The sequence below is a fragment of the Neovison vison genome, chromosome 4 (assembly GCF_020171115.1).
Source record: "Neovison vison isolate M4711 chromosome 4, ASM_NN_V1, whole genome shotgun sequence".
Taxonomy (NCBI): Eukaryota; Metazoa; Chordata; class Mammalia; order Carnivora; family Mustelidae; genus Neogale; species Neogale vison.
In genome coordinates, this window is record NC_058094.1 from 195,752,785 (window position 1) to 195,824,873 (window position 72,089).

At 36.2% G+C, this 72,089-nt stretch overlaps 1 long non-coding RNA gene across 2 annotated transcripts; it reads left to right on the forward strand.

Annotated features, from left to right (window-relative positions):
- Positions 1–32,219: 32,219 nt before the first annotated feature.
- LOC122904098 lies at positions 32,220–59,012 on the forward strand. 2 transcript variants are annotated; one of them, XR_006384151.1, is made up of 3 exons: positions 32,220–32,426; positions 56,436–56,595; positions 58,985–59,012. It is a non-coding gene; the product is annotated as an uncharacterized LOC122904098 (long non-coding RNA). The 2 variants fall into 2 exon arrangements; XR_006384152.1 differs by lacking the exon at positions 32,220–32,426 and adding an exon at positions 37,747–37,952.
- Positions 59,013–72,089: the final 13,077 nt, after the last annotated feature.

Here is a 72,089-nt window from a genome sequence, read left to right on the forward strand (position 1 = left end):
TGTCAAGATGACAGAAATTTTAAGTCTTACTACATTTCTTTGATCATTCGTGGATTATTTACTCCTATGTTTTGCTGTTCCAAAGTAATGCATCCAGTCAATAAAACAGTTCAATAAATTACTTCCAAGGTTGTTCTGGGAATAACCCTTCTGGATCTTTCTGAATCAACCTGTGCCTTTATCTTCTCTTACACAAAATTCTGGATTGTTTTCCTACTGATTAGCTATTTGCTTTATCTGCAAAAAGAAAAAAATACTGTTTCATGAGCAAAGAAAATAAAATTTTTAGGAGCAAGTAGATCTATTACTGGAATAGTGATGCAAAAATATGACATCAGGCTGTCTTCTGAATTGTAATAGAACAGTAATGTTAGCTATTGAACACAGTTTTTGAGCTAGTCTTCCTTTTTGCATAGATTGATATGGCTTATGTAACTACTTTTTCAAAGTTTCAAAGAACTATTTTCTTTTACTATTTTTTATTTTAATTTAGTTTTTTCAGTGTTCCAAAATTCATTGTTTATGCACCACACCCAGTGCTCCATGCAATACATGCCCTCCATAATGCCCACCACCAGGCTCACCCTCCTCACCACCCCCAAAACCCTCAGTTTGTTTCTCAGAGTCCACAGTCTCTCATGGTTCGTCTCCCCCTCTGATTTCCCCTGACTCACTTCTCCTCTCCATCGCCCAATGTCTTCCGTATTATTCCTCATGCTCCACAAGTAAGTGAAACCATATGATAATTGACTCTCTCTGCTTGACTTATTCAAAGATCTATTTTCTAAACTACTTTCTAATTATTTAAATTTCAAAATTAAAATTGACTAAACAAATTCATTGGAACTGTTAAAACATAAACTGAGGCATATTAAACATTTTAAAAGTTTATTTGAACAAAAAATGATTTGAAATGTCACAGCACCAAAGTTAGGAGCCCCCCATCGACAGGAGCTTGGGTAAAGTCTTTTTTAGAGAAAAGGTGGAAGCAAAGCAAGGAAATTATTTGATTGGCTATAGCTTGAAACCTAGTTGGCTGTTTACAATTGATTATTCTTGGGTTTTGATTTCATAACCTTGATGCATTTATTTAAACTTTTTTTTTTTTAGTTTGGTTTGCTTAATCAGTTGCCATGGCGTTAGAGCTACCTCAGACTAATAGTTTCTTTGTTAAATTATTTTAACAAAAATTAGTCCGTAAGCCTCTCTAAAACAAAAGGACCATCTTCAGTCTATCATTTCAAACATTATTTATAGTGCCTTAATATTTTAATGAGATTTTCTTCAAACTAATGTGGTATTTGAGATGTATTTATTGACTGACCATAAAGCGTATCTTAAGCCTAGCTTCTAGCAGAGGCCTTTGTCCATATATGCTCAAAAAACACTGAATAGGTGAGAAGCATATAAGATCTTCAAGACTGTAGACTTCGAGAAATTTTAGGAAGTCTGGAGAGTAACATATCTTTAAATATCACCTCCTTTCTTTCACATTAACTTCTTTGTTTTCTTCAGTAATAACAGGCATAGATAAAAATCCCAGAAGGCAATTGAGAAATCTTCTCAAGTGATTGCATTTTCAGGCAAAGTTATCTATCTAAAAATAGACTAGCTCTACTTTATGGAACTTTCCCAGATGTAGGAAGAGAATCCCAATGATATTATTAAATATAATGCCCAATACTTTGCCATTCTGGGTATTGGCTTATTTGGTTAGTGTGGGTATGTATGATGCTTAAACTAGAAATCTTTAACATAAATAAATAACATTCCACTTGGGTCTTGGTTGAAATAACTTCCAAACAGAGATGCTCAAATCAGTAATTGGAGTTGCATGAAGTATTTTAAACAAAGTGGTGCATACGCAGAGTTAACAATTCACCAGTGACTAAATTGCTTATATTTACAAATATGTCTGTTTTCTACACAATACTTCACCACCACCACCAGATCTACTATTTTATCTTTTCCTTTCTTTTTTTTTTTTCTTAGATTTTTACTTATTTATTTGAGAGAGATCACAGAGGGAGAGAAAGAAAGGATCTTCCAACTTTTTTAGCTGCTTCTTCAGGTATGAACTTAAATATTCCTAAATAATGTATTTGTATAGATACACTTAATTAACCAATACTATATAGTACCAATTAAATTTCCCAGTTTATGACTAGTTAATTAGTTAACTTTTTTAAACTACTGTACACTGGAGTGCCTGGGTGGCTCAGTCATTTAAACATCTGACTCTTGATTTTGGCTCAGATCATGATCTCAGGGTCATGAGATCGAGCCTTATGTTGGTCTCCACACCCAGCATGAAGCCTACTGAAGATCTCTCTCTCCATCTCCTCTGCCCCTCCCTCTTTCTCTCTCTCACACACACACACAAATAATAATAATAATAAAATAAAATAAACTACTGTACACCTCCCTCCCTCACTTCTGCTCCCTCCTTGCTCTCAGTTTATTGGTTAAACAATAGTCAGTGTTTACATTGTTAAGACTTTGCAACTCTTTTCCATGATGAGCTGACCAAAGTAATGAACTACACTACCTTTTCCACAAAGAATGTTTAAATTTTTAATTTACTTATTTATCTAGGTATTTATTGATTTTAATGAGTGATACAGTTTTCACTAATTTTTTAACCCAGTCTTTCAGTATATCTATCAAATACCTAAAGATATATTTGTCAAATGTTTGAATTCATCTTAGGTCCATTTCCTTTCTCAGGAAATGTGTTCCCATTATATCTTCATCCCTGTCAAGTTTGGACTGATTCTGTCTAGGCCTGAAATAAAACTATCATCCTTGTATTTTCCTTTACCAGTTTTCTATGTTGGATCACCAACTACCTAAATCCTAGGTTTTGCCTATTCTTAGTTTATTTCTGTATTTTGCTGATACTTGCCATTTATTAGATTCCTAAGAAAAGATACATTGGGAATATATATTTTTTCCCATGCACACTGAAAAGTATCTTTATTCTACTCTCATAAGTGATAGCTTTACTGGGTATTGATAATTTGGTTGGTTATTTTTATCAAATAATAAACTATATGCCCACAGAGATTTGAAAATATTGCTTCAATTGTTTTCTAATTTACAGAATTATTTTTGAGAGAATTTAAACTGCATTTTGACTTTTAGTTAGTATGACCTGTCTTGTGTTCATCACTCTTTGGATCTTCTCTATATTCCTTTATTCAGAAAAATCTTTGTGGTTTTCTGAAATGTCTTAATTATGCGCCTTGTCCTGGGTCTGCTTTCATTCACCATATTAGAAGGAGTGTGACCTTTATGGATAAGGTGGGGGATCACAGCAAGCTTCACAGGAAGAATTAGGAACCCCATACCCCTGGTTGTTCTGAATAAGACCGCCATCTCATTTCCATGTCACAGCTCATGCTTCTAATCACCATGTTTTTCAGGGGTTCTTGGGGACAATTGTCTTACTATTTTTGCCTTCTCTTTTTTGCTTTACCTTATAACTTCCTGAATTCCACCTTTAGTTAATTACCAATCCTCCTTCTGATACCCATCTTTCAAAATTGTGTTAAAAGCTTTCATTTGTTTTTCATCTCTTCCTCAACTTTATTTTTCCTTTTTGTCTAACACTTAGACAAATCATTTCTTTAATTTTGTTCATTTATTTAACTTTTCATTAAGTATGTACAGGAGATAAACACAAGAAACCATTCTATTGTGCTTAAGCAGATGCTGTAATTTAATTTTTAAAAGGGAAGAACAAATGTACTTAAACCTTCCTAATGATAGCCTTAAAATATGGTACTTCCTATCTGGTCCCTAAATAAAGAGAAGGTAGAGGGCAATAGTATGGAAACTTTTAGAAGACTGAAGTCTTTCTTCAATACCCCCTGCCTTTCTTTCACTACCATTCCTATGCTCCATGGCATTTCCCTTTCTTTCCTAGGAGCTTTTTCCACTCTTCATGTTGCTTTTGTTTTAAACAATTTTATTTAACACTTTTTTTACTTCCTAGAACATATTTTCTTCTTCTAATAACTACCTCTAGTAATCTTGCTTTATATTGTTTTGTCTCAAGCAAATGTTATTATATTTATCTAATTTTAAGAATATTTGAATGTATATAATTCACTTCAGAAAGATGTACAACAAAGAGACAAAGTGAATAATATTTCAAAGCATATTTGTAAATATCATTTAAGTGAGCTCCTCATTTCTTTATCCCCAAATGAGACATCTCAGAAAAAAGGGACCAATGTGTTTCCTCACATGTTCAGATAGTATAGCAATGATGAGAATAGAAATTTAAGTATTTGATCAGAAAAATCTCCATAATCATGCACACAATCCTCTCTTCCTTTCATCCCACCATAAAAAGAAGACAAACATGATGATAAATAAGTAGAGCCAACATTTCTCACAGCAATAAAACTATATTAAATTTATACTGGTATTAATCAGGTGTGATCCAGAGTGCTAGATACATTATTCACACAGATTTTTGTGGGGTCTGATTCAGTACAGCATTATTCCCACAATGGCATCTTATGTTATTATAAAGACAATTGAGCTAAAAATAAATTAATAAAAGTGCCATGCAAATATAACTGAATCATGTAGGCTTTTTATTGTCTAACACCCACTGTATAATAATAATAAACCCTTATATTTATAAATTGGTTTTCTCTAAGGAACCCAAAAATTTCTAGGCACATTTTTAATATTCATGTTTTGCAATTACAATAAGACACACAAAAAAAGAAAACGCATATGGTGTCAAAGAGCAATTTTACTCATTCATCGCCTCTTTAATAAGGAAATTATGTTTTTGAAACAAAAATATTAGGTATTGTAGAAATGATTTTAAATGGTTTGTAATGTTACCTAAAGCAACATCTATATAACCAGTTGCATTTTTAAGTAATGAGCCACTAATGTTAGTGATACACTTTAACTCTTTGTTTAACTTAGTTCAACAACCTCCCTTTTCCACTAAACGTTTTCCCATCTCTTACCTCCTAGATATCTTATCTTGTATCTTGAACCTGGAAAACAATTGATAGGTCTTCAACTTAAAAAATTAAAATGGCACTACTTACTCCCTATTGTATTTTCTGAGCTATAATGGGCATTAAAAAGACTAATATACTGAGAGTCAAAGATTGCTTTGATCATAGGTGGGCAATGATTTCATGGGTCACACTTAACTAATCTCCACCACAATACCTGCCTACCACTATTCTCCCTTTAATTTTGGAATTACTAGTATTCAAGTTAGACATTGCACTCTCTAAATTTAGCATCTGTCATGTTCTGCATCTTCCAAACCATCAAAACTGCTGCTCCCACTATTTGGCATGGCAAGGATGCATCAGTGTCCTAGTGATTAAATGGACACAACCAACAGTACTTGAACTTGAATTATATTGTTAGGGCCCAGCAACTAGAAGCTGAGAGGTGGACTTCTGGAACTAGAGTTTCCTTCCAGAAGTAGAGAGTTGGACAAGGCTAGGTTGGAGCAGGTGCCAGGCTAAAGCACATTCCCTAGAAGAGGACCAGCACTGGTCACTTCCCATCCAGTGTTAATCAGTGATGCCCCAGGAAGGAGCATCACCCAGCAGAGTATTCTAGCCATACACTCTAGCCAGTTAAGGAAAAGTATTTTTATCATTTCTCCATAATCCCTTCTCCCTGACTCTAAATTTAAGAAGGTAGAATCAGAGGCAGGCTAAAGGGTAAATAAAGGAGCAAAACAATTGTCTTCTCCTTTCCCTGACTCAGGTGCTACCTGGGAGGAGATAAACTGGAGTAAGAGTGACTGAGATTTTAATAACTGTAAATGACTGGAAAGCTATGGAAATCTGCTCTGATAGTCTTAGGAGATGTGCTACCCATCGGGAAAATAAGATTCAACTTAGTTCTGGTTGGGGCAGTGACTGGTGGAAAAAGTAAAATAATTGAATGTTACGTCTTACTGAGTTAAACATGTCAACATCCTAGTTACACAAATCTCTTCAAAGCTTTAGATAGTGAGGCACAGTTATAGTAATGGGTTACTGTATTCATTAGTATTTGATTTTTAAAACTCAGAGAAAGCTGTTAACTCATTATAATGGCATGAGTTATGATCCAAAAGGATATTACACCAAACTACTGCTGAATATAAATCTCTGCTTACAGAAGTGCCTAGATAAATAGAATCCAACCTTTTCAAATTATCAAATAAATTATTAAGGACACCCTTAATTATTTTTCTATTTTGCATATAGTCTCCTGTTCTCCATCCCATCTTGAGTTTATATTTTACTATCTGAATTTTTGTTGTTTATTTCTTGTCTATCAAATATCTTTTCTAAATATTACTCCTAATTATTATCCCCTTGAAAGTGATAGCATTGTCTATATTGTTCACTTGCTTATAGTAGATATTCAATAAATATTTGCTTGTTGAGTATGACCTTTGTGCATACATTTTATATATAATTTCTACTAAACAAATGACATTTCATAAGTTCTAAGTACTTCATTTCCCATTAGCTCACCAGGATTGCTACACAAAAATGATGTCCTTCCAGGCCAGATCAGAGAACCTTAATAAATCTTTGCTTTATCATGTGCTTAATGTAGAATTTCCCAAGTTGGAAATGACTGCTCAGTAAAAATGAGTGATAACTATTGCCAAAATAAAATGAATGTGTTAGATCAAAACTGTATAGTAAATGTATATAAATGCTGGATGTCAAGATGATGATAATGTTAATTTTCCTCAATTTTCACTTTTGTCTGGTAAAATGAGCTATAATCTCATTTACTATATCTTTATAGATAATAGTTATGATCAGAATAAGCATCAATATCAAGTAGTACAAGTACATTATGTTTATCAAGGACATAACCTTGTATATACTATAATTTATTAATCTTTCATTCCCAACAAGTTCTTGGAAACAGAATTCTTAACATTCACCAGAACTATATTTTGTCTGCATTTGTTTTCAGTGTTAAATTTGGAAATTATAAAATTTTAAGGATTTCATAATATTTTGCACGTATTTTCTGTATAAATCCAAAGCTATTGATTTTTTACAGTCAAGATGACTAAATATGAGAATTATTAATATCACTCAAATACATTTGTTTGACCCTTAGTCTAGCTTCGTAGGACATCCCCAATGTACACTCTAATCTGTGAGGGAAAAGGAAAATATAAACTTGAAAACTTTAGAAAACAATATAAACTCTAACACTTATCTTAATTAGAATGTGCTAAGAGGGTAATATATCTTACACTAAAATCAAGTAAGAAAACCTCTTGACACAAAGTTAAACCAGTCAACATTCTAAACAGATTCCTACAAGATTCACTTGTAGGAATATAAACTTAAAGGGTTTGAAACCTGGTTGAAATGTATTATATCATTCAGAAAGTAATAAATATAACTCACCATGAGAAAAAAAAGTGAAAATAATCAGAATACTTTGGAGTTCTTCTGAACACGTGTCTTAACTCTCAATGGCCACTAGATGGCACCTAGTATTTGGCAACTGTAACACTCCTTTATTTCTAGAGCTTAAAATAACTATAGCACCAGGTCAGTTGTGAAAGAGCAAAAATTAATCCAACCACAGATATATAACACTTCCTTGTCAGATATCTAAATTTAAAATGCACCTGATTTTCTGGTCACACACGTAAATATATAATACCTTGTTATTGTTCCCAGGTGTTGGAACATCAAAAGGAATTGTGAGATTTACATGTTCTTAAATAGGGTACTTGATTTACATCATTCTAAGATAGGGATTGGGGCCATGTTGCTTTAAATATGCTTCATTCTTTAAGCATTCATTTTATTTTCCCAAGGCTAAATAGAGTTATCATTTAAAATTGATGTTCTAAAATTAAAAGTCGGTTGTGACCAATAATATCCTTAAAGGATTTGGACTAATTGACCCCTGTTTTTTTCGTTTATTAATTCTTCAAAAAACATTTTTGAACACTATCTATGACAAGACTGTGTGCTGTGCATGGTAGAATCTAAATGTACTACTGTTCATATTTCTGGAACACTTCATTATGAAATAAAAAATAAAAGTTAAAAACCACCCATTTAATTGTTTATCTAATGTCCATAGCTTATCTAAGAGAACAGCAACATTCAAGTGATTGTAGATTTCATCAGTGAATCTAGAATAACATGTTTTAAATTTAAAAAAAAGTTATTTTTAGGTAAAATAAAAACAAAGGGTTTTTTTATTTGTTTTTAAGTTTTAATTGTTACTACCAAGATGTTGTTCTGTTTTCACATGGTTGTATATTTTCTTTTGGTTGTTGTTCTTTGGGTGAGGTTTTGGGGGGGGTTAGTTTTGTGAGTATATTGACAAACAATGTTACATTATTTGCAGGTATACAACATAGTGACCCAACGTCTCTATGCATTATGCTATGTTCACCCAAAGTGTAGCTACCATCTCTCCTGATGCATCATTATTACAATATCATTGATTGTATTCCCTATGCTGTGACTTTCATTCCCATGATTTATCCATTCCATAATTGAAAGCATGATTGCATATTTTCATACTGAGGGACGATTTCATTGTGATATGGCCAAGGGAAGAGAAATGTTCTCTTCCCTTCGTAAACACCATTTTCTCTTGCTTCTTCTTTTTTATTTTTTTTGTATTTTTTAATCTTTTCTTCTCATTCTATTTTGCTGGCTCTTTTCCTTTGCCATCTTCTCCTCATTCACTACATTCTTTTCTCTTCTTATCCTGCACTCCCTCAAGTTGCCCTCATCTATTTCCATGGCTTTGACTAAGAGATACACATAATAATATTTCTCTGTTTATATTATGCAACTTTCTCTACTGAGTTTTAGATCGGATATAAATCTGCTGAGCATACCACCTGGATATTTGATGGACAACTCAAAATCATCATATCTAAACCTGAAGTTTTCATCATCCCATAGAACCCACTCACCCTTTTGAATGATACACACATAAACCCAAGCCAGAAACTTGGAATTTCTCAGACTTCTCCCTTTCCTTCAAAGGGAGTAAGACCCTTATCTTTTACATATCTCCTACATCTAATCCCTTCCTTTTATCCCATTCAAACTTAGTATTGCAAGTAACATTTTTTTTCCTTGGTTGGCCATCTATCTGTCCCACCATACTCATTTTTGCTCTCTATCTTGACCCTAAACTTGAGATTGACTGAAATATCATAGTTCCTCTCCTTTTCATTCCTCCTGCCTTTTTATACTGAGTGTTCCTATTGCCTCTCCACTGCCTTGACTCTTTTTAAAAATTTTATTTATTTTTTAAATTTCTTTTCAGTATTCCAGATTTCATTGTTTATGCACCACATCCAGTGCTCCATGCAATACATGCCCTCCATAATACTCACCACCAGGCTCACTCAACCTCCCACCCCTTGATTCTTTTCCTGGTGAACTTGTATTCTTTTTTCAGGATTTAGCATACCTTTGATGTTTTCCCTGTAATCACCAGGTAGACTGGCCATGGTACCAAATCAGTATTTTGACTCAATGGATATCTACTTGAGTTTTAGTTTTGCCATCAATAACATGAGAAAATAATACATTTGCATTTTTAAAAGCAATAAAATAAATAAATTTCTTATGAAAGGGCCTGATACATAGTAATAATAGTACTAATAGTAGCAGTAGTAGTGTTGCTACTCCTTTTACTATTAAATTACCTTCTGGAGGCACCTGGGTGGTTCAGTTGGCTAAGCTTCTGGCTCTGGGTGTCAACATAGTACTAAAAGTCCTAGCCTCAGCAATCAGAAAACAAAAAGAAATAAAAAGCATCCTACTTGGCAAAGAAGAATTCAATCTCTCACTCTTCACAGATTACATGATACTCTATGTGGAAAACCGAAAAGACTCCACTCCAAAATTGCTAGAACTCGTGCAGAAATTCAGCAAAATGACAGGATACAAAATCAATGAACAAAAATCGGTCATATTTCTATACACCAACAATGAGACAGAAGAAAGAGAAATTAAAGAGTCAATCCCATTTACAATTGCATCAAACCCATAAGATACCCAGAAATGAACCTAACCAAAGAGGCAAAGCAGCTATACTCAGAAAACTATAGAGCACTCATGAAAGAAATTGAGAAAGACAAATAAATGGAAAAATTTCTTCATGTTCAACAGATATTTTTAAAATGTCTATGCTGCCTAGAGTAATCTATACATTCAAAGCAATCCTTATCAAAATATCATCAACTTTTTTCACTGAGCTGGAAAAAAAAATCCTAAAATTTGTATGGAACAAAAAAAAGATTTGAAAAAGTCAAAGGAATGTTGAAAAAGAACACCAAAGCTGGTGGCATCAGAATCCAGACTTCAAGCTCTGTTACAAAGCCATAATCATCAACAGTGTGGTACTGGCACAAAAACAGACACATAGATCAATGGAACAGAATACAGAATGCAGAAATGGACCCTTAACTTTATGGCCAACAAATCTTTGACAATTCAGGAAAGAATGTCCAATGGAAAAAAGACAGTCTCTTCAAAAAATGGTGTTGGGAAAACAGGACAGCACTATGCAGAAGAATAAAACTGGACCATTCCCTTACACCATATACAAAAATAGACTTAAAATGGATGAAAGTCCTAAATGTGAGAGAGGAATCCATCATAATTCTAGAGGAAATCACAGGCAGCAATCTCCTTGACCTCGGCTGCAACAACTTCTGGCCATCTCCAAAGACAATGGAAACAAAAGCAAAAATGAACTATTGGGACTTCATTGACATAAAAGTGTTTGCACAGCAAAGGGAACAGTCGACAAAACTGTAAGACAACCAACAGAATGGGAGAAGATATTTGCAAATGTCCTATCAGATAAGAGACCACTATCCAAGATCTATAAGAAACTTATCGAACTCAACACCCAAAGAGCAAATAATCCAGTCAAGGAATGGGCAGAAGACATAAACAGACACTCTAAAGAAGAGGTACAAATGGCCAATAGACACATGGAAAAATGTTCACATCACTGGCATCAGGGAAATGCAAATCAAAACCACAACGAGACACCCCCTCACACCAGTCAGAATGGCTAAAATTAACAAGTCAGGAAAAAACAAACGCTGGGGAAGATGTGGAGAATGTGGAAAACTCTTACAATGTTGGTGGGAATGCAAACTTGTACAGCTACTCTGGAAAACACTATGAAGGTTCCTCAAAAAACTTTATGACCCAGTAATTGCACTACTAGGTATGTATCTCAAAGATACAAATGTAGTGCTCTGAAGGGGCACCTTCACCCAGTGTCTATAGCAGCAATGTCCACAATATCCAAACTAGGCAAAGAGTCCAGATGTCCATCCACAAATGAATGGATAAAGAAGATAAAGATGATGTGAGATATCTATATATCTATATCTCTGTATTGATACATAATGCAGTACTACCCAGCCATCAACGTAAATGAAATCTTGCCATTTGCAATGATGTGGATGGAACTAGAGGGTATTATTCTAGGTAAATTAAGTCAATCAGAGAAAGACGATAGTCATATGATTTCACTCATACATGGAACTTAAGAAACAAAACAGGAGAGCATAGAGGAAGGGAGGAAAAAATAAAACAAGATGAAATCAGAGAGGCAGACAAACCATAACCGACTCTTCACCCTAGGAAACAAACTGAGGGTTTATTTGGGGTAACAAGGGAGATGGGTTAATAGGTTGATGGTCATTAGGGAGGGTATGTGATGTAATAAGCACTGGGTGTTATACACAACTGATGAATCACTGAACTACCTAATAATAAATAAATAATAATAATAATAATAAACTAATAATACACTATATGTTAATTGATTGAATTTAAATTTTTTTATTTTTTATTTCTAAAGATTTTATTTATTCATTTGCTACAGAAAGATGCAGAGAAAGAACATGAGCAGGGGAGAGAGGCAGAGGGAGAGGGAGAAGCAAGCTCCCTGCTGAGCTAGAAGCCCAATGCTGGGCTTGATCCCAGGACCTGGATATCATGACCTGAGCCCAAGGCAGATGCTTAACCATCTGAGCCACCCAGGTGCCCCTGAGTTTAAATTTTTTTCTTTAAAATGAATACCTTAAGGAGAGCACCTATATTTCTCTGTTCCCTTCATTAAGATTTACCAAAATGACTCTAAGACATATGAAGAGGGAAAGAAAATCTATAAATGATTTCAGAATGAGAACTTTCCATGCACCTTTTTCATCAGATAAATTTCTAAGGATTCACTTTTTTGAATTACATAATAATATATGTACCTTTTTTCAGTTTAACATAATGGCACTAACATTTATTTATTCATTTTAATTTAACAACACTAAAGTAGGGATTTAAAATTAATACATTAATATATAATTGAGTGTTCATAGAAATATATGAAAAGCATAAGTAAAATAATAATTCCACTCAAAGGGAAACATTTATTTACATTAATGATTTCATACCCACATCATAAAACAGACATCAATAATGAAACTAAGAAAGGGAAAAGAAAATATGGGGTGTTGATGGCTAGCTCTTTTGAATGTTCTAATGTATGAAATCAATGCTTTAGTCAGTTCACAAGTGTTAATAATTGGAATGGAGACAACCAGTGTGAACTTATTATCTTAAGAAAGAAAAAAGAAGAATTTGAATTGTTCTAGAGCATTATGTCTAGCTCAATCTAAGACAATTATTGTTCAATTAAATAAATTATTCATGAAAATGTTATGATCATAGTTCTGAAAATTTCACATATGTAGCACAAATGTTCCAAATCACTCATAACCTGCTATGTATTATTGCCTTGATGAATTTATCTCTAGAATATTTTCTCTTGCTAATTGTGCCAGAGACTCTCAGTTGTTTCCCAAACTTACTTTCTTGCTGGAAAACCACTTCCCACAACAGAGGCTGAAAATACCAAAGGTTTGTTTTCCTAGACTTCTTTGCAGCAAGAGTGTGTGACCCAGTTGTGGCCAGTGAGGACTGAGGAGTAGTCTGATTAAAGAAGTGAAGTTATGTCTTCTGGGAAGTATTTTATTTCCTGTTAAAATAGAGATGTGTGAAGATTTAAGGTGAGAAATGTTCAGCCATGTTATGATCAGGAAATGATGGGCAAGAAAAACTGACACAGCACTGACAGTATTGAGTCAACATTGAAACAGTACACCTCTAATGAAGTACATATTTACTGAATTAAGGAAAAAGAAGCAATTAGTTTACACCATTTTTATTTGGGTATTCTGTTACCTGCATCCAAAAACATTATAAATACATATATGTTTATATATACAATTATGATCACAGTATGTATAAAATTTTATATCTTCTTTTTGTCACATAATATTTTATTATCAATTTCTAACTTGATATATTCTCCTTAAAATTATTACTTAATGGCTGTATAAGGTAATATTGTATGAATATTGTATGAATAATGTAATATTGTATGAATAATGTTGTAATATTATGTAATATTGTATGTAATATTGTAATGTAATATTGTATGAATATATTATAATGGGAATTTCCACAAGCCTCACAAGTATTATGACAAATGAAATCATATTAAGTTCCAATATTTGTGAACCCCTACTGCTTATATGATGCTCTTTTTTGTAAAGCAGTGGTCTATGAATGGGCTTCAGGTTTCAGAAAATCCCCTGTAATTATCAGCAATATTTAAGATATATTTTGTGCCTATGTTTACTCTTTCTAGGGAGACAGTCCATAGTTTCTAGCCCCCCATTCTCAAAGGGAAATAATAAGGCTAAAAGTTTAAAAGTGAACTGTTCTCTTATTATTTAAATCTCCTTAAAAGATAATGGACTGCTTAAAAAATAAAAACAATATTGTGTGAGGTTTAGAACATGTGTAGAACTGCATGGCAAAAGCACAAGACCAGGAGAAAAATGGAAGCACATAATTATGAGGCTCATATACTATATATGAAGAACTTGAAGTTACTCTGATTAAAGATGTTTACTGTAAATTCTAATGCAATAACCAAACAAAGACCACCAAAAGAGAAAAAAATGCAATCATAAAAAATACTCTGTATTCTAAAAGAAGACAGAAAAGAGGAAAAAACAATAGCTGGGATAAGAAAAGCAAATAGCAAGATAATAAACTTACTGAATTGGGGTGAGTAGTTTATTTCCATTTTATCTGGATATTGATATAGTCAGGTTTAATAAACTTAAACCTGACTATATCAATATCCAGATAAAATGGAAATAAACTACTCACCCCAATTCAGTAACAGAAGCTGTTCCAATGAATAAATAGGAAGACCCACCAATAGGCACCTATATGAAATTTGCTTTAAATATAAAGTCATAAATAGATAAAAAATAAAAGTATAAGAAATATTATACCATGTTAACAGTTTTAAAACATTAGTTTAAAAAGATAAAATTACTATATTAATATAAAACAAAGTAGATTTCATAGAAATAATGAGGATAAAATTATTCCATAATGACAAAATGGCAGTTCATCAAGAACACAGAAGAATCCTAACATTTATGCATTTAATACAGAGCTCCAAAATTCCTGGAGGCAAGGGGAAACTGATAAAACTGCAAGGAGACATAGATAAATCCACAATTAAGGCCAGAAGTTTACAATAGATTAAAGTCATCAACAAAATATTAGCAAATAAAATCCAGCAATATAAAAATATAATAATATAGTCCAATGAGATTTATCCCAGAAATGCATGGCTGGTTTAACCCTGCAAAAGCAAAAAGTCTTCTCTTATCCAACATAACCCAGTAGATAAATCTAAAGATTTTCTCCCTCTGATCTAAAGAATTCTTCATACTGTGGAATCAAAATTATTTTCCATCCTTCCCCTCAACTCTTTGTTATTATGGACCTATTGTTCTAGGCATGAATATCTGAGATATAACTTGCTATTGAATAGTCACCAACTAGGTACATACTCAATTATTGCATTTAATACTCATTGGAAAACTAAAAAGTAGATGACTGTTATTTCACAGAAGGCAAAAATCAGGTCTAAGATGTTAATGAACTTAGTTTACCTGGATGTGAAGGCAACAGAGCAAGGATATTTAATCTTTACAATTCGTCAATCCATGATCTTCCATGTAGTAGTGAACATCTTATAACTCCCCAAATACATATTTTGAATATTTCCATCAGAAATAATTTCTTCCCTTCTTCATTTGCTTAACTTTTATTCAACCTTCAAGATACAGCATATATCTGGAGAAACAGATATTCTCATAAACTACTAGTATCAGTGTAAACTGGTACACTTGCTGGATGACAATCTGAAAAAATGTAAGAGGCTCAAATTATGTTTTTTCATACCAAAAAGATTCATGTTTTAATTTATTCTAAGAAAAATGAACTAAACCATTGTGTAAAGAATACACAGAAAAATTTTATGACATTACACATAGACTATGAGTCCAAGGTCACATAGTCTATGCTTTCCAGCAACAGGGAAATTTTAAAATAAATAAATAAATAAATAAATAAATAAATCACAGCCAATCTTAAAAGAAATAAAAGGGAAAGGAAAAGGAAGGAACAAAATAAAAGAGAGGAAAATAGCCTGGCCACAAAACTAAAGAATATTCTCAAAACAATACCTAAGTAGCTGACACCATGACAGGGCATAGGGGTATCAGACATGACACAGCACCAGAGCAGTGGGGAATGAGTTACCTGTCCTTAGATGGGAATAGGAGAATACCGTTAAACCAAAAACAAGGAGGGTAATTGGAAGTGTCCTCAGGGCACTGGATGGCTCAGATGGATAGGTATCCAACTCTTGATGTCAGCTCAGGTCATGATCTTGGTGTGGTGAGATGACCCTGCATTGGACTTTGGCTCAGCAGGGAGTCTGCTTGAGATTCCCTCTCTCCCTCTGCCCATACCCCCTGCTTGCATGTGCTGCCCCCCTGCCCCCCTCTGTCAAAATAAATAAATAAATAAAATCTTACAAAGAGAGAAAGAAAAGAAAAGAAAAGAACCAACTGTCCTGCAAATACCTCATAACCTTGAAGGCAGATGAAGCCATGCAAAGGGGAAAGTAGTAAAGTATTTCCCTGAGTCCTGAATTTTAAAATGATTGAAGAAATATATGAAAAAATTAAAATTGTAATAAAGTAATGAAAGTATAGTAAAGGCTAGGAAAGGGGGGGAAAAAACAGGGAAATAATGATAAATAACCTAAGAGAATTTCTTAAAAGTGAAAATAGTGTCAGTGATGCTAAAAACACAATGGATGGACTAAACCAATTCATGATAAAATTTTAGCAATCTAAGACTATACAAGGACTTCTTAACCAGATAACATGCATCTACCAAAAATATATAGCAAATTTAAGTTGGGAGTGGACAATTTACTGGGAAATATTAGTTACACACTTAATTAAGTTCATGATCAGAAATCACAAATCACAAAAATCCAGAAGCACCAATGTCATGAAGTATGGGGCAATAAAACAGACAACTTGAATTTACACCTGAAGAAATAGATTTAGTAGAATAACTAGAATGAGACTTTTAAGTAAGTAAACTTACTATCCTCAAAGAGGTATTATAATATTTAAAAGGAGCAGATAAAGAGGAGCTACACGATATTTTAAAAAACAAATTAGAAGCAAATATTTTTGTATTTATATTTTATGTAAAATATATCATATTTTAAGCAAACTATGCTTAACAAATAATAGCAAATATTTTCCTGAACACAATAGCTGCCATATTACTCTATTTTCTCTCTTTTATTTCTCTGCTACTTTATTTTAAGCCAATTTCAGCTTTGCAGATTAGGAAATGAAGAGGGGAAATCATGAGGATAGTAGAAGTAATAGGAATGAAGAACAATCCAGCTGTCTTAGCTTTTGTGAGGAGAAAATTAAAACCAACAGTGAATAATTTCTCCAAGGTCACATAGTCTCTTGTAGGGAACAAGTGTTGGGATTTAAAAAAAAAAAAAAAAAAGAAAAGAAAGAAAGAAAGAAAAGTAGTAGAGAACACCAATTAGTCTCATTTCTCTTTCTTCTCTCTACCACCCCAGAACAGTTTCCAAAACTATATGGGAGGTGTTTCTTTAATTCTTAAGTTGACTGAGTTTCGTTTTGGAAAGAGGTTGTGATTTCCAGTTAAAAAAAAAAAAAGGTGTTCTCATCTTCGTTAGGTGATGATTAAAGTGGTTTGTTGGTTCTCACATTTAAGTGCCATTTATTTACATTCAGTGATAAGTTTCCTATCACCACTAGGAATTTTTCCCAGTTTTACCTCATGTTATTCTTCAGAGTCTTATGGCAACATCTTTGCCGGTTGTATAATGTTATACACAGAAAATCTGAAACACTAAAAACACCATCAATGTTAAGCCTATCCATTAAAGACCTCTTTAATTCTTATTTTGTTTTTTCTCTTTGACAAATGATAATAAGAAATGATATATTCAACACCATATTCATAATGAAGACCTATGGTTTACAATCAGACACCAGAGAAAATCAGTTTATTTTTGATGGCTTGGTGCCACCCCAGGGTCAAATGATTATGTGGGTCAAAAGAAAGACGCCAAAGCTATTTTCTAACTTATGTCCAATTCTTTTTCTTTGTAAGATACAAGTGATATTCTTTACAAATTTGCACTTCATAACTTATATGTAATACATATCTGCATATAAAACCAAACAAAGATACCTTATTTCCATTTTGTCTAATAATTTCTTGGGTTCTAAAATACCTCTGTTACCAAATCATAAACAAATCATAAACATCATTTTTCACGATAGTTCCAAATATATTTAGGAATGTGGGTTTTGTTATTTTTTTAAGGCTGGTCCCTCATTTCTACAAGCCATTAGATAGAATCTCCAGGTTCCAGCCCATCTAAGCCTGGGAGGTAACAGTGAGTAATGAGAGGCATTATCAGTCCTGAGCTTCTTTACAAAGCATAGTTCATATCACAGTCTTTTGAGACAGCAAATCTGGGTCTTCCATTTGTAACCATGTGATCTTCACCTGCACTTTAATTTGTTAAGCCTATGTTCCATAATTTGTGGAGTGGGCATATTGACTATAGTACCTACTTTGTAGTTGGTCTCTAAGGATTAAGAAAATAATAATGTATATGTAATAGTTAGCAAGATTCCTGACTCACAGAAGGAACTTTATAAAGTTTAGATGCTACATTATGAGCAGCATCATCACTATAATCTCACTATTTTTGGGGTGGTCCCTTCCAATAACACGATTATGGAGTGTTTAGATACCTTCTTCTTGGCAGCCATTATAAGCATTCTGCAGAAATGTGTGCTCCTCTCTGTCTACTTCACAGCCTCATGGACTCAGCTATTATTGCATGACAGCTGCTGATGACACTGGACCTCATGACTTTGCCAATTGCCACAGTTGGAGCCTGCCAATGCCACTCAAGTTACTGTTCAGCTGCGGCCAACAGCACTCACATTTATTTTGGCAGGTCTCTTCCATGTCTCCACCAGTGGTGTTCTTCTCACTAAACTGCTTTCAGAAAAGTCTTGCTTTCTTGGTTTTTAGACAATATTACAGTCCTATTAGAGTCTGTCTTCCTCCTCTTCCCTTAACAATGATAAATGAGAAAATGTCCTTGTAAGCACATTGCTCAGAATCTAGCAAAGGAGATGGACATATTAACAACGGCTATAAAACAATGTGATGTTTCATTTGCTGTACTCTTACTTGCCTTTCTTTTCCCTCTTGCATGATGCTTATGTTTCTGTATTTCTAGTTCTCCTGTCACAATCATAGGACAGATCATAGGCTTAATTGTCTAATTTCCCTTCCTGTCTCTAGATTCTCCCTCCTCCTTCTCATCCAGCATGTCACTGTTAGATTAGTCTTTCCAATGGACTTTTAATCAAGAGATCTTTTACCAGCTGCTAAAGAAAAGGGGACTTTAAGAAATAAGGGAATTGGAGTCAAAGGTTTTTTTAAAGTAGTAGATATGATTAAACACCCACTGGCATTTGAGAGTGCATTTCTTACCATTCCACACTTATTTATTTATTTATTTATTTATTTGACAGACAGAGATCACAAGTAGGCAGAGGCAGGCAGAGAGAGAGAAGGGGAAGCAGGCTTCCTGCTGAGCAGAGAACCCAATTTGGGGCTCGATCCCAGGACCCCAGGATCATGACCTGAGTGGGTTAAAGGCAGAGGCTTTAACCCACTGAGCCACCCAGGCACCCCTTACCATCCCACTCCTACCTAATTTTTTTTTTTTGAAATTTACAAAATTAAAGAGATGGACTCCTCCATCTACTACTGAATAGTGCTCCCTCCAGACCAGCTGGCTTATCAGGATCGACTGTTCAGGGACCAGTTGAAATATAGCTGGCGGGCAAGCTCCTCAAGTCACTGATTTACAGTTGAAATGCAAAGGTTTCTCTCCTTTGCAAGCCCCTCCTTCCAAAGACAGAGCCCAAGATCTTACTATTCCTATTTGTGCTGCTTATCAAACTATTCTTTCATGTATCTAAACCCACTATTTTATACTAGACTTTGTGATGTTAATGCTCAGATTCCACCCATCTCAATGGTGAAGGCTCTTGGGCTCTGCCAATAGAGGACACTAGAGGGATTCTGCTAGGTTACATCAGGAAGAAGATTGCTCTCTTCTGTTTTGCTTCTTATTCCTCCATCATCCTAGCAGTGATCCTTCAGTGGGGATTCGTTCCTGTAGAAGTAGCTGAATCTGGTTTGTAGATTTTTGCATACGTGCCAAAATTAGGTTCATCATGACCCTACTCCTCCACCATGAAAAACAATACCAGCAGTATGATCCCTCTTCTTCAGATGTTTGGGTTTTAGGCTCATGGGGTGGTTCTTCTATAATCTGAGTCTCAACTCTATGGAACCCTTCTAAATTTTAATGACTGAAACCACTTCCCTTCTTCCCCTTTAGCACCTCATCCTGCAGTTGTTAACTCAATGACACCCTAGAGTTCCCTGTTACTCTATAGATCATCTAGTAAATCAGTTTCTACTGAATTAGCAATTCTTTATATTAAATTTCTCTGTTCAAATAACTGGTGCAGTTTTTGTTGCTGCAGACTGGAGTCAGACTGATTCACCATAATTAAGCCATGAGTCTGATGATCCTTTTTGCCTCCTCCCAATTTCTCCAGAAAAGGTAGGGTTGAGTGTATGTACATCCAGCCACATCACACCCATTCTGTTAGACGGTGGTGAGACGTATGGAGACTACATGTTTTATTGTCCCTCTGCCTGTAAATTTCACTAACGAACCTGATTTACACCTAAGCCATTTTTCATTTGTAATGTGTATCCCATCTGTGGCCTAACAAATAGAAACAGGTACAGCATAGGAGTCATAGAAGAGATCCATAAAATGTTGAATGAATAAGTAAATTAAAATTCATTAGTTATTTTAAGAAGAAAAAGTAAGATGTTAAGTTGTTTAGAAGCATTTCAGACAAATAATGCAAGTTTCTGTTGCTAACAGCAGCTCCTTCTGAGAATCTTGATAAGACCAGCCCCCAATGAAGTGATACCTTCTAATAGGGTCTGCACATTTAAGTCAATGTTTTAGGTTATCAAACTGTTTTTTTCTCAGCTGCAAATGTACCCTTCTAAACTCAAATGCACTCTACTTTTCTGCTCTTCCTCTTCATTTTCTTCTGCTTCAGGGTTAGTACCAGCACTAACTCAAGTAATACCTTCTGAGTATTTTGATTCCCTACTCTGCAAGTTTCCTCCTCCAAGTTTTTAGATTGGTAAACCTAGCCTCATTTCATTTTCTTTGCAAACCACATTTCTTCTCTGCCAGCTGACTCCCTGCTATATTCTTTCAACAGAGGGTACTGTAGAAAAACTAGAAACCAGGATGACAAGAGGAGAAATTTTCTTATTCCTGTTTGCTTATCCCTATACACATCTCCACAAGAGTTCTTCACCCTGGTAGTAGCTGTTGCTTCTTGTCTGTCCTACAATCCCTAAAATAGACTCATGTCTATTTGAAGGTATTCCTCCAAAATACTAGATTAATTGGCGGGCACCTTTCCTTAGAAGTCTGAAATCCAATTCCTTGGGCAACCTCCTTTATGATCTTAATGATACCAGCACCAGCTAGATGACCTCCCTCTTCAGAGGTCTGAACTTCAGCTCTATAGGATCTTTCCTCCATGTTCCTGAGGTATCATCACCAGCTAAGTAACCCACCCTGCTCAAAATCCTGCTCCTACCTCTGCAATTTACTTCCTCCAAGTCCAGAGGTACCAACCCAGCCAGGCAACATGTCCTTAGTATTTGAGTCCCAGCTCTTTGGGGTCCCTTCTCTAAGTTAAATTATTCTAATAATTCAACCGAGTATAACCTCCGTATTTTCCATCCTCCAATGCTGATTAGTCAACATTGTATATTAATATTTCTCGTTTAATGAACTCTGCTAAATAATTTGTTTTTCCATCTGGATCCTGACTAATACAGCCACATTCTTGGTACCAAATAATACAACCATTATTGCCACAGTAACTGGGCAGAGAATGAATTCTGGTCCCAAGAACTCGGGCCACAGAGCCAGATTGCCTGGTTCCATATCCCAAGTCTAAACCTTGCTAGCTGTGTCCAATTGAGCAAGTTACTTAAGCTCACTGTGCTTTTCTTCATTTATCTTAATAGGATAATAATAACAATAGCTTCATGAAGTTATGAGAATTAAATGAACTGATGCATGTAAAATATTTAGAATAGTGATTATCAATAAGTATTAACTATTATATTGTAGGGGAAGAAAAATAATTTCCCTTCTTGAAGATTCTTGACTGAGACTCCCCTGTAATAACAGATGGATTAACAGGAGAAAAATGGAAGTTTAATAACATTATAGAATGTATACATGGGAGATACACAGGAAAACTGAGTAACTCTCCCAAATCCAATCGATGGCCTTAAATACCATTTTCCATTTTCGGCTAAAGAAGAAAGATATTGGAGGGTGAGAGAGGAAGGCCAATTATGGGAAGTTACCAGGAAAGGCACAGTAAACAAGGGTAAAGTTATATAGATTTAAGTTCTTACCTTCTCACTGAGAAGAGTTTCTAAACATCAGGTCATGCTTTTCTTCCTGGCCCAGAGAGAGAGACCTCCGGAGAGAGAGATATTTCCCATATAAGTGTCTCTTACAAAAGGGCAACTTCTGATTGATTTTGTAAGCTTCTTGAGGGAGTACTGTTTTAAAAAAATAACCAGCTTAAAATGATTCTTAAGGCAAACAGGCATATTTTGGGATGGTATATTCTTCTCCCCTTTCATATATTATTAAAATATTTTTGTTTAGAATATGAATTATAGTAAAAATCACTTAATGAATAGTAGTATATATAAAAGGAGGAAAATAAGAGAACAGGAGAAACAAAGGAGGTAAGCAAATACTGTAGTGAGTGTTAGGTGTACAGATTGCTCTTAGTCCACTGGACCTATAGCATCCTGAATGAAAATGAAATTTGCTACCCACCCTCTTGTCTCTGCATTTTCCTGTCCTATCTTCAAAAAACTTATGATCGATTATACTACAGCATGCTAACTGCTGGAATAAAAAAATACAGAAATTTACAGAGTCCCAGAAGAAAGGCTGGAGAATATGCCCTGTAATTATGATGTAGACAGGAAAACTCAGTGAAGAAAGGGGGAGGAGCATATGGAAAGAGCTTAAGAGAGCACAGTATTTTAGATAAGTGAAAACAGTTATCCTGCACCACAGGATATGTGTGGGATGTGGGAGAAAATAAAGCTGGAGATGTAGACAGATGCCAGACTATCCAGAGTCATGGTTACAAAGCTAAGGAGATTGAAAACTGGGGAGTCCTCAATTTAGTCCCTCTCCCTTATCGAGGCAAGGCTGAAACAATGTTTACATGTTTATCACACAGTTTCGTTTTTCTCTTGTGTACACAGGAAACTACATTTCCCAGCTCTCCCCTTTCAAGATAGTTGTAACTTACTGACTGGATACAGGCCAGTAGAATATAGGCAGAAGTGGTATACACTATAGGTGACTCTTGAACAGCCATAGTTTTGTAATCTGTGCTTCTACTTATACTTGAATTTTTTTTCAACAAGTAATGTACAGTACTGTAAGTGTATTTTCTTTTCCTTATGATTTTTTAATGCAGACTTTCCAGAAATTAATTTTTTTTAATTTTTAAAATAAACATATAGTGTATTTTTATCCCCAGGGGTACAGGTCTGTGAATTGCCAGGTTTACACATTTCACAGCACTCATCATAGCACATACCCTCCTCAATGTCCATATCTCCACCACCCTCTCCCGTCCCCCCTCCCCCAGCAACCCTCAGTCTGTTTTTTTGAGATTGAGTCTCTTATGGATTGTCTCCCTCCCAATCCCATCTTCTTTCATTTTTTCTTTTCCTACCCCCCCAAACCCCCTACATTGCATCTCCACTTCCTCATATCAGGGAGATCATATGATAGTTGTCTTTCTCTGATTGACTTATTTAGCTAAGCATAATACCCTCTAGTTCCATCCACATCGTCGCATATGGAAAGATTTCATTTCTTTTGATGGCTGCATAGTATTCAATTGTGTATATATACCACCTCTTCTTTATCCATTCATCTGTTGATGGACATCTACGTTCTTTCCACAGTTTGGCTATTGTGGACATTGCTATTATAAACATTCAAGTGCACATGCCCCTTCGGAGCACCACATTTGTATCTTTAGGATATATACCAGTGTGCAATCACTGGGTCATAGGGTAGCTCTATTTTCAGTTTTTTGAGGAAACTTCCACACTGTTTTCCAGAGTGGTTGCACCAGCTTGCATTCCCACCAACAGTGTAGGAGGGTTCCCCTCTCCGCATCCTCGCCAGCATCTGTCATTTCTTGACTTGTAAATTTTAGCCATTCTGACTGGTGTGAGGTGGTATCTCACTGTGGTTTTGATTTGTATTTCCCTGATGCTGAGTGATGTGGAGCATTTTTTCATGTGTCTGTTGGCCATCTGGATGTCTTCTTTGCAGAAATGTCTGTTCATGTCCTCTGCCCATTTCTTGACTGGATTATTTGTTCTTTGGGTGTTGAGTTTACTAAGCTCTTTATAGATTTTGGAAATAGCCCTCTATCTAATATGTCATTTGCAATATCTTTTCCCATTCTGTCAGTTGTCTTTTAGTTTTGTTAACTGTTTCCTTTGCTGTGCAAAAGCTTTTGACCTTGATGAAGTCCCAATAGTTCATTTTTTAAAAATTTTATTTATTTATTTGTCAGAGAGAGATCACAAGTAGGCAGAGAGGCAGGCAGAGAGAGAGGAGGAAGCAGGCTCCCTGCTGAGCAGAGAGCCCGATGTGGGACTCGATCCCAGGACCCTGAGATCATGACCTGAACCGAAGGCAGCGGCTTAACCCACTGAACCACCCAGGCACCCCCCAATAGTTCATTTTTGCCCTTGCTTCCCTTGCCTTTGGCGATGTTCCTAGGAAGAAGTTGCTGTGGTTGAGGTCAAAGAGGTTGCTGCCTGTGTTCTCCTCAAGGATTTTGATGGATTCCTTTTGCACATTGAGACACTTCATCCCTTTTGAGTCTATTTTCACGTGTGGTGTAAGGAAATAGTCCAATTTCATTTTTCTGCATGTGGCTGTCCAATTTTCCCAGCACCATTTGTTGAAGAGGCTGTCTTTTTTCCATTGGACATTCCTTCCTGCTTTGTCGAAGATTAGTTGACCATAGAGTTGAGGGTCAATTTCTGGGCTCTCTATTCTGTTCCATTGATCTATGTGTCTGTTTTTGTGCCAGTACCATACTGTCTTGATGATGACAGCTTTGTAATAGAGCTTGAAGTCTGGTATTGTGATGCCACCAACTTTGGCTTTCTTTTTCAATATTCCTTTGGCTATTCAAGGTCTTTTCTGGTTCCATATGAATTTTAGGATTATTTGTTCTATTTCTTTGAAAAAAGTGGATGGTATTTTGGTAGGGGTTGCATTACATGTGTAGATTGCTTTAGGTAGAGTAGACATTTTCACAATATTTGTTCTTCCAATCCAGGAGCATGGAACATTTTTCCATTTCTTTCATGAGTACTTTATAATTTTCTGAGTATAAATTCTTTGCCTCTTTGGTTAGGTTTATTCCTAGGTATCTTATGGTTTTGGTCCAATTATAAATGGGATTGACTCTGTAATTTCTCTTTCTCCTATCTTATTGTTAGTGTAAAGAAATGCAACTGATTTCTGTGCATTGACTTTATATCCTGACACTTTACTGAATTCCTGTACAAGTTCTAGTGGTTTTGGAGTGGAGCCTTTTGGGTTTTCCACATATAGTATCATATCATCTGCAAAGAGTGATAGTTTGACTTCTTCTTTGCTGATTTGGATGCCTTTAATTTCTTTTTGTTGTCTGATTGCTGAGGCTAGGACTTCTAGTACTATGTTGAATAGCAGTGGTGATAACAGACATCCCTGCCGTGTTCCTGACCTTAGCGGAAAAGCTTTCAATTTTTCTCCATTGAGAAAGATATTTGTGGTGGGTTTTTCATAGATGGCTTTGATAATATTGAGGTATGTGCCCTCTATCCCTACACTTTGAAGAGTTTTAATCAGGAAGGGATGCTGCACTTTGTCAAATGCTTTTTCAACATCTATTGAAAGTATCATATGGTTCTTGTTCTTTCTTTTATTAATGTATTGTATCACATTGATTGATTTGCAGATGTTGTACCAAACTTGCAGCCCTGGAATAAATCCCACTTGGTCGTGGTGAATAATCCTTTTAATTTACTGTTGGATACTATTGGCCAGTATTTTGGTGAGAAATTTCGCATTTGTGTTCATCAAGTATATTGGTCTGTAATTCTCTTTTTTGATGATATCCTTGTCTGGTTTTGGGATCAAGGTGATGCTGGCTCATAAAATGAGTTTGGAAGTTTTCCTTCCATTTGCATTTTTTGGAACAGTTTCAGGAGAATAGGAATTAATTCTTCTCTAAATGTTTGGTAGAATTCCCCTGGGAAGCCATCTGGCCCTGGACTCTTGTTTGTTTGGAGATTTTTGATGACTGTTTCAATCTCCTTACTGGTTATGGTTCTGTTCAGGTTTTCTATTTCTTCCTGCTTCAGTTGTGGTAGTTTATATGTCTCTAGAAATGTATTCATTTCTTTCAGATTGTCAAATTTGCTGGCGTAGAGTTGCTCATAGTATGTTCTTATAATTGTTTGTATTTCTTTGGTGTTGGTTGTGATCTCTCCTCTTTCATTCATGATTTTATTTATTTGGGTCCTTTCTCTTTTCTTTTTGATAAGTCTGGCCAGGGGTTTATCAATTTTATTAATTCTTTCAAAGAACCAGCTCCTAGTTTCTTTGATTTGTTCTATTATTTTTTTGGTTTCTATTTCATTGATTTCTGCTCTGATCTTTATGATTTCTCTTCTCCTGCTGGGTTTAGGCTTTCTTTCTTGTTCTTTCTCCAGCTCCTTTAGGTGTAGGGTTAGGTTGTATATTTGAGACCTTTCTTGTTTCTTGAGAAAGGCTTGTACCGCTATATATTTTCGTCTCAGGACCGCCTTTGTTGTGTCCCGCAGATTTTGAACCATTGTGTTTTCATTATCATTTGTTTCCATGAATTTTTTCAATTCATCTTTAATTTCCTGGTTGATCCATTCATTTTTTAGAAGGATGCTGTTTAGTCTCCATGTATTCGGGTTCTTTCCAAATTTCCTCTTGTGTTTGAGTTCTAGCTTCAGAGCATGCTCTGAAAATATGCAAGGAATAATCCCAATCTTTTGATACAGGTTGAGACGTGATTTATGACCCAGGATGTGATCTATGCTGAAGAATGCTCCATGTGCACTAGAGAAGAATGTGTATTCTGTTATTTTGGGATGGAAAGTTCTGAATGTATCTGTGATGCCCATCTGGTCCAGTGTGTCATTTAAGGCCTTTATTTCCTTATTGATCTTTTGCTTAGATGATCTGTCCATTTCAGTAAGGGGAGTGTTAAAATCCCCTACTATTATTGTATTATTGTCGATGTATTTCTTTGATTTTGTTATCAATTGGTTTATATAATTGGCTGCTCCCATGTTAGGGGCATAGATATTTAAAATTGTTAGGTCTTCTTGTTGGACAGACCCTTTGAATATGATATAGTGTCCTTCCTCATCTCTTATTATAGTCTTTGGCTTAAAAATGTAAATGATCTGATATAAGGATTGCCACCCCAGCTTTCATCTGATGTCCATTAGCATGGTACATTGTTTTCCACCCCCTCACTTTAAATCTGGAGGTGTCTTTGGTTCTAAAATGAGTTTCTTATAGGCAGCATATTGATGGGTTTTGTTTTTTTATCCATTCTGATACCCTGTGTCTTTTGATTGGGGCATTTAGCCCATTAACATTCAGGGTAACTATTGAGATATATGAATTTAGTGCCATTGTATCACCTGTAAGGTGACTGTTACTGTATATTGTCTCTGTTTCTTTCTGATCTACTATTTTTAGGGTCTCTCTTTGCTTAGAGAACCCCTTTCAATATTTCCTGTAGAGCTGGTTTGGTGTTTTTGTTTGTCCTGGAAGCTTTTTATCTCTCCTTCTATTTCCAATGATAGTCTAACTGGATATAGTATTCTTGGCTGCATGTTTTTCTCATTTAGTGTTCTGAATATATCATACCAGTTCTTTCTGGCCTGCCAGGTCTCTGTGGATAAGTCCGCTGCCAGTCTAATGTTTTTACCCTTGTATGTTACAGACTTCTTGTCCCAGGCTGCTTTCAGGATTTTCTTTGTCACAAAGACTTATAAGTTTTACTATCAGGTGATGGGGTATGGACCTATTTTTATTGATTTTGAGGGGCGTTCTTTGCATCTCCTGGATTTTTATGTTTGTTCCCTTTGCCATATTAGGGAAATTCTCTACAATAATTCTCTCCAATATACCTTCTGCTCCCCTCTCTCTTTCTTCTTCTTCTGGAATCCCAATTATTATAAAGTTGTTTGATCTTATGGTGTCACTTATCTCTCGAATTCTCTCCTCGTGGTCCAGTGTTTGTTTGTATCTCTTTTGCTCAGCTTCTTTATTCTCTGTCATTTGGTCTTCTATGTCACTAATTCTTTCTTCTGCCTCATTTATCCTAGCAGTAAGAGCTTCCATTTTTTATTGTACCTCATTAATAGCTTTTTTTATTTCAACTTGGTTAGATTTTAGTTCTTTTATTTCTTCAGAAAGGGCTTTTATCTCTCTGGAGAGGGTTTCTCTAATATATTCTATGCCTTTTTCGAGCCTAGCTAGAACCTTGAGAATCGTCATTCTGAACTCTAGATCTGTCATATTACCAATGTCCGTATTGATTAGGTCCCCAGCCTTCAGTACTGCCTCTTGTTATTTTTTTTGTTGTGGGTCTCTCCTCCTTGTCATTTTGTCCAGATAAGATTTGCTTTCTCCTCCTCTGGAATTCTGCTGTTCTCCTTGGTGAGTGAAGTTGGTCTTGGCTGGGTTTCTTGTTGATCTTCTGGGTGAGCGGCCTGGTGTAGTGATTCTCAAGTGTCTTTGCCGGAGGCAGAATTGCCCCGCCCTTATCAGGGGCCAGACTAAGTAATCTGCTCGGGTTCGCTTTCGGGAGCTTTTATTCCCTGAATGCTTTCCGTAGAGTTCTGGAGGACAGGAATAATAATGGTGGCCTCCCAATCTCTGGCCTGGAGGAGCCGAAGCTCCGGTCCCGCTCCTCAGAGCGCCCTCAGAGAAAATCGCCCAATCGCTGCCGTCTCCGTGGCCTCTGGTCACGCTTGGAGAAAAGTGCTCAGTTACTGCGTCTCCCTGGCCTCCGGCCGCGCTCTGAGCTCACCGAGCCTGCGATCGGTTCAAGGTAACCCTGACTTGGAAAGCTCACTCCTCAGCTCTGTCTCTGTAGCCGGCTTCCCCTGCTCTAATACCTGCGAGCTCTGCAACACTCAGCCACCCCCGGTCCTTCTGTGACCCCGTGGGACCTGGGATTACGCTGACCCCGCGTGGGCTTCGCCCCGGTTTAGCCTCTGGAGCGATGTCCCTCAGCGGAACCGACTTTTAAAAGTCCTGATTTTGTGCTCCGTTGCTCTGCCGCTTGCCGGGAGCCGGCCCCTCCCCCCGGGTCTATCTTCCCGTCGCTTTGGATTCACTTCTCCGCCAGTCCTACCTTTCAGAAAGTGGTCGATTTCTGTTTCTAGAATTGTTGCTCTTCTTCTCTTTGATTTCCCGTTGGATTTGTAGGTGTTCGCAATGGTTAGATAAGCTATCTAGCTGATCTCCTGCTACCTGATTTCGTCTCAGCCTGCTACTTCACCATCTTAACTCCTCCCCTCCTTACGATTTTTTAAATAACATTTTCCTTAGCTTACTTTATTGTAAGAATATTTTTGTGTGTGTATAAATGTATATAAGTATGTATATAAAATATACAAAATATGTGTTAATCAACTGTTTATATTATTGATAAGGATTCTGGTCAACAATAGGCTATTAGTAGTTAGGTTTTGGGGGAGTCAAAAGTTACATGCAGATTTTTGGCTGCATGTGGATCAGTGCTCCTAACCCCTACATTGTTCAAGGGTCAATTGTACTGAAAAACCCAGTGGTTACTGCTGGGCAACGGCAAGAAAATCTCTTCACTCCCTGTTTCGGGAAGAATTCGGCTGCAACTGAGTGTGAAGAGGGTAGAAAATGTGACCTCTCTCCAGACATCCTCCTTTGATCTTAGGGAAAACCATCTTTTGCTAGAAGGGAAGCAGAAAATAAACTTATGCCCAGGATCCTGCACTGGCACAAACAAATGCCTAAGGCTGCTGGGAAAGTTATGCTTGCTAAATGCCCACTGACAGAAGACAGGCTGCTGTAGATAAGAAGGAATTCTGCCTATCCCCCGCCTCCCCGGACCTATGCTATGTGAAGGATGCCGTAGACCAAGTGCTTGTGTCCCCTCAAAATTCCTATCTTGAGAGAATTTGGAGGTGGGGCCTGTGAGGAATGATTAGATCATGAGGGTACAACCTCATAAATGGAACTAGCACCCATATCAAAGAGACCCCAGAGCACTCTTCCACCCACACCCCCAGGTGAGGACACAGTAAAAAGACAGCCATCTGTGAAATAGGAAACAATTCCTAACCAGACACTGAATCTGCCGGCAACTTAATTTTGGGTTTCCGAGCCTCCAGAACAGTCAGAAATAACTACTTGTTGTTTATAAGCCACCTACCCTATAGCATTCTGTTATAACTAAGAAGGAGGGAGTTGTCTGCCACTGGAAGGGGAACTACAACACTGCAAAAGCCCTATCCTAAGACTCCAAGGTACAGCCCTGTGTAACACTGAGGATGGAGGCCACGTAGAAAGCACCACTTCCTCCATAGAGCCACACACTAGCGCTTGAGTAACAAGCAACAACGGACTCTATCTTTGGAGGGCAAGAGCAAGGAGAGAAATGGGTGACACGGGTATACAGAAAAATCTTTGGGCAACAACAGCCCCTACACTAAACACAGGGTGTAGGTGTCTACCACTGGAATAATTTGAAGCAGGTGCAAAGAAATCCCGGTAAACTACTGAACACATTGAATCAAGCCCAGTTTAACCATCTGATGAAAGGAGAGATGAACAATTTCTGAACATAAAGATTATTTACCTTGGTTTCTAGTATTCTTTCATACATAACTAGTCTGGAATTCTAAGAAATAATGCCTCCAAAAGCAGAAAAATATAAAAACTTTCCAAGACCTAATGATGTCAACTGACAGATATGAGAACACTCAGAGAAGACTTTGAAGTGACTAAATTGTGACTACAGTGGGCCCACCTGGCCAATCCAAGCTGATTTCCCCATTTGTAAATCCTTAACTTAATTACATAGAAGTCCCTTTCACCAAATAAGGTAACATATTTACCAGTTCCAGTGTTTAGGATGGAACCTCTTGGGGCAAGGGAGGAAGGCATTATTCTGCCTACTACACCTAACTTTCAAAATTTCGAGCAAGTTATTTCCTTAATTGAATTACAATTTCCCATCTTTCTTCTTGTTCACAGCTCACTCTCTCCTTTCCTCATTTCTTTCTTTCCCTCCCTTTCTCCTTCTAAAATCTCTTTCTTCTTCTTCTCCTCTCTCTACTTCCTCTGCCCCTAGGCATCTGGTTTCTTTTTATGTGCCAGTTTCCCTACCCTCTACTTCATGTCTTATTTTTAGCTCCATGAATTCTTTTAAATCACTGATCTGCTCATCTCTCTCATGCACATAAAATCCTTAACTGACTTCCTATTGCTTTCAAGATGAAGTTCCTTAGCGAAGTTCTTTCATCACCTGTCCTTTCCCACCACCTTAGGCTCCTTTACTGGACCTAATCACTCCTATCCACGTCCACTTAACATTCCAGCTATTCTGTCCTGCTAGTGGGATTCTTGAATATACCACACTGCTTTGAGTGTGGAAGTCTGCACTTTCTGTTTTTCTACTTAAGGTTCCCATCCTCTCCTGGTCTGTTCTTCAAAAGCCATTGCTGACTTGACCTTTGACCAGGAGGCCCCCTGACTTCCTTACAGAGATAACCTTCGTTCCTATGGTCATATCTCATTTTATCATTTATATATCTTATTATATGTATAATTCTAAGTATTAATTTACTTATGTATATTTTCTTTTCTACCCTTTGAGCATCTAGAGATCAGGAATCATCCATTCATTATCAGCATGTGGCCAGAATCCAGTGCAGTGCCTAACACTTAATAGGTGCTCAATAAATATCTATCATTAGCATGTTCTCAAGATCCATTTTTTTTTAACATCTTTCAATATTTGAAATTTAACTTTCAGCAAGTATCTCAGTGTGAATCTGTGTCTGGGTTTTAGAGAATAAGATAATTCTCATATGATTAAGACTTCTTAGAAGTCTTAGAAAAAAATATTTCCGTCATGGTAAAATGAATTTTCTTTACTCACTTTGGAAAATTGTCCTATGATCTGGAAGGTAGCATTCTCATAATAAGAGGACTGGATTGATTTATATATCCTGGATTCCAGTCTATTTCTCCTGCTTAGGTAAACTGGTAAGCAGGTCAGGAATTTGTAGACCCAGTGATAAACACTTTTTGGGGTGAAGTTCTAAGCAGTATTTATTTATTTGTCTGTTCTTTACAGTGTAATTTTCTGTGCTGTTTTCTGCTTAAGGTATTTCTGGAAATTGGAAGACACTTCCCATGAAATCTGAAAGTTATCCCAGCATCATCAAGTGGGAAAATATGGATGGAACCCAGAGAAGATGATACACAATATCATTCCAGTATTTTAAAGCAAGTGAAATATGGATAAAATGAACACCAAGAACAGCATTGAATGGCAAATGAGTTCAGGACATGTAACAGAGGTAAGCAGAGAATGTGTTGTACAGTGGAAAGGAAAAGTCCTATTTTGGTAAAAGATTAAGGTTCATAAAAGCAAGCATTATAACCCCTTAAAGCCAACAAACACAAAGAAAAGAATCAATAGAAAATTTAAATGTTTTCTTATACTGCTTCTTTCTTCCTGATTCATGTCCCAGGCACAGGCATATAGTCAAAAAGAAAAAAACTTTGTTTTCCTTCCACTGCCCATTCAGACCCACTCTGTAGGGTTATTTGCTCTGCTACTCAGATGAAATAGAGAGGAAATCCTGTGACTTTTTGGTCACTCTTAGGTAATAAAAAGTCCTCTGATCACCTCTCGTCACAAAGGAAAGTCTCATTTCAGCAGTTAAAATGTCTAGTCCGTGTATGGTCAAACTTCATCTAAGTTAGAGCTTCTCCTCAGCCTCTGCTATATAGGTTGTTACCTGAAGGGGGAAAGGGCCTTGTGGGTTCCTTCTCTATTTCCTGTATTTCTTTGCAAGTCCTACATAGGTGGTCTAACTTTAGAATGTGGAATAGTTGGCAAATATTGTCTTGGGGCTTTAGCCAAAACAGAGTCAGAAATAGTTCAATTTTAACATCCTGTTGCATATCCTTGGAGCACAACTAAAACATGATTTTCATACAGCTTTCAACTCCATATATTGCAAGCTGAGATGGAGAATGCAGGAGCAGTCACTAGAATAATAAAGTACGCACGTTTACATGCTTTACAGGAAATACCTAACCACACATGTCACAATCAACTGTACTGTTTTCTAAACTTTCCCACCAGCTTACCCTGAATCACTGAGAAAGAAGACAGACCTCTGTAGGTTACGAGGTCTTAGTCTAAAAAGGCATTTTCGTTTATGGTATTTCTTAATAAGGGTGTGCTTTACTAATTCAAGCACACAAACTTCGTCTTCTATACCATAATGTGTCTGCTTATTTTAGCATAAAAATTACTAGCTTCTTCTAACATTTTCTTAAAATTGATTCCCGGGATATATACCTCATTTAACCTCTAATTCCAGTTAAAGTCTAGCAAAATGTCATATTCCCCAGTTTGATAATCATGAAACCTGTAGAAATAATGGTATTCATGTAATTTAAAAGGATGCTTTTGGACTTGGATGTTTTCTTATGTTTCCCCTTATTAATATTAATATTAATGACCATTCAAGCTGCTTTTAGCAGAGGACTTTTTTTTTAAGATTTTATTTATTTATTTGACAGAGAGAGAGAGATTATAAGTAGGCAGAGAGGCAGGGGTTAGCAGGCTCCCCCTGAGCAGAGAGCCTGATGCAGGGCTTGATCCCAGGACCCTGAGATCATGACCTGAGTAGAAGGTAGAGGCTTAATCCACTGAGCCACCCAGGCACCCCAGCAGAGGAATTTAAATTCCAAATCAGAGGTGAACAAATATTTGTTGGCAGTGAACATATTACCCAAACAAATACCTAGACCCTTTTACAGACATTGTTTTTTTTCCTTAACCTGTCTTCTTAACATATCCCATTACAGTCTCTGATTAGTCTCCAGTTTCTGGAAGCACTCAACTTAAAATAGAAACAAGAATATCTTTGGAAAGGGAAAGGAACCTTTAGAAATACAACTGTTTTACTAGTTCAAAAGAAAACTGGTCCTGCAAGAGAACCAAGCTAAAAGTAGTCCTGAGTTGAGAGTGCACTTACAAATACATTGTATGCCAGTCGTCCTGCTATGCCAATTGTGTTCCTATTGTGGATTCATTTACCCATTATACTTATGTATAGTTTTCCATCCTTAGAACTCCAGCTACCATGGGAACAGGTACATCCCTGCATAATTCTATAAGCTCAAAGCTGATACTCTGGTGAGACAGATACTCAAAGATAAGTAGAAACTATTCAGCTCTATTTCAGTAAAAAAAAAAAAAAAAAGCTGACTCATGTCATTCCAAGGTAAATATCCCTGAAGAGCTATTCACTTCCACACTAGGAAGTGAATGGCTGTATGACCTACCTGCAAAACTCGAGCTGCAGTCGAAGAGGGAGAATAAGAGAATAAGCTAGTTAGCTGGTTCTATGTTTAAAAAACAATGGGCCTCAAAAACCCATGAGATTAAACCTGGAACTGGTGCTATTAATAGTTTACCAGAGTGAGAAGTGAACTCACAGTCTAGAACAGTATTTTTGAAGTTTGAATCTCCAGATTTTCTGTATCAGGGTCATAGGTGAGGATGGGGCTGACCAGCTTGTTAAAATACAGTTTTCTAGGCCTTACACTAGACCTATTGAATAAAAATTTGAGACTTGAAACTACCTGTAGGAGATCCTTATTGACATTGAAGCTTATGAACAATTGGATTAGGATCTAGTAGATGAATAATATAAAGACGGAGAAATTATGAATCTGATAGTAAATGAAATTAGTAATAGCAAAAACGATAAATAGTTCACAATTCTCGCATCCATAAAGTTCTGAAAACCAAACACCTTCACTTTTTTTTGTTTATTTGTTTTGTAATATATTTAGAAATAATTCCCGGCATGATCTAGATGTATTTTTGGCAAAAACTGACCTATATTTATGTACAATCACATAGCCTCTATTTTTCCTACTTTGTATGCATGTTTGGGTTTTGCTGCATAGTTACTGTGGAGTATCCCAAATGGGGTTCAGTATATAATATAAAGTAGATGCACCATGTTCTTTCTCTCTCTTTCTCTCTCTCTCAAAAAGAGAGAGAGAGAGAACACGTGTGCCTGTGAGCAGAGGAGCTGGGGAGGCACAGAGGGAAAACGAATCTTAAGCAGCCTCCACGCTAAATCTCAGTGACCCTGGTGAGATCAAGACCTGAACTGAAATCAAGAGTTGGACACTTAACTGACTAAATCACCCAGCAGCTGCAGGATGCACTATATTCTGAATTCAGAAACACATTTGGCCCAAAGAGTTTCAGATAAGGGAATAGGTACCTCCAGTTGTTCAAAAACTTCTCAATTACTAAACAATCTGAGGGTTTTGAAGGGGCGGGGGGTGGGAGGTCGGGGTACCAGGTGGTGGGTATTATAGAGGGCACAGATTGCATGGAGCACTGGGTGTGGTGCAAAAATAATGAGTACTGTTATGCTGAAAATAAATAAAAAATAAATTAAAAAAAAAAGAAAGAAAATAGTGCACCTATATGAGCCTGAACTTAGAGCAAATATTAAAGGGAACATTTGTGAAATGTAAAGGGGAGAGGGCGAAGGAGATGTGGGAGAGCCTTTGGGCTAAATAGTATAAATAAATAGATAGATAGATAGATAGATAGATAGATAGATAAATAGATAGATAGTGTAGTGCTGATACTCTGGATGGAGAGCAGGAAGGAAGGAGAATGAAGTGGGGTGTGCTCCAGACTGCAGAGCATCTCTGAGAAGTCTCGGTCAAGAGAATATGGAGTCCTTGAACAAAATTTCTCATTAGAGGAGTCTTGTGCTGGACAAAAATGTCCTGGTTCTCCAGCCCCTGTCACACTTATTCATTGACTGGGAGTAGCCTGCGCACTAGGGTGGCCACAACATGAATGTCTGGGCAGATCTGAAGGTACAACAGCTAGTCTCACAGTTTTCTTTAAGAAAATCTGGGTGGTATATTCAGTGGCCTCCACAATTCCTGACTTACCAGATGGAGCAGAGCAGCCCAGCAGCTGGGAGCTTTACTTAGGAATGGAATGTTGCAGCAAAATATACTTCGTTGTTCCGTAAACTTCTGTTTTACTGGGTATTTTTATCACGGAATCTAACCATTTTCTAGCCAATTCCATTCACATTTCTAATTGTCTTTCTCCATATATATTTGTCAAACCACTGGTCTTCATTTAGGATTTAGAAAATATGATTGCTATAGGCTATTTCTTTTTTCTTTTCCTTTTTGTTGTTGTTGTTGTTATTTTGTTATTTTTTTTTTTTTTTTTACCTATCCTAGTCAGCCTTGAGGGGAAAAAAGGTATCAAAGGAACTGTTGGGCTCTAGATCATCTGGAGAAATCTTAAAACATTTGGCTTTCTGCTTTAATTCATTCTGCCCAGTCCATTGTTGTTGGGGGGGAAAAGACCCCCATTTTTGTTAATAAGGACCATAAGCCAAATGGCCCCATCCTTTTCCCTGCATGGACACTGTGGTCTCTGCCTCCCTATCTCCTGAGATGCGCCTGAGCTGAAAGAACCATTTGGTTGTTACAAACCAAGATTAGTAAATAAAAGTAGATTTTATAAAGTTTGTTACTAACCCCAACAATCTAGGTATTACGCATAGCCTCAGAACACAGTTTGGTCTTTTTCTTTAGAGCCAGATAATGCAGAATTTTCCAAATTAAGTCTTTTGAGGTACTACCATTCATTGACAAGATTAGAGAGATAAATTCGGACTCTGTGCTGACTTCTGTTGATAAGACACATAGAAAATCCTGTATGTTTTAGTCAGGTCCTTTCATAAACTAAACATTTATAGAGGCAATTTTTTCTTTTCTTTTCTTTTCTTTTTTAATAAACTATCTTGTTAATGATGTTTATGTTCAGTCCTATTTTGTTTCTTGGCTGTTTCAAATTAGTGGTCATCTTGAAAATCAAATATGAAAAATTACTTAAGAACTTAAGTATCTATTCTCATTTTGGTTCTCCTGAGGACTCTATGGGGTTTAGGTATGAGAAAAGATGGGGAAAAATGTTCACTAGTCGGTGCCCTTGCCTCAGAGTTCAATTCTATTTGTTCTCAGAGATTTTAGCATCACACTCATTACTTATTTATATCTTCCCTCTTTTTTTTCCACTTTGCAGATAATTGCTACTTAATTGATACTGCCTCTATGCAAACCTAGTCACAAGACACATTGCTAAATAGAGGAATCATTAATCTGCGGGTATGTTGTATATTTCCTTAAAAGGTTGGCTGAATAAGCAAAGTCATTAGCAGTTTATTTGCAACAGTGCACTTATGAAAAGCTCTGTGGAGAACACATCAACAGTCTGTATGTAACTGAGCAATTAACACAGGACTCCTGTACTTTGGGGTGTTAGCATGGGAGTAAACAGAAGCAGATGTGAAGTGTTTGTACTGTTAGCATGCATGGTCTGTTCTGACATATGCAAATACCACTCATGCTTACAGAACCTGCAACCCCTATTGTACTGTGACCTTACTGATGAAGCCCTATGACAGAAGTACTTCATTTGCACTGGGTGCTATTAATTATTAACAGGCCAATACCACCTTTCCTTGTTATTGGAGCTTAGCAGAAAGCCAGGTAATAAAGCATCACAAACAAGTTGATAACACTCTGGTTCCCAGCTTGCCTTGACTACTGCTCTCTTGCCAATAGAGAAAATAAAGAACAATTAAGGACAGAGAGAGCAGAAAGGCTCTCGAAAGACTGACAGATGGGATCACCTGTGCAATCCAGGCATAAGTTTGAATAGTTTTCTCCCTGGAACTCAAGTAAACCCTGTGATGATCCAGGGGTTTCTATATGAAGGCAGGAGAATTCTGGTCCTTGAACAGGTTTGTACATAAGAACTTAATTTACCATTTTTTCCCTTCCTTGTCAGGGTGCTGGAAAATTGTTGCTGACTAGAACAATTAAAATTAGAGGGAAATGGCATGATTTTCTGTCCTTGTATCTTTAAAGGACATGTCAGACACCTCACCTTTCATATCACTTGCATTCTAGAAAAGAAAGCAACTTTTATGGTGTAAAATGTAATTCTTTCCACCTCACTGTCAGTAAATGCTGAGATGTCTCATTGTTAAAGAAATAGGAAGCATTCCTAAAGTCATATATGCATCTCAGAAATGTTAATACTGCATTATAAAAAAAAACCTGCAAAAGGATTATTCTAGAGCCTTGTTATTCTGTAAATGGGAATCCTATTCATGGGTAGTTTGACAAAAGACAAGTGGTTGACATTAACTAGTTAGGATTTTTTTTTTTTTTAATTCTCTAAATTACAATACAGTATGCTTTTAGAAAAGGAGTACAATATACTTTAGGATGATGAGGGGAAACTTCCCCTCAGTTTATTTTCTAAAGAATAGTTTTTTGTGATCATGCTTTGCTGGATATATGTATCTCTAGACTTTGAATGTTTTCCTGTGGCTGAGCTAGACATAGCCTAAGTGCATCCTGTTAGAATGAATTAATTTGAACCATTAGTGCATTCTGCTATAAATATCCTAACATTTGCTCTGATCTTATACCAAAACTCTGGTTTTCCATCATCTTTTTCTATAAGCACCTTACATAGAACCTGACTAAAGCTATTAAGGTAAGGGGCTGAAACAACGTATCTTAGAGTTACTGAATTGAAATCTTATCTCCTCTCTAAAACTTAATCAACTAAATGAAATAGGAGGCAGACTGCTCACTCCTCAACTTCATCCTATAATGCAATTCTCATTTTTGAGGGGAAATCACAATTCTAAGTCCTATGCACATTGTAAATCATCCTTTCTCATAACCTTAACAATATTGTCTCCATCTTTACTTAATTTGAGTACAGCCTATATTTTTCTAGGTTTTCATATTGCTGTCTGGAATAAAGGAGTTTGGTTTTTTTTGCTGTTTCTTTGGTTTGTTTGTTTTTTTTGCTAGTCGTGTTTTTTTTTAATTAATTAATTTATTTTCAGCATAACAGTATTCTTTATTTTTTCACCACACCCAGTGCTCCATGCAATCCGTGCCCTCTATAATACCCACCACCTGGTACCCCAACCTCCCACCCCCCGCCACTTCAAACCCCTCAGATTGTTTTTCAGAGTCCATAGTCTCTCATGATTCAACTCCCCTTCCAATTTCCCCCAACTTCCTTCTCCTCTCTAACTCCCCATGTCCTCCATGCTATTTGTTATGCTCCAGAAATAAGTGAAATCATATGATAATTGACTCTCTCTGCTTGACTTATTTCATGTTATAAATATACTAAGTAAAACATTTAATAAAATAGAATCTATTTTATTTATTAAAACAGTATTTAATTTTAGGAATATAATCTATCAAGTAAGAAACATTTTCCATGGAAAGGGTAAGAGGAGGAGTGAAAAGAAGTAAGAAAACTGGAAAAGTGAATAAGAATTTATGCTGTACATGAATGTACATGTTGTATATGAATTCTTTGTACATGAATAAGAATTCATGTTGTACATGTTGTACGTGAATTCTTTGTACATGAATGTACAAAGTATAAAATACTTTGCTTTGAATGCCTTGATTTTTAAGCTGGTATATGTCCTAATAGAACAGGAATTCTTGGAAATGTTTATGATCTAGAAGATCTATTAACTGTGGTGAGATGAGATAGATCTCAGCATTCTGAGTCTTGGAATTAGGTGCCTGGTTCCTGAGCTCTGGTGGAATGTGTAGAGAGGAGATGAGAGAAAATACCCAGGGGTCTTTCATGTTTCTCTGTGTCTTGGGAGAAAAGCCTTTGTTTTAGATGAAATTTTTAAGGATATTTGTATGGAAACAGACTTGGAAGATAGAAATGGTATTTCCCTCCAGAAGAGGCAGCTGTGGTTGCTGTCTGGTATAATGAAGATAATGTCTCCTTCCAGGGCATAGTCAGGCATGCTTACTATCCATTATAAAAGATTTGGGTTCCCAACTTCAGAGTTCATCTCCTGGAGCACAACCCATTGCATGTGCAGTTATCTTCTAGCCCTCCTTGGTTTGCTCTGTGAGAACTTGGTCTCAGTGCCTCAGTACAATCTATGTTGATTTTCATGCTGGTTTCTGTGCTATGAGTAATTAAGGTCTTTGACTTGGAAAAAGATTTCTGACATCTATGATGGGGACTTATAAAACTGTGGCAGGCTAACTTGTTAGCTCCCAAATAGAGTAAAATCTCAGACCCTTCACAGTTTTATACAGTTTGGTGGTGGGATACTGACAAAGACACACTTTCTGGAGGAGGAAAAGTTAGGGCCTTATGGGGCAATTAATGGTATTTGAGGGAAACCCATAGGAATCAATAGTAAACAGAGCAGCCAAACTGTATGGCCAGTCTGGCAGTAAATGATCCTTTTTAAAATTATCTATTAATAAGGAAATGTTAGGGAGTTGTTTGTAGGCCAGGTACCAAGAAGTACACTCATAGACAGATGTATGAATGGTGGCCTGATTGTTGCTAACTCTTCCTCTATGGTGAAGGGGAAGGATTCCTTGACAATACAGCAGTCAGTCTTAAGTCTGCCCCACTATAACAGCTAGCAACTAGTACTAGGAATCATCCTGAATAAATAGAGTTTTCCAACCCATTTCAGATAATAACTAAAGAATATACACTACACTGGGCTGAAAGAAGGAAAATCCATGAATAGTATGGGTAGGGCCTAGGGAAATTTTAAAACATTATCTGGCTTACTAGAGAGGTAAAGGGGTGAGAAGGCTGCCATTTACTGCTTGTTAAGAAGAAAATGGTAACAACTAACAGTTTTGTGACTCAGTTTCTCCATAGTCTAACATGACTAACTTAGATCCACTTGGAGATGATCATAAAAGGTCTCAAGGTTTTTTTGTTTGTTGTTTTGTTTTGTTTCTTTTTGTGGGTCATGGCTGCCATAAGGGAAATTAGGACCCCTCAGGGAGATTTCCTAGACAGATAAATTCCCTTGAGAAACCATAGATGAGACATTGACTAGACTTTGGACTCTTACTGCCTTGATTGGGCTAATGATACCAATGGAATTCACTCACTGGAGAATAAAAACTGACACAAGGAATTTTAAGTAAATTATCACAGTCAGCTCTGACACCATGGGGATCTCCCCTAGCCTTTATGTTGAAACTAGGTATGTACCTAAACTATACTATTTTGTCAGTAGGATAGAAAATTATATAGATTAAGATGGATTTTATTTTAAAATGACATAGATTAAGATGGATTCATAGTTCTCTACTGGTGCAAGTCAATCCCAAGGGAATCAAAATGTACAAACGTGACAGCAATGATCTCAAAGCAGTGTGTCACTGGCTACTAAATCAGAGGGTCCCTAAAGCTAATATATTCATGTAACTGATAATGAAGTTGGTTGATAAAGCCCTGTGGTATACCGCTAACATTGGAGTTTTGTTTGGTTGAACCATGAACAGCCACCATGTCACTGGAAACCTAAAGTAAATGTGCCTTACTTAATAGAACAACAGTACTCTCATCTTCCACATTTCCTTTTCCTCCTTTCCTCTCTAGCTTGAACTCAGCTGCTTTGCAAAGAAAGATAATTGGGGGGGGGGAATTTAAGTTTCCTTGTCCCCAGCTGGGACTGAACTCCATATTTATTCATCCTAGTAACCTGAAAAACTTTGGAGAGGATAAGCACTCAATTTTTTACAGCTCTGTTTAGTACAGGTAGGATTGTATTGTCCTATACAGTCCCATGGTGGGGAAATGGATGCCCAAATTCAACTAATGGGGTTTGGACAAGATTTGCAATGGGGAAAGGAAGTTAAACTGAACTTGTAGATGGGACTCTTTGGGTTAATTCAATGTACCATTGTTGTGGCTTCCCTTGTTGGATGTATAATTGATATTAATGTTTCACATGCTTGTACTATGAATGTTCATAAAGTCCTGGGGGATTTTTCTGATCAGTAAGAGCCACATCTGGAAAAGTGCTAGTGGGACACATAAAATACTTCCTATCCTCTCTCTATCATCTCTGCAGACTAAAAGAAAGCTACTGGCTATGTGCCCTGAGTGGTGCCCTAAATTCACAGAGCTTTTCCTAAAATATCTGGGCCTAGTTCATTGATGATTCAGATGAGCAGAAACCTGGCAGTGTCTAGTAAGCAACTCTGGCTCCTCAGCTTCAGTGCCAGCTATATAGCACCAAAAAATGACTGTGGTTATTTCTTTCTTTGGGCGGAGCATAAGACAGTTCTCATAGCTCTAGGCATTACTACCCTTGATGAACCTAGTTATAGATTGAATGATTCTTGAACTGTTGCCTAAATGTTTGCTCTGCTACTTGGAAAACTATAGTCTGGCAGATTGTAGGAATCTTTATGGCAGATTGACTAAAACTGGCCCTTGACCCCCCTCTCAGGGTTATCAGTGGTACCTTACCATTGTTGACACTTTACAGATTATGCTATTGCATTTCCAGTCCAATCAGCCAACTTTGGCTACTAATAGGTGTCAGATTTTCAACTTTCCAGTTTATTTGCAGATTGACAATCATGTAACTCTTACCACAGAAGCCAGTGAACTAGAGTTGATAGCAAGGTTTTGATGATCTTCCATGTACTTGACCATTCTCAATCATCTGATATTGTTGATTTTTAAAATGGCCTCATAAAATAATTGAATTCAAATCTTCTCTCTGACTTTCACTCCCTCACCTCATCCTGCTCCACACAGTTTAAAAAGACACTTTGGTCACTGAATGTGTCTTTCTACATAAACGGATCATCTTCCCTTGGCCACTTCCTGGATAATTGTCATAATGATCAGGACAAAATGGGGGGTTTATATAAACCTATTTTGAAAATTCAGATTTCTGAGCTATGTCTAGGCATAACGAAATTTTCTTGTCCCTAATGGCCACCTCAGGATGGCGTGGTTGGTAACCCTTTTGGTGGCAGCCCAGCTAAAAGGGGACCTAATGAATTCTAACTTAATTTTGGTCAGCTACTTGGCTTATCTTATTAAATTGACATGGTCTTAGAACATAAAGATAATAACTAGTTGGTTGAGTACACTACTTGATGTGTGTCCTCCTGCAATGGCCAACACACATCTGAGTGGGGGACATAGGGTTTTGGTAAGTTTTATAAAAATGTCCATGTCCTCTTTTCACCTGATCCTTCTGTATGAAAAGCCTGGGTACAAGTAGGAGATGATTAAACGAAAGATGAGGCTATAGCTATACACAGATTTTGTGGTATTTAAGGGAGAGCAACATCTCTGTTCTCTGGAGAAAGAACACTTCAGACCCCAAAAGGTATGAGTGAGAGTGAGCATTAATGAATTCTGTCTTTCATAATCACCCCTGCCACTTTATTCATGAAAGAAAATGTCCTTTCATGGCGCTCCTAAGCTGTTGCAAACACCTTGAATAGAGCTGACTACTAGATCTGTTCCTGTCCTGTCACATGGGCCTGACGATGATTTGATTACTCTTTCTGGGAACCTAGCTGAAAAATCTATGGGAAAGATCAGATTATGGTCCCACCTTATCTACCAACCACAAAACATCTGTCAGCCCTTTTGGAGTCCTTGTCTTTCTCCATTGCTGTAGCTGTAAGTCATTTCATAGGACAGGTAAGTGGCACCTGGCTGTGGCTGTGGACCAATAGGATGGGTTGGAAGACCTGCCTGAGAACTAGATTCAAGGATTCAAACAAATCCAGGAATCATAAACATTACCAGCCAGTGGGAGGCCATATTTGATAACTGTCAGATTACACTCCTAATTGGTGTAGGTCCTGCTGACAGAGATGGACAACTAGAGATAGCATGTTCTTTCTCGAAGCACCACACACATCTCTGGGACTATACTCTGTGTTGAAGCCAGATATTACCTTCCCTCCCTTCCCAAAATATGGTGACTTGTGCGTGAGGGGTGGTCATAAGATGACCTTCCAGGGTTTAAAGAAACACCACCAATAGATCATTTTGCCCTTAGATGACTGTGAAGACCTCTCCAAAAGGAGCCATAGTTGAATACTAGAGGAAGCTTCTGGAGGGATTCCTGCTTCATTATTATATATATATATATCCTGGAGACCTCTATAATAGACATAATCTAATTAGAAAAAGTGGCATGAAATTTATCCCTGCCATTGAGCTGAAATGAAACTGAACCACTGGTCAGTGTTGTTATAAATGACAGATTTTCCAGATGATCTAGATATTTTCTGTGCAGCCAGATACCTGGATTAATGCCTCCAATTTGTGGGAAGTTCAAAATAGAGACTTAAGGAGAAAGCAACCTGGTTTTCTGAGGGTAGGCCATGATATTTTTATGGTACTTAATCAGCTCATGGTAGGCCAGATATTTTTATGGGACTTATTGGGCATGGGATGTGGCCATGACTGATGTCAATCCTGCAAGTTAGCCTCATCCTGCTGCTTGAAGTCTTACCGATATTAATCTTAAATAAATTCTGTATGAGACAAAGTGAAAGAATTTGGCCCCAGCCTTTGTTGGTCAGATCATAGTGGCTGATGCAGTTATGTACTCATGGGAACATTTGTCAGAAGCCAAGATGGTTTAGAAGGAATGAATTGTAGGGAGATGGTTATCCATGGGTCTCTCACATTTCTGTTTTTCTTAAAAAGTGAGTCATTGACTGTCTTTTTATCCAAACTATCATTTCAAGAATGTTTGTCTAGTGAACAACTTTGAAAGATAGAGATAATGTCTCTATCTGGAGCAAAGAGTGGGTTTGCTTAGTATTGGAAGATAGTGTCTTTCTCCAGAACAAAGGATAAGAATTCTTGCTCCCCGTAATGTCTCCAAGGCAAAAAGCAGACATCCATTTTAAAAGATCCAGATGCAAGAATCTCAGGGTTTTTTTCCTCCCATGCTACAATCTGCATGTTCAGGTGTCATATGCTCCTCCATTACCCAGTGGACTTGGGGCTCAGAATTTATCTTATGAGATAATCACGTAGTGTAGAAATATGAAGAGCTGTATGCATAAGGATGGTCTTTGCACCATTGCTTATAATAGTAAAGATTATAAATTTTATCAGTAGAGGACAACTAAAATATATCGTGGTTCATATATACAATGCAAATTTGGTGGCCATTAAAATATATAGGTATTTTATTCGATATGGAACTATGCCCCAAATAGTTAAGTGATACCACAAGTGGTAAGAGCATATGAAATATGACCAAAATGCCAAAGATGGAAAGGTACAAAACAATATGTTTTTGTGGCCAATGAGAGAAATTTAGACAATATAGGCAGGGGTACTAAATCTAGAATATGACTCACAGAATGAATGTATTTTACTCTGAAGAACAGGAAGGATATTTCCTAGAGAAATGCAGCCTCTCTTATTGGCACTCATTACTTTGTAATATTAAATCATTGTGTACATGGACATTTTGAAAAACTCAGTGAGAGTACAAAGAGATTTATGGTGAAAATTTGTCAATGGGAAGTGTAAATTATATATATTTTTAATTCTCAAAATACAACACATTTCTTTTGTAATAAAAATACCAAAACAAAACTCTATGTAATTTTTTTGGCTAGAAGAAATGTGTAGGAGAGAGTGATATTCAAGTTAAGTGACTGAAGGAAGATGTGATATGTTTATTTTCCTAAAAAACATGGCATCACTCTGTAAAATCTTGAAACTGAATCCACTGACTGTGCCCATCACACCACAGATGAGTGCTTTCTCCTCAGCCACTCTGGTTCTCCCAGGCAGGTGAAAGAGATGGCTAGGAACACCCATGTATATAACCCATCCCTATATCTGGGGATGGGAGTGGGGTCTCAAGATCTATTTTATTTCCTCTTCAAAAATAAGGTTTTTATTTTTTCCTTTAAAAATAATAATGGCCAGCAATAAAGAACATTCCAAAGTGGTAACTATCATGCAGGTTACCTTAGCCCCTTCCTTGCCCTGCTAAAAAACTGGAAGAGAGTATTCAATTTCATGTAAGATTACAAAGACAGCTTCTTCAATTCAAGTGTTTGGAAACACTATGGAAATGAGTCCTTGAAAATACAACAAAACATCAAAGAATTAATTACAAAATATCTACTCTCTCATACTCTCTGCTTTTCCATCCTCTGCCCCCTGCCCCGACCAAGAGCATTTTATAGAATTGAAAATCAGAACAAAGGGGTTTGAAGAGACCAACAGAACATAGGACTTGACACGTTTGTGAAGAATGACAGGTAAAGGGGTTGCCTGTGTTATTTGGAAGAAGGTTCATTATAGGATGGTAATTAAAATTATCTCTCAAACCGGTAAGTTAGAAGAAGCAGGGCATACTATTTCTCTGAATTATTTCATAGTCTACTAAGACTGATCCCTCCTGTGCCCTCCTGACAATTTGTGCATGTTCCCAGATTCTCTCCTCATCAATTTTCTTCTTGGTTTTTGAAAGAGAGAAGCCCAAGTCATTTTCCAGAGCTAGTTCTTTGTGCTTACTTTTGCAGATTGCCTTAAAAGGTATGTGCCGGGAGACTGTACATATTAAGGACAAAGGAGGCTCACTGTATAATCTATGCATCACATGAAGGATTTATAAAATAAAAGGCTATTTATAGATTATGATCTAAACTCTCGTCACGTTTTTTTCCCGCCCGGAGAATCCCACTTGGATTTCTCTCCTGTTCTCCTTCTTTGCTAATTGAATCTCCCTTTTTTAATGTTTCTTTCCATTGTCTTTTCCTTGCTTCCTTTGAAGAGCAAGTTAGGTTTTTATTCTTGTTCTATCCCTTTTCATCTTATTTTCTATTGAATAGATGGTCTATTGTTTTGTATCTCACCGCTAAGTTGGGAAATTCTCCACATCATTTATTTAATGAACTAATTACAATTCTTCTGACTTTAATTTGGTCAATTACAATCTATGTTTGGTTACCTCGAGTTCCTAGACTGACACAAATTGTGTCGCTTCTAGCAGCTACAAATGCCATTGAAAATAAAAATTTGGTGTCGTTCCAATCAGTCAGCTCTCCCTTCTCCTTTTTAATTATTTATTTTATTTTTAAGGCTCAAACTTCTGTCATTATGAAGAGGGTTGTTCATTATTCCAAAAACTGCTAAGAACAGGATTGCTACCCAAGCAGAAGAGAATCTGTTTTAAGTGGTGAGACATTTGGGTTGATTGTGGAAGAAAAAGGTGCCTCATACTCTCCCTTCACTGGTAGAAATGCTTCTTTTTAGAATTCTGAGACCTGGTCCTTATTCACATTATTCTCAAAATAGAATGTAGTGACATTTATAAAAGGAGGAATGAATTCTACTTTGTTTCTTTACACCTAAATACTTCAAAATTTAAACACTTCATGAAAAAAGATTAAAAGTGTATCTATTAACACTAATATACTTAATTTAGTGGATTCAAGTCTGTAGAATGTTAAAACAATAAGATTAAGTGTTGAAAGAGACATTCTAAATATTTATTTAGCCCCATCTACCTATATCACTGTAATTGGTGTTTCTCTGTGATACAAAGATAGCACAACTCAATTTGATTCAACAAATATTTATTAAATTACTATTATGGCCAAGACACTGTGCTAAATACTGCATGGAATACAAATATAGGAAATGTGAAGGCTAACAAAGGCTTGAGTGCAGTTCTATTTATCTCAAACAAGATTTATTGAGCACCTAGGAACTATGTTAAGTATTGAAAAACACAACACATTTTCTGTAGGCAAAGAAATAACAGTCTGGTAAATTGGGGTTGATGAATCCTTAAAATTACATGCAAAATTGTGTGTGTCAGTGGCATATGTGTATGTGTCTGTGCACACTTTTTCTAAGAAGAGAGGTACTGTCTTCAAGATGCTCTGAAAGTTAATGACCCCCCCCAAAATATTAAAATTCATGTGTGCAGTACAGAGTAGACTCTCACAGCTATAAGAGAGATCCAAACAAAGGACTCTTCCTGACCTTGGTCCTTCAGTTGCCTACACGGTGCTTAGGACTGAACTAGGTGCTGAGATGATCATTAGCAGAGGATTTAACAAGGAAAAGGAAGATGGTCCTCAGAATCAGAAGGAAATTTTAAAAGTTAGTGCTAAATAGAGGGATATTAAATGTTACAGTAAAGAAGGGAATAGTTAATAAATCCTGGAATAGGGGCAAACAGCTTTTGGATACCTGAAGGAATACAGCTTTGACGAGCCTTGGAAGACATGTAGGGATTAAGTAATTGGAATCAGAAAAGCATGCCTGCCTGGTTTTTGGAGATGGCCTAAACAAAGCTATAGAGCAAGGAGTAAGCAGAATGGACAGTGATTCTTTCCCTGATGCTCTTGGATGCATCCTGAACTGATAGAGTTCTGGACCCACACTCTTTGGAGTCCATTTGTCCTTCCGCTCAGCTCAAAGAATTGCCACACCTGTTATAACACTGCTGGCTAAGCCAGAAGTAGAGATTTTGTGTGCATAAATTTACACACATAAAGACACACACAGATATGTTAGCATCACATATGTATGCATATGAAAATATATGTTATTACACAGCTCTTTTGATCAGTTTTCCTCAAGAAAATAATCAAGTGTCTATATTTAGTTTTGAAAACACTTCTTGTGAAGTTATCTCTAGAATAATATTTTAATCAGGAGTAGAGTAAGATAAAAAGAAGAATTTTAAATATATTCTAAAATTGTATTGGGTACACATTTTAAAGAGCAAGACTTCTGCCTTGTCATATTTACCAGAAAAATACCAGACTTCTATTTCACTTTATTTTGATAAAATCATTGTAGTTTGTAATGTATTCCTTAATATTACTATCAAATCCTTAACTAGTCCTTCTTAAACCACTCTCATATAAAGAATGGATCTTATTATAAACTTCCATATTTTGTACTATTCCATATTCTGTGCCTTGAATGAATTTATGCAAAAAGAATGTCACTGAGAAGTTTATCACTAAGAAGGGGCATTTGAACAGGCAACTGAACCATATTCATGAGCTAGTTGTTTCAAAATTATGATTAGATCAAAACAGATACACCCTTTGTATGTAGTAATTAATGAGACCAGTACAGAGGACCTATCTATGCTTGCTTATAAGCCTCACTTGCTATCAATAAGAAATTAACTCAAACATAGATTCAGAGCACAAAAGCATGAGTATTTTACAAAAGTACTAAAGAAAGGAGCGCCTGGGTGGCTCAGTGGGTTAAAGCCTCTGCCTTCAGCTCAGGTCATGATCCCAGGGTCCTGGGATCGAGCCCCGCACTGGGCTCTCTGCTCAGTGGGGAGCCTGCTTCCCCCCCATCTCTCTGCCTGCCTCTCTGCCTGCTTGTGATCTCTGTCTGTCAAACGAATAAATAAGATCTTTAAAAAAAAAAAGTACTAAAGAAAGAACTGTCACTACAATTGAATACAGTAAAGGCAAGTACATGAACATAGAGAAAGATTAGTTTTTTATTATAATTTTATTACTACTAAATTTCCTATGCCTCTTATATGGATTCTTAAAATTTTTTTCTGTATTATTATTTTTTATCATTTGGTTATTATCTTTAAATGTGCCTTTTTTCCAAAAGATTTTCAATCCTTTCTATATTTCTTGGCACATTATTTATATATTTTTCTACCCAATAATATTTATCTTCTAGCATTTTGCTTCTTAGGAAAGAAGAATATATTTGAAGGAAAAAGAGATAATATTCCAGAGAACACGTCCATCTAAAGTAGTACTTTTGATGCACATTCTAATATTTATATTTGGCTGGATTTCTAATTACTCTATCATTTCAGAAGCAATGAAACAGAGTGGTTTGTACATGAAAAGGTATTTCCATTTGGAAGACCCAATGCTCTATTTAGAGATGGCTCCTGCATATTAAAGTACTAGAAATAGATTTTTGATTAGATTATTTAAATAAATAAATGCAAATGATAATGTGCTTGGTTTTTGTAACTAACATAAGAGCATAATTATAATTGCCAAGATAGACACTTCTTCAGCCATATTCTTGTTGTACTTAGTGACTATCTCCTTCATTGGAAAATCCTTGATTTCAATGCAAAAATTCTATATTTTAGAAAAATTCTGTCATATCACAATAAATTTCCTATTTAATGTCTTGACATTAACTTTTCCTTAGACCAGCTTTAATTCTTTCAATCCTATCAAACCTTTAAAATGTATTATCAAAGAAAACTACTTCATAGATAATGAGACCATCATCTCCTTAGTTTTAGACTATGTTGTTAAATGGACACAATATTGATAAAAATTTTAGTTTACTTTCAGGGGAAAATTTAAAATTTAAATTTAAAATTTAAAATTAAATTTAAAATTTAATCCTGGCTGTAGAGGGACCAAAAAAAACCACATGGTTAAAATATTCTTAATACTGTCCTCCCACTCATTTAATTACTTAGATGTTTTGAGTTTTGAAATTCTATGCTTTGTTTTTCTAAGAATATGGGTATAGATATTGAATCCAGCATACACTAAGATCACCAAAAAGAAAGCAAACATTTTATTAGAACATGTGATTCTTCATCCAACCAAAAGTCACACAATGGGTGCTCAGCTTAGAACAACTATAGGATGATCAAGGCTGAACTCAAACTTCACTGTGGGAAGCTACTGCTAGTCTCTATTAATTTAGGTTCCTGACTCATTAAGTAAAGGGGAGAATTTAAGGCTAATTTTTGCCCAAAGTGCAGCTGGAAGAAGAGCTGCAGTCTTCAGCCTACTTCTAGTTAATCAAGAGTTAAGTCTAGAAACACTGGAAAATGACTTGAGTAGTCTTACTTTTTAACAAGTATCTTTACCATTTGCCAGAGTTTTTCAGAAATAAAACTTGTTGGTTTATCTCATTTCTTTCTTTCTATATTCTTTTTGTATAAATCATAAACAATCCTGAATTTAACCAAGTCTTGTGAATTACATATTTTTGGTTGATTGTTTGTATGCTTGTTCTCCAACCATACTGTATCCCTCAACACTCCACACACACATGCTACACTTAGACTGCCAGGTAGCCAAGCAGAAAAAAATCCCCAGTCTCAGAAACTTGTTTCCTAAGTTGGGCAATATTTTCAACTTTCCTAAAGATGTTTTCTTTCATCGCTTCCTGATGAAAATACCATATGTCCCCATGGTTCACATAATAGAAAATGTAATCATATACATCTGGGCAAGGTGAAGAATGCCAAGACTGACCCAGGAGTCAAATTATGTTACCTTAATCTTCCACACTTAGTTCAGGGGGGGAAAAAAAAGTTAAAACTTAAAATAATAGGATCTAGAAGCACTAAAATGGCTCTATTTCGTAGAATTTGAAATTGTAATTTTAAAACCTTTCACAGTTCTTAAAAAGCTACGAATTAAGCTGCTAAAATTCAGAGGGTTTTTACTTCAATATAACCGCCCCATAATTTAATTTTCATTTGAGCAGTCAAGAAATATATACACAGGAGCTGGGTGAATTATGAGCCTTGCCTTTTTTTTTTTTTCCATTTACAGTCTCCATACTTTTCATCTTCCCAACCCTATCCTTGGCCTATTCCCTACATTCCTGTTCGCTGCTGATAATCTTCCATTCTGATATAATTACATACTAACTGGATCTCCTAAAATTCCAAAGGCTTTGCTACATAATGCCAAATATAAAGTACTTGAGAGGCTGTGAACAAAGCTATTTCTCTCACTAAGTACACTCCAGTTATCATCTTTATTTCTAAAATCGAGTTTCTGTCTGTATTGGTTATTGGATCATAGGAGAATGGATTTGGATGGATTTGGAAGGTGTATTTAGGATGGTACAAACAGATTTCATTATGGAATATTACGGCCAATGGTGGTGATAAAAGACATCTCAAAGAGAAGGCAGTCATCCACAGGTGGCAGCTGAAAGCAGGACCCTTAGGGCTGCTATGCAGTGGTTTCAAAGTGAACCCCAAGAGGTGGGGGTTGATTTGCAATTGGGTTGCTTCTCTTGCGGACATCCCCATAGGTGATCAGTAGCAGGAACTTTAATATTTAAAGATGGTTTTTGATCCTTCAGGCAATTTTAGAGCATTATATGAACTGCTGGTATATGACAATACTATATTATAACTTGAATTTCTCAAAAAGTTATTTATACTTTAATTTCTTAAAAACTGCATTAAATTTTTTTTTTATTTTGCTATCTATAGTAGAGTGAAAGAAATAATTAAAATGTGGTCCTTGACTTCAAATAGCTGACAGTCCTATGAGGTAGAGGACTATATTTGCCTCCTGTAATGCATGACGGAGAAGAGGTTTAGACAGTGTACTGTGTCAACGCTAAGCAAAGTTCACTAGTCTTGACTGGGCATATAGAAAGGCTTTATTAAGGTAGCTGCTTTCATATATGAAATCCTTCGATTTTAACTTTAAAGATGTTTTACAAAGCAGCCATTCATGCCACTAGTAGTTTGAAGAATTTTTGGCAACACCAGACAACAGAAAAAATCTGAATATATATACCTTCAAATTCATTTTGTTTAATCAACAAAGTTTTACACAGAGACAATGTGACTTTACTATTATTCCTTTCTTCCTTTCATTTTCTATCTTCTCTCCCTTTTAATCTTCTCCAACGTTGTCCAGGTTCCTGTTCCCACAATTCCTTTGTACTTGGTGACCATCTCCCCAGTTAAAGGAAAGGGCAGGAATCTCCAGGGAAAAAAATGGATGACAATGGCATTTAGGGTTCAAGAAGCTATAAAAAGTTGGCTTGGGTTCAGACCATGAAAGGCCCTGTCTGCTCTATGTGGCGGTATGAATCTTACTTAACTCTGTAGGTGTTTCGGTGCAGGGCTTTAAGCAAGAAGACAGTGACAAGACCAGATCTGCATTTCAGAAACATGATTGTATCAGCACAGAGATAGGAGAATAATTTCATTAATGCAAAGAGAGATAAAGTTCTGGAGGGCTGTTACAGAATGATTTCATTATCACCTTTTAGCATTAAAAAAACTATATTAGTTTACTAGAGCTGCTGCAACAGAATACTGTAATCGGAGTGGCTTAAACAGTAGAAACTTAGAATGTCTTAAAGTCCTGAAGACTAGAAGTCTGAAATCAAGTTGTCACCAATTCCTTTTGAGGGCAATGAGGGAAAGATCTGATCCAGGATTCTGTCCTGTTTTTATGGTCACATAAAACGGTATGTGAACTTAATCTCTGTAAGTCTGTATTCAAATTTTCCCTTCATATGGGATTAGGGTCCACCCTAATGAACTCCTTTTTAACTTGATTACCTCTGTAAAGACTCTATCTCCAATAAGGTCATATTCTGTAGAACTAAGGCTTAGGACTTCAACATACGAATTTTGAAGGGAAACAATTCAAGCCATGACAGGGACCAAAAGATAAGGCTTAAATAATTTGTTTAAAATCATAGGGTTAGTCAAGATTAAAATCTAGATGTTAACTCCTAGTCCAGGATTCTGTCTGCTACACTAGAGGTGATGCAAGAAAGCACTCTGCAGCCAGCCATCATTGTGGTTTCAATAAGGTAACTTCTAAAGTGCTGATATTGCCCATAAAGAATCCGTTATTCACAAAGGGATTGACTAATGTCTTGAAAAATTTTAAATTACAGTCCTGATTTTAGCAACGAAATCGATTTTTTAAATAGAATTCGGAAAGCAGTTACTCTTCTTAAAACAAACATCATGAGGTTATTCAAAGTACTACACCCAAGCCCTCACTCATGCAATATTATTCAGCATCATCCAAACAAATTTCAAACAAATCCCAGGAGCACAGTTTGTGAAAAAAATTAGATGGGACGGCTTGTTTTTACTGGTAAAACTCTACTTTTCTTTTATATGAAATAAGAAGATAGTAATTTTTTTGTTTTCATAATAATGTTATAAAGCTTACAGCATAGTATTCCAAAAAAAAACAGGACAAAGGACTAAGTGGAAATAATAATATGGAGCCTAAGCTTGGGAACAAATCTCAAATTCTTTCCCAGATATCAGTCCATATGATGATTATATAGGATTTATGTGGTTGGTGCTCAGATGCCATAAATCACTCAACAGATAGTTATAACCACAGATAATTCAAATTATTCACTATACTAAATCATTGCACCATCAAACAGAAATTTGTTTAACACTACTAAAAAGACTTCATTTGTTAAAGAGGTAGAACAGTTTGATCAATTGTCAGAATTTTATTATGTACCCCATTTATACTTTTTTTTTGTAAAAGAAAGTGTGTAACAACAATTAATAAGCATAAGACTACACAGAGATGTTCCTCAAAGATCTTGGAAATAAGTTAAGTAAACTTGTCCATGGAGAAGTAAATTATAAAATCAACAAGTAATGAATTAGTAAGGAGATAAGCAGTCATGGAAAGAAACAGGATGACTAATAGGCCATAAGATCAGGCTTAACTCTAGTCCAGTTATACACACACATACATTGCACACACACACAGATTCAAAAGAACTGTGTCCATCAGAAAGGCAACTGATCAGTATAGAAATAAAAATAAAAGTCAGTTAGGCTGCTGTTAACACTGCCCATTCAAACACTCTGTATGGTAGAGAAAGACTCAGCTCTCAACTATCAGGTATTTCCAATCCAAACAGCAAGTCTGTTCCTCCAGTAGAGGTGGATGGAGGTGATGATAGCTGATAGGCTTTACTGATTTGTGGTGCCATTGACAAGCCCCTTGTGTTTTGAGAGAGGTGTGTTAAACCACATTACAATGAGGCAACTCCATATTTAATTCATTTAACTCCTTTTGTTCAGATTCTATTCTGAAATATCATCTACCTGATTATGATTTAGTTTTGCCTAGAGAGCTTGACTATCGTGAGAGAATACAATACTAGAACACAATACAGTATTCTAGTACCATATGAGAGTCCCAATTCTAATTGCAAATTAATACATTGCCAGCCTGGCATCAGTCCCTCAAACTTTTCTGCATCCTAGTTATCCCAAAGAATTTTCTTAAGGCTATCTTTAGGATAATGTTTGACCTTCAGAGAAAATGGACAACTTAATCTGGACTTTAATCTGGATCTGTCTGGCTCCAGCAGGCTTTCCCTTAGATGACACCATTATCACTTTGTTCTCTTTTCCTATTCATTTCTACTTTGATCAGTAAGAAAATGTTCTCACCATTGTGTTTCCATGAAGTTTTTCTCTTCCTCTATTCTTAAGCAAGAGAAACATGTTTAATTGGCCTAATGTCAACCATATACATTATCTAAGTCAAAAAATCATTCTCTTTAAAACACACACAAATTGTTACTTTTAAGAACTTAAAAGATTTCACTCAATTAACACTAAATCAGTTTCATCGTGGAACTAATAACTGTACCCTATGAGAAATACAATTTGCATTCCATTAGTTCATATTCTTAAAATGCTTCAAATGGAAATGTCTTTGAGTGTTAAGTATTTTAGCCTTCTAAAGGCTTGTTATTTATCATTAATGCTTCATCAAGAAATGACTTTTTTTATAACCTAGTTTTAGAATTCTATCAATAAGTACAAAGCTTCACAATAGGTCCTTGAACCTCCACTCTCAATAATAAGTAACATTTATCTCTGTGTTTTATACACATTATATGGAATTAGAGCCCCCTGTAGAGACATTAGATTAGGAATTCTAAAATCAATGTGGCATGCAGTCATTGTCCTGATATTTTCAAACCATCAACAAAGAATGGAAAAAGGGGCATCTGGGCCCTGACCTTCCAGGTGGGACCATATAATACAGCAGGATACCTCTATGAGAGTCACTAACTAGACTGCCTGTGTAAAGTTAGATAAGGGGTAAGCTTAATACTGAGAAATTCTATAAATAATTATGCAGTTCACCAAGCAAGGTAACACTGCACCCTGCAGGGTCTGAATCAGGTGACTCAGTATGTGAAGAAAAATATTTGTATTTAACTGGAATTTAATTTAGTTTCACATCCTCACTAAAGGTTAATCTTCCTTAAAAGTAGGTCACTAAATTGGTAGTGTTTTGAAGTGTTAATTTCTTTTGCCATGTCTGTCATGTCTATAGACCAACTTTTGTAGTTTTTAATGTAAATCCACACTGATCCAGACTAATTTGAGGGGTTAATTCCACGATGATCAATGAAATGGCTAAAATGGCTAACATGTCTAACTGTTAACAAGAGGATTTCAAGTAAAAGTCTTTCAAAACCTACTTTAATGAGAATGTATTCATATGTAATTAACTCCATCATTCTTATATATGTGTTAAAAACTGTATCTAAATAAATATTTTCTGAAGTTAAACATATGTCTCCCTTCTTAATTTGATTTATCAAAAAGTTTGTTTTTTCTTTACAGATACTTTCCAAGAAATCTCCAGATTAAACTGGATCCAGTTTTCTTAACTCATGAATGGTTTTTGAGCACACAGTGGATGGTGGACATTTATACTATGTCTCCTTCTTACAAGCAGGCAACGTCATACAGAATCAGCAAGAGCTTCTTGCAGCCTTGAAAGGTAAATCAGTTTTTACATCCATCAAAAGAGCAATCTTCATCAATATTTTTATCATTACCTTATTAATTTCCCTCCATTACTCCCAGTAATCTCTAATTATAGAGCCAGGTAATGCTATGATAAGGTCTGCTGGTTAGTAGAGATGTTTCTAATCCAACTGACAAATGTCCTCTGAAACACTTGAGCTCTTAAATTAACCTGGTAAGTCATGCTTCATAAGAGCCAGTAAATATCCCAGTTCATTTTGGCAATCTAACGAGATTTTTTTATAATCTGGAAAAGGTTAAGAGATGCAGCTCAGGTTCCTGGGACAGTATTTGACATACACTGACCTTACCCGAGGAAAAGCTATTCTTCCCTAGAATCTTAAGACAAATACATGATTCATTCTATATCATTAGGCTGTGTACATAGAGTAGAGAAAAAGGTGTTGGAAAGAGAGAACTAGTATTTATTGAACAGCTATTTTTGCTGTTCAGTAGCTATAATATCCAGGAAGTGATGACGTTCTACCCAGGTAAGCTTATTTCATACTCAGAAAAATTCTACAAGGTAGGTAAAGTCAATGTATCAGTTTATTCCACAAATAAATACATATAGCTGATAAAACTCTATTGTATGAGAATAGAACATAACTGTTCTCATACACACACAGAAAGAGAGAAATGTGTGAGATGATGTATTAACTAACTAGATGGGGGGGAATTCTTTCGCAGTGTATACATACATCAGATCACCATGATGTACACCTTAAATATCTGACAATTTTATTTGTTAATTATACTTCAATGAAACTGAGATTAAAAAAAGAAAGGAAGAAAAACTCAGAGATAATAAAAGCTTGGCTCTAAGAAAAGAGAGATTTGAGCCAGACTCTTTATACTATATAGGCTCCAACATAGTGGACTACATAAAAATAAAATTTTATTTGCTATATGAAGACACACATAAACAGACACACACACATAGCCATGACAGCAAAATAAAAAAAAACAAGTGACAAACTGGGACAAAAATTATTTTTAATTTATGTCACAAAGAATTAATATCCTTAATATATAAAGGGCTTCTAAAATAAGAAAATAATCAATAATACACTGGAATAATGGACAAGAAATATGCATAATAAGATCATAAAAAAGATCACAAGACATGTGGCTCTCAAATATGTGAAAAGATGCTCAATATCACACATAATAAGGTAAGTTAAAATCCAATGAGATACAGTTTCTCATCTAATTTATAAAATTCAAAATTTTGTGATTATTTACTAATGATAATCTAGATTCTAATGGACATATAGTTCATTTTTATAAACATGTAAATTTACAGAAAAAAGGAAAGAGATGGAAAGGAAAACTTTGGAGTAAAAGAAATTTAAGGCATTCATCAGTCAACTGAAAATTTAGACCTTATTTGGATCTGAACGTGAAAGACAGTTAAAAACATTTATGAGGCAATTAGGAAAATTTGAACACTGGCTAGATGATTATTAAATTATTGGTAAAATATATGTATGATTATGGTATCATGAGAGTTTTTTATGAAGTTCTTTTTTTTAAAGAAATACACTAAAATATTTATGAATAAAATGATACAATGTTTGGCATTGGCTTCAAAATAGACCAGGGCAGGTAGGCAGTGGAGGATGAAGTTTTAAAACCAAAATCAACTGTGAGTTGATTGTTACGTAAGTTCAGTGATAACTTAATTATATTGATCTCTACCTCTTTATGTTACTGAAATTTTCCACAATAAAAACTTTCTCAGAGTGTCAAAGCAATACATGTTAAAAATAAATACTATAGTATATAACAAAATTTTTTAATTGTGATAAAAAATGACAATGTCTCTACCAAACTCTGAAAGTCTGAAGACAAAGACAAGGTTTATTTTTTCAGGTTTGCATAACAGGCAAATTCTTCTTTTTTTTTTTTTTTAATTTTTTTATTTCTTTTCAGCGTAACAGTATTCATTGTTTTTGCACCACACCCAGTCCTCCATGCAATCCGTGCCCTCTCTAATACCCACCACTTGGTTCCCCCAACCTCCTACCCTCCACCCCTTCAAAACCCTCAGATTGTTTTTCAGAGTCCATAGTCTCTCATGGTTCACCTACCTTTCCAATTTCCCCCAACTCCCTTCTCCTCTCTAACACCCCATGTCCTCCATGCTATTTGTTATGCTCCACAAAGAAGTGAAACCATATGATAATTGACTTTCTCTGCTTGACTGATTTCACTCAGCATAATCTCTTCCAGTTCCGTTCATGTTGTTACAAAAGTTGGGTATTCACCCTTTCTGATGGAGGCATAATACTCCATAGTGTATATGGACCACATCTTCCTTATCCATTCATCGTTGAAGGGCATCTTGGTTCTTTCCACAGTTTGGCGACTGTGGCCGTTGCTGCTATAAACATTGGGGTACAGATGACCCTTCTTTTCACTACATCTGTATCCTGTATCTTTGGGATAAATACCCAGTAGTGCAATCAAGATCAAAAGCTTCTGCACAGCAAAGGAAACAGTCAACAAAACAAAGAGGCAACCCACGGAATGGGAGAAGATATTTGCAAATGACAGTACAGACAAAAGGCTGATATCCAGGATCTATAAAGAACTCCTCAAACTCAACACACACAAAACAGACAATCATAAAAAAATGGGCAGAAGATATGAACAGACACTTCTCCAATGAAGACAAACAAATGGCTATCAGACACATGAAAAAACGTTCATCATCACTAGCCATCAGGGAGATTCAAACTAAAACTACATTGAGATACCACCTTACACCAGTTAGAGTGGCCAAAATTAGCAAGACAGGAAACAACATGTGTTGAAGAGGATGTGGAGAAAGGAGAACCCTCTTACACTGTTGGTGGGAATGCAAGTTGGTGCAGCCTCTTTGGAGAACAGAGTGGAGATTCCTTAAGAAATTAAAAATAGAGCTTCCCTATAACAGGCAACTTCTAGTTCAAGATGAAATCCCCTGTTTTACATCCCCAAGTCGTTCTCCATTATTGAGACACTCTCCCTAGGTCCTCTCTTCCTGTATTCTACGTGCTCCTCCTTCCTCACTCACTGTTTACGTTACTCTGGGCCCCACCGACTTCTTTCAGCAGCCATCCTAGGAAATTAAAAAGTTCTTAATGCACAATAATTAATTCTCTCTCTTTTTCTCTCCCTATTAATCAGGGGGCTTCCCTGAGAATCATCTTTATATACACAGAGTGACTGTGAAATTATTTAAGGAAATGTTTCCCCACATTTACTTCAACATTCTGTGCTACAAATGTATTGCTTTATGTATTAAATAGATGTATATTCTCAAAATCCTAATGTTTTGATGTAGTCATTGACCTACAGCATTCATATTTCAGAGCATCAGTTTATTAGGAATGACTATGTTTTTATTTAGATTTTTTAATTTATAAAGACTCATTTTGTTCACTTTAGGAAAAATATATGTAAAAGAATATACATCAAATATATATATGTGGAAAATACGTGTGTCATCAAAGAAATAATTATCTTGAAGTAATTCAGAATTAGAAAGGCATCACAAAACATATAGTAAACTTCTCATCTTTTATGCATTCATTTTTAAAAAGTCACTTTATATCATTTTCACCATTTTATTTCTACCATCTTCTTCCAAAATGTAATGTATTGAGACATTACAACTACACAAGTTTCAACTTACTGGAAAACTTTTATATCATTTTATAGTTAACTTTAATTATCTGTAGCAACTTTTTGTACTGTGTGGAATTATTCATAACTGCCATATCAAAAGTCATCCTTATTATTTCACCAAAAATTCATTGAGTTCCAGGCAATGTGTTAGTTCCTGACAATACAGAGGCATCATTTCTTTCCTCTGTATTCCTGAGGATCTGCATGTAGCAACTTCTCTCTCTCCCAAGGTGTTTAGCTAGTGCAACTCCAACTTCCCCTGCAGCCTCTAGAGTTCGGATCAAGAAGGTGCCCTTGATTCTATTCTGTGTTTCTTTAGTACATGAAGCCCTTGACTCTTTTGGAATTACTGCATCTTAGAAGTACACCATTTATTTCTGGGGAGCTGTTCACTTGTTTTAGGCTTGGGCAATTTTTTTTTTTTATATATATTGCTTCTGGAAAAATAAAAAGTAAAATGTTTTCAAGGGAAGATCCTCAAGCCTATATGCAAACTTGTGCCCTAAACTATTGCTTAGTTTAAAGGCAGGCCAGTGGCATCTTTGGAAAGGCTAACTATAGACAGGACTGTCATTTTTAGAAGAAGCTAGAAACAGCATCATAACTTTTGGGAATGGTCAACAGTGAATTTGCTTTCAGATGTCATGTGTCCAATATTGGGTCATCTGATAAGTGTTGGAATACCTTTTTTTGCCACAGGACAAGGAAGTTTCTTTTCACCATATGCACCTGAGCTGATTAGTTATCAAATTACTAGCGTAATTGAATGTGAGATGGGAAAACAAACCTAATTCCTTTTTCCTAGAAGCAAGTTCTTTTTGAGAAATATCACACCATTAAGCTAGTTGGTTTAGAAAAGACTCAGTAACTTTTTATTTGAGCCCTCCCAAAGACAATAGTGACATTATTCCCCATGGTTTAGATTCTTTCCTAGTTCCTCTTACTCTGAAATTTCTGATTTAATGCAAAAGCTATGTCACACATTTTAGTCCTAAGGGAAATTACTGTGACCTGTTTTTTTTTTTTTTTTTTTTTTTTTACTTTCTTAAGGGAGTTTATTTTTCTCCACTCCCTCCTTCCCCCAATTGTTGGCTATTTCTTCCCAGCTACACTCCTCTAAATCCTTGTTCTGGCAGAGCATGCCAGCTGTCTACTGAGGATGCATCTAAACTTGGCCCCTGTCTGTCATTTGGCCTTTTTAAAATGGTCCCAGTTAAACATGTTGTGTAATAAAAATAAATAGGTTTGCCTCCGTGAGTGCTATGACTCACCCTCATTAAAGCCACTGCTGCCTTAAACGACACTGATTTTACCTTTCTCTTCAGAGTTGAAAAGCTAACACTTGTGTACTTTTCAATAGAATTAGGGACAGATGATTCGTGTTTTTTAAATTCACATTTATGGATCACATCCTACCTGCATGGATCAGGAACATGCAAAAGAAACTGCATAAAGGGGAAAAAAAATCCACCAACTATTTCATCCCAGTGTATTTAGATTTAATATCAACAACCTGAAATCCACAAATCTTTCAGTTGGTATCTCAGGAATTCCTTCAGCTGTGCATTCTTGGCTTTCACAACCCTGAACAGAATATATATTTTAGTTGCTTTTGCTTTCCTGTGGTCACATTCTCCTCCTAACAGCCGCCTCCCCCCACCGCCTGCCCCGCGCATGTCTCTCACAGCTACTACTTCTCTGACAAAAAGTCCTAGTGCTGGATATACTTCAGCAAGTCTCCACCCCCGCCCCTGCCCCCCGCTTCCGTATGTCCAGATTTCTGTAAATCGTGTATGCATTATGCTTGAGTTCTTTTAAATCATAAATTATTAATACTAGCTGGCAAGCGTTAAACAGCTATCTCTATTGTTTTGTTCAGGACCTGTCTGGGTAATTAATTTTATAAAGGAATGAACATGAATCTAAAGAAATAAAGTTGTATAAGGAATTTGACCATTTGTTTTAGGATTTTCTATGATAGGTTCTACCATTCATCCTAGTAAATTTTCAGATATATTATTTGTATCTTATATACAGACGAGCCCCCCCCAAAAAAACCTGTGTAGTATTGATAGAAGTTAATACTCATTAAGACACAGATGGAACTTTTCTTTGAAGAAGCAGCTTTTAAAAGTATTCATTATAGGGGCGCCTGGGTGGCTCAGTGGGTTAAAGCCTCTGCCTTCAGCTCAGGTCATGATCCTGGGATCGAGCCCCGCATTGGGCTCTCTGCTCAGCGGGGAGCCTGCTTCCTTTCCTCTCTCTCTGTGTGTGCTCTTTGCCTACTTGTGATCTCTATCAAATAAATAAATAAAATCTTAAAAAAAAAAGTATTCATTATAGGCAAAAATCAACCTATTAGGAGTTTTTTCCTACTATTCAAGTAAACGTTTATACTTAAAACCATGAATCCCTGGGTCTATATGGGCAAATCATTTGTTTAAGTAGTATGCAATAATTCCAGACATTTATCTGCCAGTTGTTATGCATCGAGGCCATTTGATAAAGACAGTCCTTTCTAAAAGGAGAGTGCAGAGGCTGATTAACAGTTTGCATCAATGGCCAGTTCACACACTTAGAGGGCAAAATGGAACTTTAAATATGTACACCAGAGAGTAGAAAAAAAAATAAATAAAGGAAATTCTAAATTATAGCTTTATAAAAGTCCGGATTCTTTAATAGAAATTTCCTTTGTGGGTCAGTGATTCTCCTAGTCTTTCTTTTCTTTTCTTTCTTTCTTTTTTGGCTCTTAAAGCACTGTAACTAGAATAGAAAGTTAAAACAAAATTCAAAATAGAAAGTTAAAAATCAAGGTGACCTATTACCACCTATTTTGGAAAAAATAGCTATTTCACCAAGAAGAGAACTTGTCGCAGCTCTAACTAGTTTCTCAAACTAGTTTTCCCAGGATCTCTGGAAAACTTGGAAGGAGACAGGACATACAACCTCAGGGTTAAAATTTCTACAATAATGTTTCAAATTTGGGTTTTTATTCGATGATAATCTTTTAAAAAGTACCAGTTATAAAATATCTCTTTTGGGTATACGTTTTAAATAAAAAGATGTTTCCATAGGTTAGGAGGTCTGCAAGATGTTTATTTTCTACCCAGCTTTAAAAAGGGGGGTCTATACTGTGACCCAAGTTTGATACTAGGTTTTGTAAAGAAAATGAATAAATTGGTTCCTACTATGTTACAGGGCAACAGAAACTGAAGAGAGAACAAAGACCTGTGATGCGAACTATGAAAGGAAAGTTGCACTACAGAAAATTTAGCAAGGAAGGCTTTATTTAAGAGTATTGTAACAGGGATCGTGACTATTGCCATAAGGTAGAGGTACTGAACTCAGTTTAGGGGAAACAACAGAGGGGAGAGTTATCAAGCACTGGGTGAGCAAGTTGGGAAAGTACCAGAAAGCATTATGGGGAAGGTTGGTCAATGTGATTAGGCCATCTGCGTTTGCTAATTGGTGCTTATTCCAGACTGATAAAAAGATTTAAATTCTGAACACCTAGTGCAATCCCTTGCACAGTGAAGATCAATCACTCAGTGCATTTTTAATGCCAAATGTTCATTGAGCCTACTATAGTCCCACAGTATCAGAAGCATTAAGATAAGACAGTTTCTGTCCTTCAACAGTTGACAGTAAAGTGGGGAAAAGGAGCAAATAAACTGATTTTCATTAATGCAGCATGCTATAAGAAGGCATAAAGGAACACAGGTCTCCCTGAATATAATATCTACAGAAACTATAGCTTATTGTGCTTAGTGCCATTCAGTCATCCAAATACAGATATTAATCACTTACTATGTGTTGGACACACTTGTAGATGCAATTTAGCAGTTAACAAAACAGGCAAGATTATGTAGATATACATTATTCTGAGTAAAACAGACAATAAACAACCAAATATGTAATATAATGTCAGAATAATGAAACAAAGAAACTAAAAAGTCTAGAAAGAAGGAGTGCCTGTGTGGCTTAGTTGGTTAGGCATCTGACTCTTGATTTCTGCTCAAGTCATGATCTCAGGGTCATGAGATCAAGCCCTGCATTGGGCTCCTGCTGGTAGTGGAGCCTGCTTAAGATTCCATTCTGTTTGTCCTTCCCCCTTCCTCCTACTCTCTGTCTCTCTATAAATAAATAAATAAATCTTTTTTTTTTTTGAGAAATCTGGCAAGAAGAAAGAGAGTAACAGGAAAGTTACTCTTTTAGATAGAATGTTTAGGGAAGGCTTTTTTCAAAGAGGCAGGTTTTGAGCAGATTTTAGAATGAAGTAAGGAAGCAACTCATGCTAGTGTGTGAAGAAGCACATTTCAAGCTGAAATAACAGCAAATGCAAAGTTCCTGGGACAGGAGCATATTTGGCATGTGTCAAAACTCAGGAGAGCTACTGTAACTGGAACAGAGGAAGGAATCAGAAGCTTAGAGGGAGATGAACTAGGAAAGTTAGCCAATGGTGAAATTACATAAAATCTCATAAGAATCATAGTAAGGACTCTGGATTTTATTCTAATCATGATAGAATGTCAAAGATTTTGAGCAAGAAATCAATATGATACAGTTTTATTGGATTTGTTCTGGCTTGGGGGTAGGGCTGTACGTTAGAGAAAGATTTCTGGCAAAAGACAAGTCTGAGTTTCCTCTGGAAAGACATGTAAGAGTTAGCTAGGTAAATAAATTCAACTGAGTTTCAAGGAGTAGGGAATGGAGTAGAAAATTGTGACAGGCAAAGGGAGCAGCGTGTGAAAGTTTGGGGACAGGTGTGATGATAGTACCTTAACTGGGCTACTTTACCAGTAGACTGTACCAGAGGCATGGTGCTAAAAGCCTATGAGTTTTCAAAGGACGGCAAAAATGTTTGAGACCTAAAAAAACTATTGGGGTATTTTTGTTTTGGTTTTGGTTTTGGGGTTTTTTTGGTTGTGAAATATAAAAGGGGAAAATTTTTAAATTAAATCAACCATGAACTAAACATAGCAAAATATAGTTAAAACATAGAATGGACGGACAGTCTACAAAAGTAGGAACTTATCTTTTGTTGACTGAAGAATTTCAGAACCTAAAATAAAAACTAGCCTGTAGTAGCCACCTAGTAAGTGTTGAATGAATGATTAATTCGGTTTTATAAAAGGTGGTATTATGTCAATCAGTCAACTACAACTCTGCTCAAATCTTAGTTTTTTTGTTTTTTTTTTCAGATTTTATTTATTTGTCAGAGAGAGAGAGAGCAAGCACAAGTAGACAGAATGGCAGGCAGAGGCAGAGGGGGAAGCAGGCTCCCTGCCAAGCAAGGAGCCCGATGTGGGACTCGATCCCAGGACGCTGGGATCATGACCTGAGCCGAAGGCAGCTGCTTAACCAACTGAGCCACCCAGGCGTCCCCAAATCTTAGTTTTTTGTAAGCTATTCTTCTTGTGGAATGTGGGCTTACTGTAATATGTCTGATAAGATGTAAATTTCCAAAAAGAATTATTTCCAGGGCCTGCGCGTATCTTTAAAGAGTCTGTGTCTTGGAAACCAGCAAGTAGTTAAAGTGTATTGCCTGAGCTGGTGGAATAGTCAGAAGCCAATCTAGAGACATCAGCAGGAGCCAGGCGGTGGAGGGCTTTGTAGTGCCATAATGAGAAGCATCAAATTCATCCTGGAGGGACTATGGAGCCATTAAAAAAATATTAAGAATGGAAGCCAGAGTCACATGTGAAAACGGGCACTCTGGTTTTCCCTTTGACAATGGATTTGATTGAGATAAGACTGTAGTAATTGACTGGTGGCAAGGTAAAAGGTGGTCGTCTCAATCTGAGGGTAAAATGAAGATAGATTAATCTATAAGGTCATGCCCCTGGGAATAATGAGAAAGGAACTTACTTAAGTCTATTAAGGAGATAATATTAGTAGGAACTGGTAACTAATTAGTTGTAGAAATAGAGAAGCATTATGAAAGATTCTCAGGTTAGTAGCCGAGGCATTAGATGGACGGTAGTGCCTCTCCCAGAGAGGAGGAGGAGTAGAGGAAAGGTTTATTGAATTAATTAATTAATTAATTGATTAATGAATAGAAGTTTCTAGTCCTTCCCCCAAATTTACCATCAACTAGACCTTGTGAAAATTACTCAAATATCATTTTCCTTCATCTGTAAAACAAGGGCAATTGTATCTACTCAGCCTGCCTCACAGAGTTGGTTTGAAAAACAAATATAATAATATATTTTCTAATTTTAAAAATATTAAACACCTTATACATACAAAATATTACATAAGATATAAAGCACATTTTAAAAAGGGACCTCCTTGAACTCACCATAAATATATTTTAAAAATAATATTATAAATACTGTTAAATCAGTGTGCTTCCTCCATCTTATCCTCAGCAATAATCACTTTCATGCATTTTATGTGTAACATTTTGTTACTTAAAAATTGGTTTTCTTTATATATGCATATACCCCCCCACCCCGAGCAAGATATCACAAAGTTTCTCTTGTTTTTGAGCTTTATGCAAGTGGTATCATCTAGTCTGATGCCCCTTGCTTTTATTCATTCAATATTATGCTTTCATTACAATTATAGAAAAATTGTGTTTAAAAGGAAAAAAAAACTAGACACAACTCAAATGTTCATCCACAAAATGATAAAATTGTGATATATTTTCCCAGCAGAATATTATATAGTAGGAAAAAGTATATCTAAATATAGTAACAGAGAATATATGTTCTTACATACTTCGAAAACTTGCAGCACACGTGGGAGGCTCAGTCAGTTAAGCATCTGCCCTGGCTCAGGTCATAATCCCGGGGACTCCTGGGATCGAGTCCTACATCGGGCTCTCTGCTCGACAGGGAGTCTGCTTCTCCCCCACCTTCAGGCTTGTGCTCTCTCTCTCTGTCTCTCTCAAATAAATAAATAAAATATTTTTTAGAAAAAGAAAAATTGCAAGAAGGTATGCAAATAAAATAAATAGTGCTTTTATGAATTTTATGTAATTAAAAATAAAGAAATTTCTGAGGGAAGTCTATCCTATTAAAACAACTCTTGATAAGAATTTAGCAATTAAAAACCAAGAAGGAGATTCTTCATTGAGAAGAGCCTAGATCCTTTCCTTTTGAGCTTTTCTTTTTGCCTTTATGTTCTACTTGGGAGTTGCTCAGCTATCAACACTACTAGCTGCTAGGAATGCCTGCTTTCCTGAACTCTAAGGCCTAAGCATGTATTAAGTAATATTTTTGTATACAGCAGGGTTTATGAACTAGCCAATCTGTTTATGTTGTCTCATTCAGACAAAGGTCAGTTTTATTAAAATTAAAACATTACCTAACTCAAATCATGGAAGACTTAGTGTTTTATTTCAATAAGGGGGGTTGCTCTATTTATCTGTTGTTGTTGTTGTTTTTTAAACATCAAGAATTTTCATAGGCCCTAAATTAGATTCAGACCTATAGAACTTATTTTTTTTTAAGATTTTATTTTATTTATTTGAGAGAGAAAGACAGTGAGAGAGAGAATGAGCGAGGAGAAGGTCAGAGAGCGAAGCAGACTCCCCATGGAGCTGGGAGCCTGATGTGGGACTCGATCCCGGGACTCCAGGATCACGCCCTGAGCCGGAGGCAGTCGTTTAACCAACTGCGCCACCCAGGCGTCCCTAGAACTTATTTTTTAAGCTCTATAAATTGATTTAAGTGTTGTAGTACTAGATAATAATTCCTATGGAATCAAGTTATTAAAAATATAAATGTCTATGACTAGGAATTATTCTATTTGACTTACATCTTTCCTTTGTGTATCCTCAGCATTTCAGGAGTACAATAGTGATTCCTAAAATGTGCCAGTCCAAGTCAGCACAGCTTTGGTTCAACCCGTATACATTATAAAAAGGTGAAGTTGTAACTTTGGGTTAGAAGACAAAGGAAGAAGTCTTGTTTATCCTTCCCTTTTTTTTTTAAGATTTTATTTATTTATTTGAGAGAGAAAGAGAGAGAGCACAACAGGGGGAGCAGCAGGCAGAGGGAGAGGGAGAAGCAGGCTTTCTGCTGAGCTGGAAGCACAGCATGGGTCTTGATCCCAGGACCCTGAGATCATGACGTGAACTAAAGGCAGATGCTTAACTGACTGAACCACCAGGTCCCCCAGTTTAGTATATTTTTTAAATGTATTGTTATTTTTTTTAATTTTTTAAAGATTTTATTTATTCATTTGACAGAGATCACAAGTAGGCAGAGAGGCAGGCAGAGAGAGAGAGAGAGAGAGAGAGAGGGAAGCAGGCTCCCTGCTGAGCAGAGAGCCCAATGCGGGACTTAATCCCAGGACCCTGAGATCATGACCTGAGCCGAAGGCAGCGGCTTAACCCACTGAGCCACCCAGGCGCCCTGTATTGTAATATTTTAAGACACTGAAATATCTGCTGCAAATATTCATATTTGAGTAAAATTCTGTGTTTGCAGTATTAGACAACATTATGGTGTCATCAGAATGCTATGTACTCAAATTTCAAAGTCAATTTTTGGGCCCTGTTAAAATAATTACAAGAATAGTCTCTGACAGTTTATGACTGAAGGGTACAAATGATAGACTAAGCTAGTTAAATTACTGATAATTTTTTTTGATCCAATGAAATGGATTAATACAGGCTATCCCTTTGATTAATGCAGACCAAAATACTTTGTTTCTCAAGAATGAAATTTCAATCTGAAGCATCCAGTTATCTTAACCCTTCCTTTAATTTGCCAATTAACTGCATCGGTCACTCTTTTATTTATCTTTTCACCAATGTTTTAAGTGTGTGGTGGGCAATACATCAGACTCAGACTTAAGAGTGGTCCTTATGCTGGAAGAGGTGATAGCCTCATAGGCAGTACTAATGGGGAAAAAAGTGTACTTAATTAATAAAGGCAAAAAGACTTTGCAGATTAATTTTCAAAGAAACTAGCCAAATTCAAAATATCTTCTTTGGGTTGGGCTGCTAGCCTAACTCTCTATACTAATATTTGAAATGGCTTTATTTCATATAGATATTTAATAAAGGCAATATAGGGTAGGTTTGAGAACATGGAACCTGGAGTCAGACATGTGGGTGAGGATCCCAGGTCTAATCCTTATGAACAGATTGACCTTGATCTTATTATTTGACCTTGTTGGGTCTCAATGTCTTCATCTGCAAAATGTAGATGTTAAGAGTGCCTGGGGAGCCTGAGTGGCTCAGTGGGTTAAGCCTCTGCCTTCGGCTCAGATCATGATCTCAGGGTCCTGGGATCGAGTCCCACATCGGGCTCTCTGCCCATTGGAGAGCCTACTTCCCCTTCTCTCTCAGCCTGCCTCTCTGCCTACTTGGGATCTCTGTCTGTCAAATAAGTAAATAAAATCTTTTAAAAAAAATAAATAAGAGTACCTTACCTCACAGGCTGCCAGTTTTCACAGTAAAGCACTTAGAAAAGTGCCTGACACAGTATATATTATACAAGTACTCACTAAACCTGAATAATATATTTGTTTAAATAAACTATGATAACTATAACTGTAATGTGACACATGATAATTGTATATATTATATACATATCTATATGCATAGGTATAGAGATGACATAGATAATATAGATGACAAACAAAGCAGTGTCCTAGTACTAGTAAACTGAAAGTTATGTCTTAGAAGGGGAGCATACTACTTATATTAAGATAGAAGCATAAAAATACTACTAAATTACTAATTCCTATTGAAAACCAGTTTACTTATTGTGATGAGCACTGAGTCTTATATGTAAGTGTTGAATAACTGAATTCTACACCTGAAACCAAAATTACATTGTATGTCAACTAACTTGAATTTAAATAAAAACTTGAAAAAAAAAAAACCCAGAAAAGAAAACCAGTTAAAAAGAAACAAAATTTTCAAATGAAGACATATTTAAAACATTGCCTACTGTGTACAAAAAAAGCCTTAGCATTGGTGAAATACAATCAAATTTTAATTCTCAAATTATCTTAATGGAGAGAAATATGAGGCAAGCATTTGTATGTTTCCTATGCTTGTCACCTGGCACTTACAGATATAAATACATGTAAAGGAGGTAAGTCAGACTCCTATCCCTCCAATATCTGTATAACCAGTCTGGGCCAGTTATCACAATAGTTCTGTTCATTCAGTTAATATTTATTGACCACTCATTATATAAAAAGCACTGTACTGAATGCTCTGTAATAACATAGTGCATGCATATGGTATTTTAAATTACTTCCAACATTCACAAGTATTACCAAGCTTTGAGTTACGAGGTACAGTAGGCAACATTGGTGTTCTACTTATCAGGTTACAAATGTGGAAACTGAGGCCCAGCAAGGTTAATTGTACTACCCAATGTCACAGCAGTGGTGGTGAATCAGGCTATAGAAGCAGTAATAGTAATAATAAAAAGGAGAGAGGGAAGAAATAGCCCATCAAAACGTTCTGCTTCATAAAAGTCTTGATTTGAAAGCAGTGTTAAATGGCTTGGTCATACATGGAATACAGACCAAACACACTTTGTCATTAAGGGTTAAGTTTCTTTTGATTAATACAGACCAAGTTCCAATAATAATACTGTTTTTTAATATAGTTGGTATATTCTTACGTTATACTTTTCTCTCTTCTTGCTTAAATGTAATTGAAAAAACAAGCTTCAAAAAAGGTACCCTATGAATAAATAGGGTATGTAATGAGCAACCATTATACATGATTTCTTCACTCATGTGGAACTCCTATAACCCACTAATGAGTTCACCACTTGTGAGGTACTAAGGCCTTTTGTTTCAACTAGGTTAATCATATTTTATGACCAACCATTATGTCTCTTCTATTCATGTATACTACTATTTCATCACTAGGTACAGTATTCATACTTTATGGTCCAATTTATTATTTGGCTGCATCTGAAAACCAAGTCTATGTGAATATTTTATTTGATATGCAAAATATACTAAAGTTACTGTTACCTTTATAAACATATAATAAATTGCATAAAAAGGCATATTTTAGAAAAACAAGAAAATTGAATAGGAAGTTTTTGAGCTTTCCCATCCTCAATATCAACACACTAAGCATGCAGAAATTTATTTGGCTCAGTATTAATGGTAATAAGGTCTGCTATTTATTGGGTACCTTCTTTGCACCTTACTCTTTATGTATATATTTATATATTCATTATTTCACCTAACTGAATCTTTAAATTGGGAATATTACAATAGTTATCTTCATTTCACAGCTGAGGAAAGTGACATTCAGCAAGGGTAAGTAACTTTTTCATGTCACAGAATGGCAAATCTGAGCTTTTATTCTAACCTGACCACATTGTCTCTCCTACGTCATAGCTTTTCCCTACCCCCACTCCTTCCTCCCTCTCCAACCAACAAGCTAGCTGATGTTTGTCTTAATTACTACTCCATCATCACTGCAGCTCACTTATTTAGTTATTCATTCAATATACATTTATTGACTATCTACTACAAGCTAGGAATGGTTTGGGGAACTTAGGACCCAAAGGTAACACGGCAAAGTCTCTGCTCTCAAGTACTTAGAGACTCAGGGCAAAGGCAGGCAACAGGACATAAATAAACAAGATAATTTCAGAAAGTGATAAGTGCTGGGAAGATAAACAGAGTGAAGAGATAGAGAATGTAGGAAGGGGGGGCTGGTGGAAGCAGAGTGTGTCTATTTTAAATTGGAAGACCTTTCTGAGGAGGTGACATCCGAGCTGGGCCATGAATGATGTGAAAAGACACCAGGTGATCTGGGGCTGGGCGTTCCCACCAGAGGGAACACCAAGTGCA